Source organism: Buteo buteo, chromosome 3, assembly GCF_964188355.1.
Source record: "Buteo buteo chromosome 3, bButBut1.hap1.1, whole genome shotgun sequence".
In the NCBI taxonomy this organism is placed as follows: Eukaryota; Metazoa; Chordata; class Aves; order Accipitriformes; family Accipitridae; genus Buteo; species Buteo buteo.
In genome coordinates this window covers 22,229,486-22,301,574 of record NC_134173.1, presented here as the reverse complement: position 1 = coordinate 22,301,574, position 72,089 = coordinate 22,229,486, and positions in this window count along the sequence as shown.

The window sequence follows — 72,089 nt, the reverse complement described above, 5'->3', positions numbered from 1 at the left end:
AAAGCGGATTTGGTCACGTTATGTGTGATAGTTCTATGAAAATATTTATGCCAAACTGGTAGATTACATTAGTTAGTAGAACTAGATAGTAATGGAAACAGCATATTTTTAGGCTTCATACAAACTTCCATAAAATTAAGTACACCCAATTTCCTTTGAAGACTGACGCTTAAGAAGGAAAGAGGAGACATTTTTGCATAAAATTATCTGACCTCAAAATAAAAGCCAGCATGGAGGTTTTGTTCCTTTTTTTACTTGCATTCCCTATTGTGACTCTAAACCATTTAATCAAATTTCTGGATGCTCCTTGTTTGCTTGACTTCAGTCTGGCTGGGCCAGGAGGGTAGGAGAGGGAAGCCTTGTTATAAATTCTCTTCTGAACTAATCTAGAGGAATCTGCATCTTGGAGGAATAAGAAATTCAAGCTGCTTTACATATTGGTGTGGATGATCTTCACAGGCTAGTAATTATTTTGATTTTAGGCATAATACTTGTCTATACTGGTAGTCCTACTACTCATGGGTGTCTCAGAAGACATGCAACCTGGGAGGGGAGATTTCCAAGATGGGAGCAAAGGGCTGTGTGAGAGATGGTACACACGAACAAAACTGAGAAGAGGCTGTGAAGCAGAGTTTCAGTACAGACAGTAAACAAATGTAGGTGACAAGAAAGAAATTAAGAAAGCAAAGCCTGGAAGAAAGATGTTCCAAAATAGTTTTCAGATCAGAAAAGCAGGAATGAGAAGGGAAACATTTTAAACGGCCTGGGGAGGTGAGATAGTTCAGTATTAATATCTTCAACCATCTGCAGTTTATCAAATTATCTCAAATGCAAATGTCATTATATACTGTACTCACACTTTGATCTCTTTCTTCTTGGGGGAAGTTCTCTTTGATTTGACTGATGGTGAAAGAGGTCATCGTTTCGACTGTCATTACGGCATAATTAAACAATATGCATGCTTACATGAACGTCTTCCACATGCTGACACGGACCATGTTCCAAATTTTTGGTTTAAAAATACGCTTAGTTTTTGTCTATCGCTGCCCTCTACTGGAGAGAAGGTCAGCACCGCTCCATTAGGTCTTAGTACAAAGCCTTAGAGCCGCTACAGCTGCTGGTGGTCCTTCCTCATTTGTTGGTGAATCACCTTTCCACGACCCAGGCTTACAGGTGTGCAAGTCCGGCTGGCCAGCGTCCATAAGCAGATTTCTTTTTCCCTTGTGAGTTCAAATAATCGATCGTACAATTTGCTGTCTGCAGTTTGTTGACACAGGCAAAATGATGACTAAGCAATGGTTGAGATTTAAGATACATGTCTTCCATTAACTTCCAGGGAAGAGGCATCTAAATTCATCACAGAGACGCTGAAAATCTTGCGCAGTGCTGCTTTGATAGTATTTGCCTGCAACTTTGTAGATAACCTCATCACCTTTCATATCTTAATCCTTTGGTTCACTCTCCATTGCACTGCAAGAAGATTGCCCTCCATCCCTTTTCCTACGCTGACCTTTCATGCCTCTATACTTACCTTTCACTGCCTATATCATTACTGCCAGAGTACCACATTTTTGTTATATCTTATTTTCATTTTCCTTACAGACTGGGTGTTAGCAGAACAGCTGAAACATGGAGAGCACAGCAGTGGTACTCTCCCAGTTCCCTCGTGTCTCATTTCCTCCACCTACTGTCACAACAACTCATGCACATCGAGAGCAGTTTCTGTTAGAACGCACTAGGTTTTCCAGCTGGGTAGACATATGCATGGCCAAGGCACACGAGGGCTGGGAAGGATGAGGCCTCCTCAGAGTGTACAGTAAAGAAAGTTTCAATATCAAACTCAAAATACGTCCTCTACACAGTATATGCTAGCAATTTCTCTGTTCGATTTTAACTCTGCCATATGTAGGTTAGATTTACAAAGATGAAGATCCCATGTGTGCTCTTCTCATTCCCTTGTGACATCTGCTATTGCTTCAAGGCAAGAAGGCATTCTGGGGGTGGCTGTAAGGGTATCTTCAACATGGGCAAAAGAATAGCTTTTGTGGCTTCTACCCCTAATCTGGTTAATGGCAGAGCCATTTAACCTAAAACTCTGGTTTCTCTTCCCCTTCTGAGTACCCTGAAGAAGACATCTGCTTAGAAAATTTTATTTAAGATATTTTCTCTTTCCTGATACTATAAATGTCTTTTGCTGAAAAGGGTTAGTATCCGCTACTCCCATTGTAGGGCTGTTTGTCATGTTTTAGTGAGTTGCACTGAAGGCGGATGAATTGTGTGGGTTGCCTCATTTCACGTTATCTAATTATTTGCTATAAAAAACACTGCAGCAAATTCCTTTCCCTGGCCTAATGGATAACAGAGGAATTAATAGGGCATGGAGTAGAGCGGTTGTTCCCAATGAGTGATTCCTAAATGACAGGTGCCCTCCAAGGAAAAGGTAAGCAGATATCAGCTCACCTTGTACAGCCACATTGACTATTGACTGGTCAGTTAAAGATGGATGATAAGAAGGCCTGGTGAGCCACTGGTTAGTCATCCAGAAAAACTGGAAAAGAGTAGCAAATAATCCAAATACAGTGTCAGTTCAGCATAACTACTTAAGACAGAAAAAAAGAGCTTCCAAGTTTAGCATGAGTTTACAACAGATACATATTCTTTTATAATTTAGAAGTAAAACAAGTACTTTGTTAAAGGTATTATTCTTGTGACCTTTAGGCTATCAAACACACAATTCCACAAAACCTGTGACTTTCAACCCCTATCAGGAAATAAGTCAGAAGTTGTCTTGAGAGGCTTCTCAGCAGGGTCTCTGTTTTGGAAGATGTAAAATAGATTTGAGAATGACATCTTCGCTTCCACTCCCCAAATCTTTGTTTGGTGTTAGAAACAAGAAAGTTGCTGTGATTTTCAGATATCAGGATGTATTTCAGAGGTATCAACAGCAATGTTCTGAATAAGCATAAAGAAAGAGGGGGAAAAATTAGTTCAAACCAATAAACCCATGAAATTCCCTCAGCAGAATGAGAATACTCTTCCAGATATTGAGATAGAGCAGAGCCCTGAGAGAATGGCAAAGTGTAAATCAGTTTGTAAAGACCTGCACCAAGGAGGTACGTTCAATTTCTTAATTAAGAAGGGCTATAATAACTTATGATATCATGTTTTTTTCAGCATAAGCATATAATTCTGAAGTGGAGTGCAATACAACCATAGGAGTATCTTTGCTCCTTTTGACAGAAGAACTTTATATGAATGAGAAGACTAGTAATCATGTAGAAAATTGTCTCTCACTTAGGATTTTAAGTGAGGTATTTTTAGATAAAAAAGATATTTTATATCTGCATAATTCCTGAACAGGGAGCACAAGTAGCACAAAGCAATCAGAGCTAGCTGAAAACTACCATGACTAGTTTGTATAGACACCACCATTCTCTACCACATGAGCTAGGATTACTCATTTCTTACAACAGGTAACAGTGGAAAATACTTCTTCTCTACTCAGACCAACTGCACATCAAAGAGCCTACAACAGTCAACTGAGATCCAAACTGAGACCATGGCTTCATTTTCCTAGTGATGCTATCAGTTCAAACATTGCTGAAGACAAAAGACTGTTGAAAGAAATCTTCTTCACAAATAATTAATAATCTAATCATATACAGCAGGAAGCATGATGGGAAGAAGAAAACTTATTCAATTTTGCAGGTGGAAAGTTGAGTATCAATAGAACCAGAAACAAGAGCTGGACTCCTACATTCTGGTTTTGGATTTTAACAGTAGGGTTATCATTTGCATCTAGCTTGGTCTGGTTTAGCCACCAAAAGATTTTTAAAACAAAGGCCTTCACACAAAGCACCAGTGGCCTGAAGACAAGTCCTAAGAACATTCAACAGGGCTTTCTGATGTGACAGCTTGACTCCCTCTCTCTCCTTATAGGGCTGGATATAAAAAAGTGATAGCGAGGTTTGTCCAGATTGAATGTTGTGCAATAATCTTGTCATTTATACAGAAAAGGGTGTGGGGAGATAGCAGTTGTCTGCCTTCTCATTAAGCCTGTCCCAGAGTGAGAGGAGTTGAGCATAAAATGCACATTAAAGCAGAAGGAAAGACATACAAAACTTCAGAGATGGAATTGTTCATTTTTCTGAGGTTTTTTTGTTTGGCTGGGTTTTGTGGGGTTTTTTACGTTACAGGAAAAGGAAGTAACAATTTGGTTTGTTAATCGTTTTTCACCATCCTTTCATGTGAATCCAAATAAATGAAGTAGTAAGCACTACACAACTGTCAAAAGGCCCCAATATTCAAGATTAAACGCACACTTTTACAACATGCTCAATTATTTTCCACTTTGTGACTGGAAGATATGCTGATATCTCACAGTTAGGGTGTTTCTAGGGAGAGCTTTTAACAGGAACTTCTAACAGAGTTAGACTCCAGAAAGACCAATAATTAAGACTTACATCAATAAAGGTGTCAGTCAAGTATGGGAAAGGAATTATTTTAAGGCACAATAAAGAGCTGATAACGTCAATGAAGGTAGCATGCACAGATATTTCAGGCTTGTTTCTCCTCCCAAGGAAGTTCAACAGTTTTACAATGAAGGTAGCAGCAGAGTAGGATAATAAAATATCTCCTCAGATTATAGGAGATATTATTTCCTATCTCCCATCCATGATCTGTAAAGTACCCAAAACTGACATGCATGTAACAGTTACAGTGTAATTATAATTAAGCATTGTCTCTCAGGGAGGGTCTGTAGTTAAAATAAAGACAAATCAAAGAAAACACAAGAAGAAGCTACTTATGGTATTTTTAAAAATGTATGAGAACATATACCAACATACTTTTGTCTAAAGTAGAAAAAAGTTTTCAGGTAGTGGTACAATTCTACAGTTGTTCACAAAACAGAGTCCTGGCATGGAAAGCCATGCTAAAAGATTTGGGTTAATATTAGCAATTTACAAAGTGAGGGCTTCCCAAATCTCTTGAAATCCCCAGACTTTTGCATTTCATCAACTGAATTCTACCTGCACTATTCTTGTTAAAGCATGCATATATAGTTCCTGTTCTTACAGGAGTTATGAAAAATCATGCACACCTCTTTCAAAAGTTGTCTATTAATGGCTATGGAAAAAGTGTGTATTGACAACAAGTGACTCTCTTCTGCATTTTCTATGGCAGTTTCTGCCTGGTATTTGGTGTGGTGGTCTTCACCCCTCAAAAGCAAGGAGGACAGTTTACTCAACATGCTTAGATAAACTCTCCTCAGAGAGAGTTTTCTCCTCATCAGAAAGCCAGCAGCTGTTGAATGGCATTGCCCTTGTCCCCATGAACTGTATTCTGATGGCATCCTTTCCCATTCCTAGCAGCCATCCAATGTTTGTTCAGTCACTGTACTTCTGCTGTTGTGCACTTACTTCCAAACAGCTGAAGCAGCCTTCTGAATTCACAAAAAAAACCAGACTTTTAGTACGTGTGGGAAGATGCAAGGTTTGTAACTCCTATAAGAGGAAATCGTTATAAGCCTCTTCTATTCTAGTGTTCTATCTACCAGCTATCCAGAAATTTTTGTTTTCTAATATTCAGCAAACTAATCAGTAATTAGTCTTCAGCTGAGCTAGCACAGTCTTGGAAATCTGCAAGTGTCTGTAGTGCTGTGCAGCTCAGCATAAAGTTGTTTGGAGGCTGCAATAAAGTATATCTGACAGCATTGTTATATAAATCATTCCTGCACAACAGAGCTCCAACACCAAAAGCTTTGATCTGACCTGGTAACATTTCATTCCTAGAAGCTTGTAAATAAAAATAAACCCCCCAATTTTCTCCTTTTTTAATACCCATTAAATTTTATTTTAACATTAAAATGGCATTCAGTAAAGGACAGCAAACTACTGTGAATACATCACCATGCATACACAATGCAGTGTCTCTGAAGGCAGAAACCCTTGGCAAAAGCAAGACTAGCAAATTGCAGTGTCCAACACCATGGTGTAAGGAAAAAGAGTTTGGCCAATGACAAGGAATCAGATTCCTCAACTTATGAAAAAGCCACACTACAGCTTTCTCAGCAATTTGGTGATTAGTTATACCTTGGGGAAGACCTTCTGCTATATAACTTCCCTGTGCTGCTTCAGTGACACAGAGAGGCCATAAAGCTGGTATAACTGACTACCACAGAGGGAAGCTGAAGGCAAGAAAAAGTGCCATTTTGAACTTGTTCATAAAGGAATCATATCATGTAATATTTGATAATTAGATGTACTGCAGTGATCAAGAGGATCCAAAAGCCACCAGAATGACCAGAGATCAACAGATCTGGACAGAATATTTTAAGCACAGGTAAAATGTCAAAAGACATTACTACCAATGGCATGGTAGGGTACTGTGTTAATTTCTTCTCAATACTTCCTCCATTTATTTATTCAAGGAGTTTTTTAAACTGTCATCCTTGAAAACTGAAGCTGGGGTTGAAAACCAGGTGGTGTTCTTTCTGCATCATTGAAGGACAGAAAGTCTCAGGAGTATGCCATTGACTGAGTACTTAATGTTGCTCTTTAAGCCAGGTATAAACCAGTTCTATCTATCACTGATACATTGCTTCTGCAGGGTTGACAAAAATAAAAGTGGTAGTATATGCTTTTGTCTTTAAAAGAATAATAGTTATAGTTTTGAAGAAAGAATTCTTATGTAAAAATGTGCCACTGTTTTAATTGTGTCATATTTCATTTTCTACCATAAATGCTGTGGAAAACGTGCTTGGGAAAGGAAGGAAGTTTTACATTGAAAGATGTGAGAGAAAATGCCTTACAGTTTCCTTAAAGTTACCAATCTGACCTGGTACTTCATCTGTACTGGGTTTCTCTTAGTCTCTGGAACAGACTCCTGAGGGAAACTGTGGAAGTCCCATTTCTTCATCTTTAAATATTCTTTTGCAGAAAGCACTTGAGATTATACTCTTGTTCTGCCAAAGTAGCTATATAGACCTGTTCAAACATAAAGAGTTTTTTGGTATTAATTTTCATGCATATTTAAATGGATAGAATTGCAGCCTTAAAATAAAGTAAGCAGTAAATTCTAGAGATTGCTAAATGCTATTATCACTATCTCTGTGACAGATGGGCATGGTGTTACTCCTTCCTGATAATTTAGTACTTTGTTTCCTCCCTACAGTCTGATTATCATCCAGTATTCTTTAATGGAAAGTAGCAGACTATAGGAACCAACAACAGGACGTCTTTAAACTATTCATCATCGATGAGCTGTTCTAAATCTCCTGGGTGACTTTGAACCCAAGACCAGCAACCATATTCTCACCTTCACTGACAGAAGCAAGTGGTGCCTATTTGAAGTAGACAGTTTTTCATTCAGGGATAAAATTCATACTGTTTAGGGTCAAAAGAGCTGGTAAGGTCTCTTATTTATCACCCTTTTTTTTCCCCTATACAAGGTCTAATAATTTGATTTACTTTTTAAAAAAAAATCAACCTAGCCTGAAATGTGCTCAGAAAATGAATGATTCTTCTCATTTTCTGTGAAAACAAACTAACCAGCATCAAATAAACCAGCTTTGAATAGTTACAACCCAGTATCAGACTGGGCTTACAGAGGAGTTAGCCAAAGGCCAATTACAAGCTGATCTAGCTAAAGCCAGTGTATTCTGGACCTAGGACAATCTGGATTTACGCCAAGACCTAGGATGGAAAGAGCTTTACTGGATGATGAATTATCTCCTGCTGTCAGCAGACAGTAGAAAGACATACATTCTCATCCTCCTGGAATTACACACCATAAGGTAAGATAACAAGTGCCACTTAAAGGTAGCATGAATCCTGAGAAATATATTCTCAATTGCTTGTGATGCTGTGCCTGCTTGTTTTCTAACATTTCTGTGAACATAATATGGTCTATATATTGCAAATTTCATCCCTCTGCATCCCATGTAATCAAAACAGTTCTCTGCGCATAATGAGTGCACCCCAATATAGCAGTTGGCTTTCAAGAAAAGATTGTTTAATATTCATATTGCTTTAATGACTAGGAACCATACTCAGGATGATCAGTTCTCCTGTGCCAAGTGCTTTGCAAATACAGAACAAAAGAATATCTTCCAGAGAGCTAATAAAGTGAGAACAAGACTAGAGACAGAGATGCACACAGACAAGTAGGAGAGTGCAAGGAAAGAATGAGGTTGAAGCTAGCGAAGGTAACAAAAGGCTAGCTCTGCAACTAGCTGTATAACAAAGTAGAAAGACTGCAGGCTTAAGGCCAACTTATTCATTCAGCTAATAGAGGAGTCTTTTCATATCGGACATATTATTAATATTATCATCGAGAATTTGTTAACCAGGTTCAGGGCATCCATTCCAGTTTCTAAATATAAGTGAAAACATCCAGAATTCACTTACACAATGCATTTACAAAATGCATTGTATGGAAAGGTGTCAAAAACTTTTGCATCTCAGAATTTTCTATATATTGAACAAGAGTTTGATCTGGGTAAGCAACTGGTTAAAAGTTCAACCAGATGATTGCTCTGAAAATTTTACATCATACATGTGTCTGAAAAGGTTGCAGCAAGAGTCATGGACAGCTACGCTTTATAAAACAGATCTAAACAAAAGAACAAGGCCAATTAGTTTTAAAAGTAAAGGACATGCTAGCAGTGCAATAAAAGTTAATCAGAATTAATGCTTGCATATGTTCTTACAGGCATCACGTTAATCAAGTGTAAAACAAAGAGAAAGTGTTATGTATGGCCAAATTTATCTTTCTCTGGAAAGGTTTTCCCATAGGAGCTCACATATTTGGGGAGGGAACACCCTACATCTTCAAATGTTTCAGTAATATGTAATATGTAATATGCATGATGGTGAAAACTGTACACAGTGGTATGCTCAAGAGCAGGACTGTTAGGCAGGAGACAGTAGGACAGGGAGAAAAGTTGAGTAAGATTTTAAAAGTAACTTTATTGCCCTAAGCTGAAGTGCTTTCTTTGTACCCTTAGTAAAATGATAAAAGCATTTTTCTGTGTTATAAAGGAATGTTTTCTTTACACACTGAAGCACATACATGTCTCAATCCTAGGTTGGTACAAGCAGAACACAACCCGTAAGGTCCCATTGTTTCTGTGGGAGTTTGAAGCTCTGAGCACCCAGTGCTCAGCATGTTACAGATGTAGGTTCTCAGTGCAGTGATGGGCAGCAAGGTTACTCATAAGGATAAGGTGGAACATGCACATTAACATTTATAGAATTACTTTTTTGGCCTCTGTCCTGGACCATATGCTCTCAATTTAGGACTTGCAGTTTTAAATATTGCCCTATGAGAAGCTCCTTGTACCACTGTTCAAAACATTCATCAAAGTGCCATTGCCTAGCTGGCTTCATTGATGCTTTGTTAGCTCTGTTTTCTCTTAGACAAGAATGCATATCCTTGTATCACGAGGCTGTGTCAAAAGAAGGGAATAAATGCCCTTTTAAGTGCTAAATCTTAACCTTTTAACAGTGTTAAAACAATTTCTGTGGACATTATTGACTTTCATGTGGTGAACGAATAGGTGAAATAAAATGAAAGTAGAAAGTTAATAAATACATATTTCTTAAGTCATTTTGGACACATGCACATAATTTACAAAATAAAACAGGACAGTCTTTTCACCACGTTTAGACAATACTAATACTCCAGGCTCCTAGCTCATAACTAGAGTTTCTTGGTGCTTACCTAACTTAACATTAAATTTAATTCCTCTCCCCACCTAAGCAACTTATCCATAAAGCTTAATATGTATGTTAGAGCCTCCACAATCTCGTGTCTATGGCCAGGGCTGGATCCTGCTGCAGTGCAGAACTTCTCACTCCAGAGGAGCTCAACAGGTGACTGGAGCTGCCACCTCCATGGCAGCAAGGTGCCAATTTGACCTGACATAAGGCTGTTTGCTCCAGGGAACTGTCATAAGGTGCTCAATTGGCCAGAGAGGAAGAATTGCTGTTCTTGTTACTGGCAATGACTGATCCACTGCCTTGTCAAGACTGGAAGGTCTGCTCCTCCATACACAAATGAACACCACCAAGGCCAAGAAAAGCCTTAAACTGGCCTTTCTAGTGGTAACCCAATACTGAAAGAGGAGAAAATTATGGTCTCTGCTTTGAAATCTTGCAAAGTATCTCGTACTCCATTCACTTAGACTGTAGATGGCTTTCTAAACCCTCAGTACTAAAGTACTAAATCCTACAGTACTAAAGCAATGTCAAGCCCTAAAATTCTATACAGACACAGGAAGTCCCTCACCAAAGCCCATACCTTCCTCTGAAACAGAGCACATTGATATTAAATTTAAAACTCCTGACCTACTTAGCTGTTTTATAAAGAAAGAATTTGTGTCCTCAGAAAAGGTAGAGTTATAACTCATACCAATTCTTCCAGTGGCCTTCTTCAACTTCAGGCTCTGCTCTAATCTTTTTCATTTTTAGTTCTACCAGCTAGCTCTCACCCAAACCTCAGTCTCTGTCAAACCCTGCGTAATTCATTCCACTGCATGTGCTGGAGCAGCAAAGATGGAGAATAGTTATGCATGACTGGGATGCAGATAATAATGCTTGAATTTGTGTATGTCAGAAATACCCTATTCCGAAAAAAAAAAAAAGTACAACTGAAATTAAGAAAGGGAGATGCAGAGAGAAAGAGAAACAATATATCATGAATATGGTTCCTGATAGAGTTATTTTTTTCACTCCTGTGAAAGGCATGATTCCTAACACCAGTGACCTTGCACAAATTTTTTTTATAACTAACAGGGGCATGGAGAATAAAAGTGGGAGTCCTATTATAAAATTATTTAACAAATCATCCTGTGTTATTTAACAAATCATCCTGTGTGATATTTCTGCAATTCCTTGTTCTACTGAACAAAGAGTGCTAAATCATTATAATGGTCTTTGCAATGTGTGAAAATAAACAGGCAAGAATTATTCAATAATTCTTTTAAGTGGTATTTAATAAACACAGAGGAAGAGCATATGTTAAAAATGTCTTTGTGTTTATGTAGCGAAGATGTAGCCTTATGATTGGCTTGTATTTTGAGAAATTCACACTGCTAACATCAAAAAAACATTTTCCCTGGAACAGTTTTGCCATTCAGCCAGTAGTACATAGCCTAGTACACTGTGTTTGAAAGCAAATGTAGTAGATCCATGCAAATAGAATCAAGGGCAATCAGGGACAATTTAGAAGATACATCAAAGATCATTTATGTAGTTTATTGGGACCTTTCTATTCAAGATAGGTGGGCGATACATATTCACCAAGTACAGAAAACCAATAGGTTAAAACCAACAGTTTAAATCATTCAGAGGCTAATAGTGTTCTCTGATTCTGTAAATAGCTATAGAAAGGCATGTAATTTCCTCTGTTTTTTTGTTTGTTTCTTTTTTTCAAATCAGGCACAGGAAGTAAGTTTTATGACTTTGCAGAAATGTTTCAGCTAATGGTATCTCATAGGGAAGATTCTTCTAACTTTATCATTTAAACACAAAGCTAGCATTGCAAAGCATCATTAGTATTCTTGCTAAATTTGAAAAAACCCACCAAACAACCCACAAGCAAACAGCTGAGTAAATTAGAACCTTGCTGCTGTGCAGGCAAAAGCTGAAATGTACAATTGCCTTTGTGTATTGCATTTCCACTACAATCAAATGTGAAGTTACCACTCTCAGTTTTACCATTAGAATATTCAGCAGTGACTAGATGGGAAAAATGAACTGTACAATGAAAGAAAATAAAAGTTTAACTGCACATTGTTTACAAAAACCATATTAAAAACAGAAATAAAGATAGTTAGCAATGAAAGAGCATGGGGAAGCTACAGAATTGATCCTTGGCAATATAACTGTCCAGTACACCTCATTTTTTTCTGTTAGTACATCTATATATGCACACAGTTTAGAAGTGCTTTTTCATGTTGAAAAATTATGAATTAGTACAAATCATGTGAGGATGCCTTCCACAATATTCATTGCCCAGGAGGATTTCTAGTAGTTAATAAAAAAAAAATTAAAATTTACATGGTACTAAAAACTAAACTGGAAAATAAATATGCAATAAATGGGAACTATCATACTGAACATTTATTAGCTTGTAAACTTACTAGATCAAAATGTCTTATTAATATATCTCAAGCTGGTAGCAGAACATATTTGAATTTATGTTTAGCTTTTCATAGACTATTTGGGGATTTGAACAATAGGAGTAGATTTGAAAGAATGTAGGTAAAAGAGAAAATGTTATCTAATAAATATAGGAATAATGGAAGAAATACTTGGAAAGAATGTCTAACATAAAAGAACACAGGCACGCCGTAGTACATGGGCAGAAAAATAATAATATTTTATTACTTATATAACCCTTGTCTGCCAACCACTGCAGTAGCACCAGCATGTGGAAAGTGCCAGGAGCCAGACATACTTTATGGCAAGAATGGGGAGGTGGAATTTTCTGGCACACTAGGGTTATTTAAATGCCAACATACATGCACATTCACTTACTTTGTCTGCTCTTAATTAAGAACGTTATCTGCATGCCCAAATAAGAAAGCAAGATTGACCTTTTTCATGCTGTTCTTGGTTTTCAGGGTGTACAATTCCTTCACCTTATTTCTCTGACATACACAACCTTATGGTATTCTGTGTACCACCTTTCTGTCTACAAGAGAATTTGAACTAATGATGACTATTTTGCCACCAGGAGATAATTTTTTAAGTGCAGATTTCTCCAGTGTACTGGCTTTGGACTTAAGTAATTTCAGCATAGATAGTATTAACTATAGCATTAAATATCAGTCTAGATGAGTTATGGACAAAAAAGATGTTCGGGGTAAAGTATTTTGAGAATAAATCAGTTTTTAATAACATCATCTGACTGTGGGTACAATGAATCCGTCAACCTATCTGGAACCTGTATGGCTTGCTTGGTGAACCAAATTGAGTTTTCCAGGTAGTCTTTACCTAGTTAGACAACACTGAAGAACTCTAATCTGAAAAAGATGGGAGCAGACATACTTAATGTGCAAGGAATAAAATGTTGGAGCTTCCTGGCACACAGAAGGTATTTAAAATACATTTTGACATAATGTTAGCATTTGAAATAGCTGTACTTTTAATAGAAATTGAATATCCAACTACAGCTAATTCCTTAAAACACATCTCCTTTCCTTTTCCTACAGCATCACCTGTACCTCACCGGGGTTCAAAATTCCTGAATTTTTATTCTTTTTTTTTTCCAGGTCGCAAGAAAGTTCAAAGGAGAGAACCTTCACCATTTTCTGATTTCAGTATCCATTAATATCCAAAACTGTGTAATATGAGTGTAAACAAACACAAAAAAATCAACAAAGTTTGCTGGGTTAGGGGTCTTTGCAATGATAATACTAATAATTTTTCTTTTTTCCTTCAGTTTGTTCGAATCTGAATCAATATCCTGATAAGGCATCATTTCATGATGTAAATGTAACAGGGATAGTTTCATCCTGAGCTAGCCTTATTCCTGGAGAAGTGAACACCCCCACTGTGTTCTGGGAGAGAGCACAGACAGAGAGAGGTCTGAAAAAAATTATTCTCCCCTGATAAAAAAACCCTCTGCCCTCTTCCACATCCATGCAAAAGAAGATATTGGAGGCAGTCAAATGTGGACATTTATAGAAGACAAAATGTGCCAGTAAGCTCATAGGTGGTATAGCTGTGATATGTCAGCTCTAAAGTCTTTAGGTGGCAGTGGCAAAAGGAATTGCCTTCACCTTCTGCTATGAAAATTTATATGCTAAGTCTGCTTTCTAGGTCTTCATATAGGAGTTAAGTGAATCAAAATATTTGGGGCAAATCCAAGTTAAGCATTAAGTGCTATGCAAGCTTTAGAGATAACCATACACTGGTTATGTCTAGTGAATACATATAGCTTTCTACTAAGTTTCTAGATCCTGATATTCAGATACAGGATTAAAGCTGTCTTTGACTAGAAATTGTAAGAGTAATGGAGGAAGGGTAGGTTAGATGATAGCCTATATAATGAGTATTATTATGACCAACAGCATTTTGCCATTGGTCATTATGGGAAGAAAAGTAAAATGAAGAAATCAGTCCTTATTCAACATTGATCTCATAGGTATTTACATTATTTGCTGAGAGCTGTCTATTTCTTTTCCTATTTCATTTGTTTTGCTCAGTGATAATGCATTTCTTTGTTGCTGTGTTATACTAACTACTTCATATGAGATCTGTTATGGATAAGTTAGCCTGTAATGCTCTCACACAAGTTCAGGTTGTCAGTTTCTTTTTGCCTCAGTAGAAGCTAAGACTTTTCCTGCCATAGGCTGATAGCAAAATATATAATTTATGTCTGATTTACACATTTTTTTGGCCAGCTTGTAGCTACAAATGAATTTTTAAATGAAATTATTTATTCATAAGTATTAATTCATAAACAGTATTTGACGTTCTTCAGTATTTATCTATATGGTAGAACTGTAATACTAATTGTACATCAGTTCCATGGGATTTTCCACGAGCTGACCTTTACAATATAAGCCAATTAGGCCAGTCAGAGCATTCCTCTGCTCTTCTGAGAGGGGTAGAATTAGAAAATATCTTGTTATAACTTTCTAAAAGAGGTGGAAGGCTGAAGAATTGGTGTTTGAAGTCCTCCCAGTTAATCTCTGTGGACAAGATATTCCACACAATTAAGTTACACATGCAGTTTTAAAAATCTAATCTCAGTTCCTCTGAAAGTTTCTATTTTCTCTCTCAGTTCTTTGCTAGGAAGAAGTCCATTGCAAACACTGAAGATGAAGCCCCAGGATGTTTCTGAGCTCAATAGTACCTGTTGTAATTTTTAGGTTTCCAGCCATTTTAAACACAGGAGTGCTTTTGTGGGCCCTTATGGTCTCTCATGTATCAGGGACACAAATTCTAGATTTTAAACCTTTGTCCTGTACCACTACATGATCAACATCTAGGAATTTCCATAGAGATAAATTTGACTATATGGACACAGAACTGATGCATTAGTTTTTGCTTTCCAGGATTAGTCAGAGGAGAAAACTGTTTGACTTAGGACTTTTTATAATAATATGCATAAAAAGGGCTTTTTTCAACAAGTCTTTTTGATTTTTTGCAGTTAGCTGAAACAAAATCAAACAACACAGCAATGCATACAAGCATGAAACTAATCACTACAGAATTTCCATTTTAAAGGTCAATCCATTTGCTTTACTTCGCTTACCATTTTGTAAATGGAGAAAGAATTTAATAAATAGAGAAAGAATAATGGAATTAGAACAGAAGAAATCAAGAGTTAAAGTCCATATGTCTAAAATAGTTTTTGGCATACTGGTTTATATCTATACGAAGAATACTTCCATGCTAAAATACACTAGTTTAAAGAAGGAAGTTTGACTGCAAATAAAATTAATCTAAAACAATAGACTTTCACTGTAAAAGATAGTCTAACTGATTTTTTCTCCTTAATGATTTATAAATGGGGCATGGAAATTTTATTTCAAACATATGGACTGATTTGGTAATTTAATTTAACTTTCAGTAATCAATTTTCACTAAACCCAAGAAGAATTTCTAACCAAAAGTTCTATCTAGTTTTCTATCCAAATAGAAAGATATGGAACACTTCTTGATAAAATTTTTATCAAAACCACTGATGATTCATTCCTCTGAAGAATCAGAATTCAACTAGGGTGCTATATTTATCGGAAAGGAAATTTCATTTTCTTTTGAAGAGGCATTTTTTCAATTCACGTTTCACCTTTTTCCTACCTCTCCCTCTTTTATTATTTTGTTTGGGTGATTCAGCTCACTAGCAATGAAGATGACAATTTTCACTGATTTTGAGGCCAGCTGAGAGAATTTAGTTAATATCTTCTCCAAATTCCTGATTCACAGAAGTTCCATCATTTGTGTTCATTAGTTAATGCTTGAAGCTGAAGTTAAGTACACCTTCCAGAAAAGCTCCTCATGTCGATTTTAGAACTACTGTTTGTACAGGGTCTATCACAGGCCTCAGTTACAAATCCCAGTAAATAGCAACTATCCTGTTCAAATTGGCATGTTAGTTCGATGTCAGCGTTGTGGCACAAATTTCTGTAACATTATGTTTAAGTTCACTTCCAGGTATTTGGTAATGTTACTCTTTGTTTTCTAGACAAGATTATCCTTTGTCTGATTTGTGGCACTCACAGATTGATAAAATTTCTCCTTAATCTTCTGTTTGATAAGCTAAATTGATTGAGATCCTTGAATCTCTACCTGCAAGGTATAGTTTTCAACTCTTCGATGATGCCTGGGCTCTTTTCCAAACCTGGTTTAGCTTCTCAAGATCCTTCTTGAAATATGGATTCCCAAATTACAAAACATATTTCAGTAACGTTCACATCAGTAGCATAATAGTTAGATCCTGAAGGACAACATTATCCCAGGTTTCTCATTGGAATTACAATTAGCTATCACCATGATCATAATACCTTATTTAGAGTAATTGCTCCCTGGGGTAGGGTCTCCTGTCACATACGATTGTCTGCACCTTGGCTTTAGATGTAAAACCAGGTATGTTGCATCTGTCCCCTCATGAAGCACATAGTGGTTTACCATATCTATAAAACAAGTTACCCATATTGCTTTGTATTGGTGATCTGTCCTTGGCATGACTTCCCGTTCCTTCACTAATGACTTTCTGTGGTTTTTTTCATGTCATTAACGGAAACATTAAATGGCATAGCTCTAAAATTGATTTAGAGAGGTAATATCATAAGTGATTCAGAAAGTTAATTTTTTTCAACTTGTTTTTAAGTTCTCAATAAGCAGTTTGCTTGCAACTAAGAAGTACAAATCTTCCTCACCATTTCTAGTTTCACAGTTACTCAGTTTGACTGTGAAATAGTAAAATTAGACTTAAATTGGTCCAGTGTATATTGTGTAATTCACCCTTTGCTATAAAGTTTCTTCTTCTACTTGATGGTATTGTTCCATACATCACTCTAAGATTAATTATATATTTAACTATTAACACCTGTTAAATCTTAGAGAGTTTCTATTTTAAAAGGCAACTATCAATACCAAGCCAATGTTCAAAAATAGCAGTAATACATAATCTCTATTTTAAAACATTGTATTATTGCAAACACACATGTGGTTATATTACTCACTTTTAAAAAAATAATCAAAGCTATTTGTGTATTTAAAGCTAAGTATGTATTAATTACTCACTGGTTTCCCTTTTAACGTATCGCATAGTTCTGACTGTTTCTGCTTCTCTAAACGTACCATAAGAATTTTATTCACACACAGCACTGGCTGGTAGCTGTGAAATATGCCCAGGTTTGGGAGCCCCCTGCAGAAACAGTCACATACCCTTTGAACACTCCTTTCACAGAATTGCAGATCCTCTTTCACTAACTTCTGCCACCTCTGATGCCAGTTAGTGCTGCTGGCTCTGGTGAAGGTAGCAGTAGAAGCAGCTGGAGCAAAAGGGGCAAAGCTGCCTGCCTTAAATCTGTACCTTGACTTAGATGCCTATTTTTTATCCTTACTGTGGGGTATACATTTGGCTTGTATGCCTGTTTGCCTGTGTCTTTCCATAAAGAACTGTTTCTGAATTCTGGCAACAGGGAAAATAGTGAAAAGTAGAGGAAGCTAATTTAAAATAGTCTAATGAATATGTTTTCTGGGTAAAAATTTCTTTGAGATGTTTTCTGGTGAAAACCCACATAGGTGTGGTTAAAAGCCACGTTTAAGCTAGCATCCCCCCTCTGTGGAAAGTATGCTGCCCAGTCCATTTCTTAAAATGGCTTAGCAAAACCAGCAGCTGACTTAAATCAGTATTACCGCTGGAATGGGGCTGGTGAATTCTAGTGATGAGCAATAGTTTCCATGGGCTTCCTTTGGGCATCACAGAGAATCCCACTGCCAATGGTCCTTCAAACTCAGTGAAGTTTCCCTTGCTATTTTCAATTTTATATATAATAAATCTCAGAACAGTTTAGATCTCTAGTGCTTAAGGTTAGGAGTTTTGCAGCCAGGATTTCAGTTCTGCCCATTACAATTTTAAGCTAGATTCTGAAAACATCACCTTACTTATGATTTCAGACATTTTGGTCCATTCATGCTGGACTAATTTACATGATCTAAGCATAAGCTACTAGGATTTCTCCCAGACTGTTGCACTGTTTTGCAAAAGGAACCTGAAATCTAGAATCGCATTTGGGATTTCTTCTGTGAGGAACAAAACATTAGGACATCAGTGCTGATAATCCCATGAAAGTGGATGGGAACTGCACAGGTTCTCTAACTGCTATTTGACAATAATCTTATTACACCTGACCAGAGAAAATTACAAATTCTTTCAGATTACATGAGTAGAAATAGTAGGGTATTTTCTTCTCTTTTGTATGGCAATACTGTCAGGTATTACTTACATATTAAGCCGTGCAGCTGACTCAAATTCCATTCAAGTGCTTTATCCAAATTGCTATGGCTGTTACCTTAAAGTGCATCTCTTGAACACTATAAATAGAAAGCCTTGTTTCTTGGGCTACAATTCCTTTTCTGGCCTTTACATTGTTCTAATGGGAAAATTAGCTATAATACAAGGTTTTGCTTGAGTGAAATTAAAGACATTATTGAATTTTCTGAAGAAAAATATCTACAGAAAAGCCAAGTACTATCTTGGCCTTTTGTTAGAGGTGAAAGATGTACCTAGCAATGTGCATTCTTTCAATTTTCCAGCAAAGGAAATGTGCTTAAATTCATCTTCAATTTTCTTCATAATATCTGAGACACTTCTGATAAATGTTAGGGTCAGGAAAAGAATTAGAGTTCATCTGTAAAATAGCTTCGAGACTTGGAATGGACATCCCTTAATATCTGCAGTGATCTATTCTTCTTCCTTATTCCTAGTAATACTTGTCATTCACAAGTCAAATCATTCTTTTTTCTTAAATGTGATATTGCAGAGTTCTGGCAAAGATTAGATGCCCTGAATGACTAAGCAGATTAGTAGAGACTCTCACTGTACAAAGTTAAGTTGTGTTGTATTTGTTTGGGAAATTAGTCTTAGAACCAGGACCTGAGAATTGAAACCCCTTGAGTTACAGGTACCTTCAAGGTAAAGCCATGTATTAAAAGGTAAAAAAATTAGACAAAAACAAATATGAAAAATGGAAACCTGTGAACGCATTTGTCTTGGGAGGTATATGTTAGGAAGGGTGCAGTGAAATATTAAAAATTCACTGTACTAAGCTTAATCAGCTGTTTAAAAAAAAACACTTAGTAGATTTTAAATTATTGGTAAAATATAAAAATTTGAAATAATGAGACATATTAAAAATGTGATATTATGGCCAGCTTTGTAAAACCTTTTAAAATTAATTTTTAATTTTTTGTGGTTGGTTTTTTTTATATTGAATACAACAAAAATATCCTCTCTGTAGAGTCCAAGTTATAGCACCATAAAAGAGCAAGAGTGTCTTCCCTGTAGCGTAAATCCTGTAGTAATTAACATTTCTAGTGACTCATGCAGTGTCTTTTCTAAACAGGAAAAAAGCTGGGAAGCTAAGGCAAAGACAGAAATACTACTACTTGAAGCTCTATTGCTTCCATTAATTTTAATGCAGACTTCTGGTTGTTCACTGCATCTCAGACAAAACATTTCACAAAAAAACCCTTCTCTTTCATCCCAATTTAGGAAAGCCCTGGCTGGGTGGCAATTCTGGAAAACTTTTGTAAGCTGGAAGCCATGCAAACAATGGTGTAACCCATCAACTGCCAAAATCCTCAACCCATGTGGTTCCTGTAGACAAGGGCAGCTTGTGACAAAATTTTGTGTAAGGATGACAGACGCATCTTCCTGGCACTTTACAACAAGAACTTCAGAAAATAATCCTATAACAGTGGAGGCTGAAAACCCCAGAAAAGAACAAAGTTTCATGACAGTGCTCACTTGACACAAGCAACAGATTAGAGGCAGGTCAAAGGAGATGACAGAACTGATGATTTGTGCATTCTTCTATGTAGAAGGAAAGGAATTCCAGTGATGCGAAGGAAAGGTGGAAAAGCTAAGGGTATCCAGAGTGGGTTTACAAGAGAGGTATTTGAAGTAACAACTGCCAATAATGTCTTGGAACTTAGGGTCATGTGTCAATAGGTGGAAACAGGAGTAGGTTTAGAAAAGGATGCGTAGATTAAATTATATAGTCTAGGTTGATGGGAAGAGTTCAGGAGGCCACAAGAGGAGGAATGGAGGTAGAAGCAAAGAAGGTTCATAGCCAACAGGAGATTGGGCTAAAAGCATGAACAGGGAAATTAAAGGCTTGGAAATAAGTATTTTCTCAGTATTACCTTTTCTACTTAAACTATTCTTGTAAGATGCTAAGCAATAGTCAGTGAAGCCGTCTTGGTTAAGACCTCCATTATGAAAGTGTTTTACACTGTGACTCAACAAACTCTGTCACCTGAGTACTTTACATGCCCTTCTTTTAAAGCTTATAAATATTTGGAATGGGCTGACACCTGACCAGGTAACCTGGAAAAAACATAAAGTTGGTTTAAGTGTAGATGAGTTTTGGTAACATTTAGCTGAACACAAGGGGTAGGTGCAGGTTGGTAGATTAGAAATACAAGCCCAGCTGATCAAGTCTCTCTTCTATCCTTGAAAGACTAAAAACCCAGCAACAATAGGTGAGTGGGGAGTGCAGGAGAGAAGAAATAGTCTTGGCCCATACAAAATATTGACATGCTGATTAAGAAAAAAGAGAATTTTAGACAAAAGAATCAATTTGTGTTTTGTTAAATACATGTGGATAACTGGCAATAGCATCTACAAAGCCTTGAAGAAATAAAAATAGTAGAAATGACATTTCATAGTTGTAAAGTATAATAAAGAACCTCCTGACTAGGAATGGCAAGGGCAAGACAACCTTCAATTTGACATATGGAAGCAAAGGTGTTAACATGCTTAATTAGTTCATTTCAGCAGATTTCATTCTGAGTCATTCTAATTAAGATGGTGAAAAGGGAAGCTGAAGATGAGTTTCTTGAAAAACATTGGTACTTCAGGAAAACTATTTGTTTTAAAAATACGCATAAGGAAATAGTTTGATTTCTTTAGTTTTTTGTAAAACAACATTCTTCCTAAGCTAATGTTGTATATTGAATTTTATCTAGTTACATTGAATTGTGGGACAGTATTTGTGTCCTGTAAGTGTAAAAATCACTGTGTAAATGCATTAGCTACCTTAGTGAAACCCAGAAATAGCACTGCTATTTTAAACACAAAGCTCCCTAAGGTATCCCACATGTAAGAATAGAACTACCTATGATGACCACTGATATATCCTATTTTCAGTTCACCATGAATGACCACAGTAGAATGATTGTGCTCAAAAACATGAAAAAGTTCAACTCCAAAGTAAGGCTTAAAGCAGCCTCTAATTTTATGGTGCAAACCTGCACTGAAAATATTAGAGAACTAAAATATGGAAAATTCCAGTATTTGGCAAACCAAAAAAGCTTGATTAACACAGTGAAGTTAACATGCACATGAAAAAATTAGAAAATATCTGATATTAGATTTTAATACAGATCAACAAGTAGTGCAATATGACATAAAACCCAGACAAAGGTACAAAATATCATTCTGTAGCTTGCCAGACACAAAAGTGCCTTCACTTAGGCTCATGTTTATTTTAAGCATTTTTTTTTTAACAACAATCATTTTAGAAAGAGGTATTACAAATGCCTTACTTCTGGACATGAAGAAATACTACTTGATAGAGAATTACTGTTTCTCTGACTTGGCCAAGCACTATCATTAGTTTTTCATCCGTACTTTTCTTCTAAACTAGTTTTGTTTTGGTATTCTTGCTATCTTACTGGGGTTAGCAATTCTGCAGAGTAACCTTGTTGCTGTTGCACTCAGTTTTTGAACAAGAGTGATTTAATTTTATCTCCAGGTGTCTTTAATCCTCTTTTTTTTTTTTTTTTTGTTTTGTGGTTACTTTAGTCTTAGACAGTGAAATAATGTATTTGATCTTTTGGTGAAGTCAACCCTGTGACTTATCTTATCTCTCTATGTTTGCATGACCCAAATCTTTCATAATACTCTGTTTGCATCAGGGTGTGTTAAACTTTCTATTAGAAGAAACTGGGATCCTCAACACACTTGATCATATTAACCTGTCAAACTGAAACAGATGGAAAACAAGTTTAATGCACATGAACAGGAGTTCAATCATCTTTGTTAGGAATTATGAATTAAATGTGGCAGCTTTATTCAACTCTTGTAGATAAGGATGAACTCAAATCTTTGTTGGCTTCTGTATCTTGAGAGGCTCTTCTATTAAAGACTGCATATATTTGTGTGAGCTATTAAATGGCAGAGAAACACTTCATATTCAGCTAAGCTTTTTCTAGAGACAACAGCTTTGTATTACCACCCAGTAAATTTCACACTTTGCTATTCCCTACTTCTTGTCATTAACAGTAAGCCTAAAGATGAATGCAAAACTAGATGAAAGTGAGTTGGAGTATGTTAATAACTCATAACTATTTTTCACTGGAGAGAAGGTTTCTTCCAGAAATCCTCATGAGTAAAATAAATAGCTCAGAGAATCATAGTTAGAAAAGACTCTCCTTCCCCATTTGCTTAGAGGGAATGACGTATGGAAAAAGGAAATTGTGCAATTACTCTTCTCAGAAGTCTGTTAAAGCCACCAAATATTGTTGAAGCTTTACCTGTACTTCAGAAGTGTAATTGCTTATTTAAAAAAATTAAATAAAAACAGATCAGTGACTGTGTGATGGTATAGCTTTATCACCTATGAACCATGGTAAAAGTGGTAGCCCTTCCCTTTTAAACAAGATGTGATAGCCATTAAAAAACCCACTCTGGTGGTGTTCTTGATGGGGCCAATTTCCCTGTGTCTAAAACTTTAACATTAAATTCTACAAAGCTATGAGAGAAGGTTGTCCTACCTAGAGTGTAAGCTTGACTCACCATGGATGAAATAAATAAATGTAATGAAAGCAATTTCAGTATCTTCTAGGTGTTAGGCTATAAGCTTAATTATAACAGATGCTAATCCACAGAGATAACAAAGGCATCTATTTTTTTGATTTTTCTTTCAAGTAGCAGGCTCTCAGCTAGTGGTCCCTGTGGAACCTTTGCAGGGTTCTAATCACAAGTAAGCTACTGCTTCAGCCCTAAGACTGCTACAAGTCTTCTATGCTCTCTCTCCTTAGGTGTAGTAGTGGATAGATCCACAGTCTCTTCCATCAGTTAAATCTCATCATTCCTGAAAGTAGTCACAGACCCAGAAGAAAGAAAGGCCTGAGAAGACTCTTTTGCACAAGTAGGAAATCTCCAAATATGGCAGGCAGTTGTGAGCTACAGGATGAGGTCTGGAACTGCAGCCTGAGGTAGGAATACTGCTTAACTTCACTCTACAGCTCCAAACTACCCAGAGATTGACTTACAGAGAAATACATTGGGGTACATAATTACATGTAATGTTTTCATGGAATGATAGCTATTCTCACAAGAGTCCAAGTTCCTCACATTCAGTAGTTATGTGACAATTTCTGCTTCTATTTTGTAAGAAACATTTTTCTTAGTGTTGCAATTGTAAAAAACAGCTGAAATAAATACATGACTATAGTGTATTTGAGTGGCCCTAAGAAAAACTCACTTTGAAGCAAAAAATTAAAAACACCATTTAAAGCTTCATATTTGGAAGCTTAAGTTTTCACTTTTGGATACCTGGATGTGGCCAGCACACATCACAGAACCAGGCTAGGCTTCTGGAAGGGCAAAGCACAAACACCTTTGGACAATTGGCTTTCTTGGCCTAGAAATGCTAATGAATTTACTCTGGTTCACAGAAAGCAAGGCTCCAGTCATCGTTGTCTGGAAAGACATTCTGTTCCATCCTGGTGGATGATATTTCAGCCTTATCTTTGCCACTGTCACGTCCCAGTTTCTCAGGACGACGACTCAGGTTCACCAACTCCCAGGTCAGGATTAAGATGAAAGAATGCCAGGGATCCTTTAACTCACAAAACTCAACTTTATTCACTCACAACAAGAATTGGCATGAAACTATGTCAGTAAACCAACACGTGCTATCCATACGTCATCAAACAAATACTACAGGCCTTGCTTATTTGGGGATCAGTTCAGGGAAGACAATAAGGAGAGCCCTCCGGTTGGGTCACAAGGTTCAGAGCGGACCCCCTTGCTCTCTAGACTCCTTTTCAAAGAAGACGTAGGGGCGGCTGGATCCAGTCCTAGTCCCAGACTTAGTCAATGGCTTATGTCTAAAGGGATGAGGTGTAGGGATTATGAAAAAGGAGAGATAAAGAGAGAGCAAGGCAGAGAGAGGAAGAGGAAAAGAGAAAGTTTTCACCAGCCCTAGGTGCAGCATTGGTCCCACCAGCCTAAGGATCCAGTTCCCGAGGGCACACACATGTGGGGCTTCAATTTGTGCCCTTTAATAGTCTCCTTGCCCCTCCTTTGGGCAGGCACTCAAACTCATTAGGCTAATTAGCTGTCATGTGTGGTTTGTGCTTTCAGAACCTTCAGGAAATGGGTCGGTGGGCTTGGGGGTGTCGTGGTTTAACCCCAGCCAGCAACTAAGCACCACGCAGCCGCTCACTCACTCCCCCCCCACCCAGTGGGATGGGGGAGAAAATCAGGAAAAGAAGTAAAACTCCTGGGTTGAGATAAGAACGGTTTAATAGAACAGAAAAGAAGAAACTAATAATGATAATGATAACACTAATAAAATGACAGCAGTAGTAATAAAAGGATTGAAATGTACAAATGATGCGCAGGGCAATTGCTCACCACCCACCGACCGACACCCAGCCAGTCCCCGAGCGGCGAATCCCTGCCCCCACTTCCCAGTTCCTAAACTAGATGGGACGTCCCATGGTATGGAATACACCGTTGGCCAGTTTGGGTCAGGTGCCCTGGCTGGGCATGAGAAGCTGAAAAATCCTTGACTATAGTCTAAACACTACTGAGCAACAACTGAGAACATCAGTGTTATCAACATTCTTTTCATACTGAACTCAAAACATAGCACTGTACCAGCTACTAGGAAGACAGTTAACTCTATCCCAGCTGAAACCAGGACAGGGGTCATCTGGGGAGTAACTTCTCCCTCCCTGCAAGTATGGCCGTTCATTGACCTTTGGCCCTATATGATGAACTGCCCCGCTCAGCCTATCAGAAGAGGGAACTGTGCATCCTCTGACCTGCCTGCGGTCCGTCGCTGGGCAGGGTTCGTTGTTCTGCAGAGTGTGCCATTAAGCAGAACTTGCCCCACCACGATGTTTGAGACATTAACTCCTTCAGTCTCTGACAGCCACTTCTGAGGGGGGACAGAGGCCATCAATGCTTAGGAAACTATCTGCACCAATTCATCTGCATATGTGACCATTTCCACTTCCATCTCAATGCAAGGTGTACTTTTTCTGCCAAGACTTCTAAAACATTATAGGATACATATTAAAAGGAAAAAAAAAATATCCCCTACTACAAGACCCTGTTGTCCACACAGGTTCTTTTTTCCCCTGGAAAGCGGATGAAAGAGACCATGAGACACATGTGACATCTTACTGCATAGCTTAATGCACTACTGCCAGCTGCTTGCATGCTATGGCCATAAGGGTGGCAAAAGAGCCTATATAGAAGAGATTAGCCAGGGATCTGGGAGAAAGAAAGCCAAGTGGCAATCAAACTGGCTGAAGAGTATAGAAGGAGCACAGAGAGGATTGTACAAGAAGCACCTGCCTGTCAAAATGCTCTGAGTATATATTTATCTCCCTTTAACTATTTTCCATAAGTCAGGCAGCACTGGTAGCTGCAAATTCAAGCACCCTCAGAATCCTTGGATACCAGCTTGGCCCTGTGATCCAATAGAAGTAATTATCTGTCATTGTACAAGAGTACCTGAAAGCCATTTGTGTATAGCTAGAATACTTTATGCTAGAATAGAAAAGCAAAATTGTATCTGCTACTTGAAATTGCTGGGTGAGACTTTTTATTACTACCTCTGAGATATAACAGTTCTTCCCCCCGACCCCCCTTTCTTCCTTTTCTTTTCTGGCAGATAGACCCCAAAATAATCAGGAATCTTGATTGCAATCTGTAGGACATTGTCTTCAATGATACATAAACACTGAACAATAAAAAAAGGACATTTATTGCTAGCTGTAATACTGTGAAGAACTTTATTTTAATAAGGTAAAGTCAAATAATTACCCTTTGGCTTCTATTTAATTACACAAGAAAGTTAGTACTAAATGCTGCACCTTAAGAACACTGAGTTAGGATTTTCTTGCTTATATCCTAAAAATTTTCTCTGGGTATTTTCTGTTATATGAAAGTCACAAAAGTATCACAAAAATAAATAAATGGAGCAGCAAGATTTTTAAAAGAAAGAGAGGGTAATGTAGAGTACAACAATATATGAACAGCTGAACCTTGGTCTCAAATCTGATTAGTCTTACATCAGCTTGTAAGTAATGGCTAGTTCATATTTTACTAAAATTTTTCATCCACTGATCTTTATTTGGGGGCTGTTTGGGCTTATAGGAGACTAATTTTAATCCAGCTATGAATGGACCCCATTGTCTCTATTGACACTGAGCATACCTAAAAAGCAGACACACTCTTACTGTCTTATGTTGCAGGCTGCAATATGGGACTCCTTTTGCAAAAAGCAATCAGAGAACCAAGACATTCTATGTCTACTGTAGTTTTAATTTTAAATATGGATTTAGATACATATAAGATTTTCTGGAAGACATTTTTGATAATAATTTAGCACAGAACTCTATTCAATCAGAAGTTAAAAAAAAAAACCTCCCATGGAGGTGGTACCATTCATAGGTTTCTAATGAAATTTAGGAGTCTAAGTCAGTAGACAATTCTAAGGTCTCACTCATCAGTGAAGGTGCCATAATTAATGCCCCAATGTTTCTTCCTCCTATAGTTGATAGGAATGGAAGAGAAGATGTCAAATCATCATAAACTTTTGTAACAACAGATATGAGACAACGTCAGAACCTCAGCTAACACCTTCCTCCCTAAAACAAAACCATAAACTGGAAATGCTAACTTACATGATGATGTGCTCCTTGCTTTGAAGAGAGAGAGAAGAGGAAAAAAAAAAAAAAAGAAGAATCCTCAAAGGTTTGTAAAAAAAGAAATAAAGGGCCTTTATAAAGATGGAAGGCCTTTGAGAGGTCATTTAACTCCTCCTCAATCCCTGAGAAAGGATCAGCCATCCCTAATTCCCTCACTACCTGCTCTCACAAACCTTCAGTGATGGAGACCCTGCAGGCTTACTAGATAGTCTCTTTCACTACCTCACCTAACAAGTTAAAAGTTTTCCTCACATTTAACATGGGTCTTTCTTGCTGCAACTTAAACCTATTACATCTGGTCTCTACCTGTTTTGGACATTAATAGATTATTCCCTTTTCTTTGCAACAACTTTTTCGTGTCGGAAGCCTGTTGTTGCACCCCCCTCAGATTCTTCTTCCTTTTACTAAAACAGCTGCAGCCCTTTCTCTTTGCTCATAAATAATGCCTTCTAGATCTCAAGACAAATGACTATTGCTTTTCTTAGTGCACTCCAATTGGTCTACATCTTCCTGAGGTGCTTCTTGAAACATCAAACAGGGTGAGGTCTTACCAATGAGATATATTACTAAAGGATTATTCCACTGGTCTGGCAAACATATTCCAGTACAGTGATCTTCCGTGTACCTGCATGGCATTAAAAGGTTCATTTAGCTTGTGAACCACAGTCATTCCCAGAGTCTCTCCTCAGAGCAACTACCTACCCAGCTGTTTTGCATCTTGTGAACCAGGTTCTTGTGAACCTGATTACTCCTACCTCCTTCACTGAGGTTTGTTTTTAATGTGAAAGTTTTTTGTTCAAACCATCTGCAAGTATTATTTTTAATTATTAAATGTGCTCTAACTTCCCAGATTTGGGTTGTTGGTAAATCTAATGCTTTTCATTTTGTTCTCTACATTGCTACTAAAAACACTGAACACAAAAGACCTCACCTGTGACACATCTGCTGAATTTGACTAGATGCTTCCTTCCAGTTTGACAGTGAACCCACTGATATCTATTCTTCAGGTACTGTTATCCAATTGATTCTTCACTGCAGACTGTATTTCTTCACCTTCCCTATGAAAATATCATAGGAGACTTTGTTAAGAGCCTTACCAGGGCTAAGATACAGAAGAGAACACAGGGTCTGCTATAGAAGGAAATCAGGTAGATTTGATCTGACTTGCTAATATGAAAACAATTGGCTGCTATTCATCTTTTTCTTATCTTCTAGATGCTTACAAATATTTGATACCATTATTCATTCTAGTTGTTTTATCATGGGATTGACGTTTAGATGCCTGACCTATAATTTACTAATTCTCTACAAAAAAAAAAAAAGAAAAAAAAGCAAACTTTCCTCTGTGTATATATATGTATTTAATCTTCTGTACCATGCCTAATTTTCACCTTAATGGTTCTGAAAGTGCTCTGGGGCCTTCTAGGGTAAAGTTTGTCAGGCCCAACTCATGTGACAACAGCTATCTTGCCATATTACCCTATAAACTATATTTTTTCTATGCTGTAGACTGAGTTCTACCCCCCGTGTTTTTGTGATAATCATACCTTAGAAGTGATCCTTGTAGACAGATCACAAAGGTTTTAAAACCTGATATCACATCTTTATGGAATACATTTGTAAGAGAACCCATCTAATTTTAACTGGTTTTATAGTTGTTACAAGATTTATCTCCAAAACAATCCTCCCTGGTTGTGCAGTGGAGTCATAGCATATGCAACACAGACACTCATACCTAAATTGTCCTTAATCTAGCTACTGATAGTGAACAAAGGCCAGTCAGGCTTTAGTGCAAGTAAGTCAAGCCTGCCAGAAACCCCAGGTACCTACTCTGACTATTAATTAGAGCTGAAGGTTCTGCTGCTACATTTTCCATGCTAATTATTATCCTCGTCAGTTAAGCTAAACTTAAAAGATATAGTAGATGTGCATGCCAGTGTTTCAGTAACTCAGCTGATTATATATATATGTATATATATATGGATATCTCCAAACATCACAGTCATGTGTCCCTTAATAAAATAGCAGCAGTGACAAGGGAAGAATCAATAGAGTTAAGCTGCTTTCTGTTTTGGTATTCTATTGGCAATAGACTGTTATTTCCTGTAATTCCTTCTTTATGTGTCACTGTGACAAATTATTTTGTGGCAGTGTTTTATTCTTTAATCAAGAAGACTGAATTCAAATTGTTCTTTGCATTAATTATCTATCAGACTTGTTGGATAGCTCAGATTAGTTACTTATTCCCTTTATTTTAATTTACTGACTGCATAAATATGTAAATACTTAGGACATAAATTTAACCCACTTTAGTAGATATTTAGACCAGCAAGATACATAATCATATATGTACTGCCAATATATATAATAAATTTAATAGATAACTCAAATGCATAAAAGCAAGACATATGAAAACAAGCAAATTAGTTTTGAAATATGATACAGTATGTAAGTATAATCACTCACTATACATTCATGAAATAAAAATTAAGCATACAACATATTACTACCATTTACTATTTTCCTTACTATTCCCTTAGAGTTCACTTTGTGAAGAACATTTTATTGATTGAAACTATAATGAAAATGGTTTGGAAGCCAATGATACAGGTTCCAGCACTGAAACATTTTGGAAGACCTTTGTAGTCCACTTGCTAAGTCTCAGGCACAACCCAACATACAGAAGAAACATACGTGCAGAGAAATGCTGAAGCCAGGGAGGAGAGCAGGGAGGGGATGGCAAAACTGGAAGCATATTTCAGGTTCAGTGTAACATAATTTTAAATTAGTGCTGGAGCATTCAACTAGAATAACGTTTTCAGAAGCCATTAGTGTACTCCAGCGACAGGCAGAGGACACCCTGAGGAGCCGTATGAAGCAACACCTTCCCTATTTTCCCTTCAGGGCTTGGTGTGGCCCAGACCTTCACAGTCAGATCAGGAAAAGGAAGGGGAAGGGAAAAGGAGTTATTTTAAGCTGTATTAGGACAAACTTTGTGTGAAGGGTGTTTAAAGCTGGAACAAAATATTTTGTCTGCTCCAGTCCTACACCCTCCAAATCATTAATTTCCCCCATGAACAGAACTCACAATTGACTGAACTTGGAAAATGCTTGTGGGGTTATTCATCTGATTTATTCATTTTGTATCCACAGTAAAGCAATCTTCTTGATTGCCAAGAGACCTTTTTTGTTCAGTTGAATTGGGAGAGGGGTCAGAGAAGAGGAGAAGAAAAAGAGGTTTCAGGGAAAATGAAAACCATGCAAGGAAGAAATAATAATTCAGGTCAAGTTAAAGTGTAGAGTTTGTTGGGAGACAAGTATTTGGTTTTGTCTCATGGTTACTTAACCTTTTTTCTTAACTCTCACTCTTTGTCAGTTACTTATTTCAAAAAGAAAAGGCCATTTCAACATGAGAAGATGAACTATTTCTTTTTAAAAATGTCAAAACTATTTCAAGTGTTCAGCTATTAGAACATTTTAACATTTTTGAATACTCTCTCTTCCACTTTTTTTCGCTGAAGGTATTTGGCCACACAATCTCTTTAGAACTGCATGTAATTGTGAATTTACTATTTGCTCAGGAAAAAAAGCAACAACCCAAAGCTAGCTGCTATTGAAAAGCACAGGATTGCCTGGGTAATAATTATTTGTTGCATTTTTGTGGCTTCAGGCTTTACATCTAGAGATTACTGGGGAACTCCTATTTTTAAACCAAATTCTTTGAGATACATAGAAAACTCTGTGGATCCTGAAGATTTAAATTGTTCACATCATTCTTTCTCTTTAGAAAAGAACCAAGTTTGTACTTCTGATAAACAGTGTGCAAGAAAACACAGAAGACTTCAGTTAGAGGTATGTTCCCCAAACCCTCAAAGATTAGGAATTTTTTAAAAATCCCTCTCCTATTAGAACACTATCAAAACATTTCAGGGGCAATTTTTTGTTATTTTTAACTATAAAATTAGACACAGAAAGACACTCTGTATTAGAGCAGTTCAGTGGCTAGGTTACACATGTGGGAGACAGCCCTATCTTTTCTCAGTACCCTCTATTGGATCTGTTCAGCATTACAAAAAAGCCATCAAGAGTCGTAGGGTAAAGAGAATCAGTCTGTCTCTCTCTGTGTTTGAAATATTAATGAGACTGACAGTTTGGGTGGTGCACAGGATGAGGGTAAATATATGACTACTGAGAAAGCATGAATACCCAGTTATGTTAGTGGTACTTAGGTGAAGGAAAACTACAGGTTTAGGATGTGAAGTAACCCAGTCTGCTAGAACATGAATTCACTACCAGCCCGGGGGGAAGACTCCCACCTACTTCAATCTGAAACCTGTTTGTATCAAGTGAGTGTGCGATATAGCTATGCCCATATCAAGCTAAATCACAGTTTGCAGTAATTTTCTCAGTAGCTCTTACAGCAGGTTATTTTTTAATTAAATCTTAAATTAATTATCTCTCTTTCAAAATTAATTAGCTCTCACTCCATGCATTGTGGTTGTTTTTTTTTTCTTATAAGCAAAAGCTCTGCTAGTGTCAGGCTGTTTGTGGCTCTCTGTTGTGGTTTAATCCCAGCCAGCGACTAAGCACCACACAGCTGCTCACTCACTTCACCCCCACCCAGTGGGATGGGGGAGAAAATCAGGAAAAGAAACAAAACTCATGGGTTGAGATAAGAACGGTTTAATAGAACAGAAAAGAAGAAACTAATAATGATAATGACAACACTAATAAAATGACAACAGTAATAATAAAAGAATTGGAATATACAAATGATGCACAGTGCAATTGCTCACCACCCACCGATCAACATCCAGTTAATCCCTGAGCGGCGATTCCCCCTGCCCCCACTCCCCTCAGTTCCTATACTAGATGTGACGTCCCATGGTATGGAATACCCCATTGGCCAGTTTGGGTCAGCTGCCCTGGCTCTGTCCTGTGCCAACTTCTTGTGCCCCTCCAGCTTTCTTGCTGGCTGGGCATGAAAAGCGGAAAAATCCTTGACTTTAGTCTAAACACTACTTAGCAACAACTGAAAACATCAGTGTTATCAACATTCTTTGCATACTGAACTCAGAATATAGCACTGTACCAGCTACTAGGAAGACAGTTAACTCTATCCCAGCTGAAACCAGGACACTATCCCAACATGAAATTCCACATCTGGTCATAACACAATGTCTAATCTTTGTCAAATGGAGGAGTATTACCTTCTGTATGTAAAGAAAAGTTAGTCTGCCAGCCTTTCAGTGATATGGGAAATTTATGTGAAGAGAAAAACTTTTCCCTCCAGAAACAGTTTTTTCCAATTGAGTCCAGTTTGCCTCTTCACTCACTGTATCCTTTGGGGTGCTTACTGCTCTTCTAATAAGGATATCAACTTCTTTGCTTGTCATGTCTGGAGATACCTGCTGAGAAGGCTTGGTTTACTTTTTAATCCTCTTTGTCAATGCTAGTGCCAAGATCAAATGTTTGTACAAACAACTCTTCATTGTGCTAATGAGAGACAGGATTTAGTTGGAACTACTTTTTCCTTTAAAGTCTCAGAAATTTGCACAAGGGTTTTGCTACAAACCAAGTCCTCAGGAACAAAAGCCTTTACCTGTTGCTGTAGCCCTGGGGAATGCAGCATTTCTGTAAAAAGTGGTCCCTCCCTGTCCTAAGGATCCATTGGTGATGACCTGGCATGGGTGAAAAGCATGACTCCAGTAAGAACCAAAACACTGAGTTAGACCATGCTACTACACCCACTTCTGCCATAGAAGGCAGCAGCAAAACACTGTGCCAATATACTGTTGAGATATCCTCACCTTGTCTCTCTTAAATGCATCCATTCTTGTAGAGGCAAAGTAGCGATAATCAGTGCTCAAAGTGTTGAAGAATAATGATTAGAAATAGGACAGGCCACAGCAGGGAAAAAATTTTTTATTTCACTGCAATCCTATCACAGCTTCTCAAAGGCATCCAAACATTAATGCATCAGCTTTTTCAGTCAGGTTTAATTTTATCTCTTAGCTTTTCTAGCTAGTAGAGGGGACAAGCTGTTGCTGCGGATAGTTCAGTAATACATATATGCAGAATAAAACTGCTCTAAAAAATAGATACTAAAGCAACTTCAGGACACTGATGAACTAACTACAAGTTCAAAGACAAACATGAGGATTATGACAAACTTCAAAGATATTAATTAGGAGAAATTTTAGTTAAAGTTCTACCACATGTACCATGGAAAGACAGACTGAAATACCAAACCACCAAGTGCTGTTCATAGATGCAAACGGAGAGACAGGAAGAAAAGGGCCTGGTAATGCACTGGCTGGTTTCCAAGATACTGCTTTCAGCTCTAGTGTTCCCCATTCCTGAAGGATGGGAGGCAGCAGAAAGGGGTCTAGCAGCAGGGAGCATGCAGAAGCGGTCATCCATAGGCTGGAAACAGATCTTCATGTACAAGGCTTAAAGAGATCTTAAGACTCTTGGCACATTCATCTCATTCAGCACATTTCTCTGAAACACCTATGTTTTGAAACAGTTAGATACACAAAGTGGTGAACTGGGTGGGTCTTTGGTTTGATTCACTGCTGTAATTCCAACATTCCTACAGGATGTGCAAAGAGCTGGAATAAAGATAAGCTCACACTACCCTAGGTTTATAAAATTCCTGAAATGCAGCAGACCCCTCCTCCATTGCAGCAGTAACAAATTCCCTCGGTTCCTAATTACTCTGATTTATAATTCAGTAATCTTTAACAGTCAAGTGTGTACATGTGCTGTGCACATGTGGGTACAAAGGCAGGGAGAAGAAATCAAGGAATACAACCATGGGCCATATGCTGGAAGGTATCTGTCCATTTCCAGACCAGGCCAAAAGAGAAATACCTACTGCCTTCAAGGACAGGACACCTGTATGAATCCTTCTTCAGTTCTGGGATCAATATTTTCTTCACCTGCCCAGGCTGACAGTCTGCAATCACTATCACAGTATCACCAATAGGGTACAATATACAAGCATGGGCAAAGAGGCAGAGGATAAAATAATGTTTTATTAGGCTGAACCCTAATCATGGGATTGTACGCAAGTAATTACTCCTAATCAAAATGCTATCACTCAGTTCAGGTATACAGGCAGATGGGAAGCCCTGGTCTGAGGTCAAACTACCAGGAAAAAATATGAGTCTGCTGGACACTGTACAAAATCGAAGAAGGCAAGTAGTTGGCAAAACCTAAAGTGGTCTAAAACTATTAAGGCAATAGTGAATAGTGGGATAAACTACCAAAGTGAAAGGGAAGTATCAGAAACTCCCCTAGGGTGAATAACTTCAAAGTACAGTGAAAGGGGGTGCTGGCTTAGCAGAGGTTCTCACCAAGCCAGAATTAACAAATAAGAACTTAAAATCAGCAAACCCAGGGCTAGTGGGCTTGGGCTGATTTTGTGTGAGAAGTGAAAAAAGGAATATTAGGCAAAGCAAACCATGGAATCGGGGCTGTTCTGGGTCCCTCTGAGCAGCCCAGCAGCTGATCAGCTCAGCTCGGGCTGGTGCAGGTCAGGGAACCTGCCATTCTGACTGCACCCCACGTCTGACCGGCTTCTGTAGCCCAGGAGACCGGACTGCTGTCCTTCACATGAATGCAGGCACACTGTAAAAGGGATGGTGGAGGGACCTGCCCTAGTACAGACATGACTTAATAGCATGCTGATGCTACAGGTTTGGCTTCCTCTCCTACTTCTCTCTGCTAACAAAAATCAACAGGTTAGTTGTAGTTCAGTTGGGAGCACTTGACCATCAATCTGATCCACTTTTCTATTAACTCTCACCACAGACTCTGAACAGTACTCAGCAGTAATTTAATCCTTGCTGATCAGAACTGGGAAAGGAAGTGATCACATAGACACAAAGTACTTGGAAGAACAGGAGCTGGACCAGAGTTACAGGGTCAAACAATACGGCACCTCCGTGGTTTCCATTGCATTCTCACTGCACTGCTGCTGTATTTTATGACTATATGCTAGGCATCCTTGCAAACTTCCTAGACTCCTGTGAGATTTTCCAGGAATTTGAACAGAAGTTTAATGATGCCATCTTGGCAGAGCAGATCTTTTTGCGGTATATAGTGATTCTAGTGGTAAATTATTCTATACAGTAAAAGCAGTATAATTTTCCAGTCCAGAGTCTAACATAGCAAGTCATTCTGGATATTACAGAAAACATACATTCTCTTTGTTAAAGATGATTATATACTGCATGACATTCAGTGTCCAGAAAAGTAGAGACTTTTAAATTAAAACAGAAGTGCTTTAATGGCCAAACCTTATTTACTTTCACTATTTTTACCAAGTATTTCTCTGCATCAAATAAGGAATACCTGTCATGCGATTTCACAAAAAATTGGAATAGCATATACATGATTTAATAGCTCACAGCTGCTTAAAATGTAGCATCTAGTGACCTTTATCTGAATTATTTCCCTTGAAATGGAATGGTTATTTCCAGAGTACAAACATGTAAATTGAATAATTCTAAATTAAAAAACCATCTGTATAAATCTTTGCAGGCAAAATTTACCACTTTATTTCAGCGTTAGTTATACTTAAGCTGGAGAGCAATAGAATTCATCTACAAGCAGACCTTTCAGAACAACTCTACAGGGACTACAGAATCCTCTTTATGAGAAGTGTCAAGACCCAGTATGTTTTAAAACCATGCTATTACAGCACCTACATCAAATCTTTGCAGAAAATTAAAAAAAAAAGGGGGGGGGGAGAAAGAAACAAACAAAAAATCCCACCACTTCCAAAACATGAGATGGTATGGATGGATGAATGGCAATGACAAAAGCCAGATAAAATTGGACTTAAAGAGTTGGCTTTTAAGGTTTAGCTCTTGCATCACATTTTTTCCAAAAGCATTAATTGTATTGCTTATACAGTGGAAAGGTTCTAACTCCAACAGAATACATGCTTATTTAGGTTGCTAATCCTTAGAGACTGAACCATGCACAGTTTCTTTCACCCTATAATGAAGTACAGAAAAAGAACAAAAGTATTGTTTCAGCATGTATGTAGGTAAACATGATTAGTCACATAGGAAAGGAGGAGAAAAAAGTTCCTGAAAGATACTACTGGAGACAAGGAGCATTTGGTGGAAGTAACACAATTGTTTTGCTCTGGTCCCTGGATGTTCACAGCTAGAGGCAAGATCTTCAGCATGATCTGGTAGAGCCTTTATGCCAAAGGGGAAGGAAGAAGTGATGAGCACAATTGGATTTCATTTGTATTTCTTAATCATTTCATATGTAGATGTTCAAGAATAAATATTGATATTTCATTAACTACCTTAAAGCTGTAAATTTACAAATTTAATATACATAATTTGAATATTAATATCAATTCACCTGCTCTGGACCATATCCCAACCTGATGAACATGGGTGGTGTTGTCCATATATAAAAAGCAATTTGGACACAGTCATACTCTCCCATGGGACATCTCAGTGTGGGAAAAATGAAAGAAAGAAAATTCCACCGTTATTTTCTTCCTGGAAATTTTCTTCCCATTCATTCTAGTAGGGAAGCAGAATTTGGAGGAAGGTCACTATGTTTTGGATCTCATCACTGGGTTCCTGTTCTCTGAAATAAAAGATCTCTCCAAACAAAGGAGCGGAAAGGCAGGGGACAAAGCAAGGAACTAGAGAAAAGTTTCTCCTCTTAAAGAGCTTGCTGAGATGGAAAGTTTCAGACAGTTAAAACCAGGAGTGTTTTGGGAAAACCTGAAGCATCTGGGAGGAAAGTGTTGTACTGAAAACCCAGCCAAAGGCTTAGAGCAATAGGCAGATACTCCTTTCTGCTCACCATGTTCCCTCAATTCGTAATGAAATATGTCTGTCTTTCTTACCCCTTTACTTTGGGAAAAAACAGCAGTGACAGTAATGAGTAAATGAGACACTGCACCCAGGCACAATTCCTTTAAACTGATGCTGAAAAGGTCTTAACGCAATGTCAAAATAAAGGTGCAAGAATCTAACTGTGGTCCTAGAAATAACCTCAGAGTAATGGCACACATTACCACTAGCACAGCAGTAAGAAATAACAGATCTACTGTAGTTCTATGCGATTTTTTTTTTTTTTGCTTTTCTGAGAAAAGACAATTCCACTGCATGATATTTTTGTCTGCTTGAAAATTCCTTCAACGTGAATCAATGGGCACATCCATGTGCAAGGAGTTTAGCTGAATTCTTTAACTCACTCAACTGAAAATGAGTAAAAACTACTTTTCTAGTTTAGTAGCAGGTTAGCACGCATCTTCCAGACATGTACATTTCTCTTGCAGATACAAGGCAGAAGGTAAAGAGACCTATGGTATCTATAGCTCATACTACTGGTACACAGTATTCCATGGCACTAGAATGAAAGACATTTCTTCTAAACTGTGTAAATTTGCAGAGATTAATCTCCATCTTTGATTTTTTTTTTACTATCCAATCAGCATACTAACTCATTTCACTCATCTTTATAAATAGCATTTGTCTTCCTATTGCCATTCAAATATAATTTACACTAGGCAGAGAGATTACAGACCTTGATTTTATATGAAACGTCTTTGAGTCATAGTGAGCAGAATGACTCACTTCCATGATCACTGTTCAGTAAAATGATTCTGCGATATCAAAATTATCTGTTCTGTCTAGTCCACCCCATGCTATTTATTTTCCTTAAGTTTGACTTCTGATGAGCGCTGATTTAAGGCAACATTTCCAGTTTGCCCCCATTGTTTTTCAGACCAATATTTCACTATTACGTCTTCCAGATAAGAAGACCTGCTATTTTTATAGCCATTGTCAAAGGCAGTATTTTGCTTCAGATAGCTTTTGCATTCTGATTCAGAGTCCAGTCAGCAATATCAATATGAGATCCCAGTGGGAAAGAAAGAGATGCTTGCTCCTCAGAAAAGCTCTCTCTGACAGACAAGGAAAAAGCTTGTCTGATTGATTTAGCGGAATGCAAAATCTAGGAAGTTATCTATGTGGTGCATGTGACACAAGGTTAATTTTAGGCTTAGTTCTGGACTCCCCAATAGAAGAAAGACATGGACATATTGGAGTGAGTTCAGCAAAGGGCTATGTAGGTGACTAAGAGATGGAAGTATCTGACATATGAGGAGAGGCTGAAAGAGATGAGTCTGTTCAGCCTGGAAAAAAGAAGGCCCAGGGGTGATCTTATCAATTTGTATAAATACCTGATGCGAGGGGAGCTAAAGAAGATAGACCTAGACTCTTCTCAGTGGTGCCCATTGATAGGACAAGAGTCAATGGGCACAAGCTGAAATACAGGAAGTTCTGTTTAAACATAAGAAAAAAAAATCACTTTTTTTAATTGTAAGGATGGTTGAACATGAGAACAGGTTGCCTAGGGAGGCTGTGGAGTCTCTGCCTCCGTAGATATTCAAAATCCAAGTGGCACAGTCATGAATAACCTGCTCTGGATGACCCTGCTTTGAGCAGGGGCGTTGGACTAGATGGCCTCTGAAGGTGCCTTTCAGACTCAACTATTCTGTGATTCTATTAGGAGTTAACTTAGTTGCACTTGATAATAAACCATCCTCAGGATGTGTACTGTACAGCATGTTAGAGGAATACTAAATAGATCTTTGCTCCCTGAGTCAACATGACTTTTGCTTTAATAACAAAATACAGTCATAGTTAATGTGCTTCCTGTAACCTTGTTTGGCAACTGTGTTTATGCTAAAATACCTGCATGCCTAGATAGCCAAGGTAAGGGTCTTTAATCATCAGCCTGCAAAAGGGGGAAAGATTTGATTCTTTCTGCAGTATACTAGCAAGCAAAGAAAAGATGAAGAAAAAAGGAGAGTGAAGTCAATTGTATGCAAGAGAGTGTGCATCCTTCAATTTCGAGGTAAATAAAGCCTATTAGCAGTAAACATATAATGGAATTTTGTATGAAACAGATCAGCTTAGTGCAATAATTTTATTAGCAACTTCAATCATGTGTTAATCAAAACCAGTAATTAATCTTCCAAGTGGAAGTGCTGATTTCTGATGCATCAAGCTACAAATAATTTTTTCTCTTTTAGGAAGCAAAGTAACCTGAGAAGTATTGTAGAGGAAGAATAGAGGAAACGTCCCATGCAGGCATGCAGGTACTATGCTGAAAACTGACTGGAAAGCAGTCTCTTAACTCATCCCACTCCAAAAATATCACTGACTCTGAGTCTTGCATTTTAGCAGCAATGGCAGAAGACAAAAAAACAAGGTGCAGCTTACTCAAATTCTGGCTTCCCCCTGTAAGGGCGCTGACCTTACCTTCTTTGAAATCCTGACCAGAAGAACAGCATCTGACTGAACAGAATCTGGGGCAACAGCAAATGCTTGCATATCTCAAAAACTGTACCACTAGGCCACATCTTGGAGAATAGACCCATTTTCTCTCATGCGTTAAACCTACAATTGATAGACTAGAACAACCTCCTTTTCCCTTTCCTCACCCAAGAGCAGAGGCCCAGAAATGTCAGATGCTTATTCTGCAGCTGGCTAATGCTGTTGACAAGGCAAAGGAGCCCTGGCCAAGCAGAAGCAGTTCATTTTCATCTCTACAAGGTGCTTTCACTATAATTTACATAAAGCCACCCTCTGACCCATTTCCTAGAGGTGAAGGAAACAAAAAGCTGACCATGCAGGGGCAAAAGAAAATACAGAAACTGTAAGGGATTAACTTTTCAAAGTTAACATCCTGGCTAGTCCAAAGAATTTTATGCCCTCTTACCGCTTCAAACTGGTTTTTGTGCTTTCATACCTCGTATCTCCAAAATAGATGTTTTCCCTCCAAATAAGAAGCTGTTAATAGGTAATCAATGGTATTTCCTTTGCTTTCCCAGAATCTATTCTAAAATTACTTCCAATGTCTGTGATATTACCCTATCATAAATGCAAATTTATCTGTCAGTGCCTCCTTCCTAATGAATAAGTTGCATTACATATAGGAGGCAGAGCATGACTAAATAGTAATCCTAGAATATCTGATTTATTACAAATTCATACCCTTCATTAACATAGAATATTTTGTACCCACAGTCTTCTCCTAGGCAACCTACCTGCTTTTCTGATGCAGAAGGTGGGATAACGGTGTCCCTGTTTCTTGTTAAAATGTACTAGTTTTTCATCCTGCTGTGGCATGAATGTTTTTTATAAGCAAACACATAAAGAATGATTCAGTTTGTCAAAGTGCAGCTGGAGCAGCATATTCTTTCCCTTACATTTTACAACAAAATATCTAAAGAAGTCATACTGATGATGCAGAGAATGTGGAGTTTGGTTTACATCAAAGGAATTTATGAAAGTTAATGCATATCGAAAATAAAAAGGCATCTGAGTCACTGCACAAAAGCTATTTTTGAAGTTATATATCAAATATACTTACGTATGATATAGAGAGACTGTGCCAGCTATGGCATGCATATTCCTCTACTGTAATTAATCTTTGCAAGCACTTTCAGTCATTTTAGATCTACATTTACTTCTGCCTCACACAGTTGTGGTGTTATCTCAGTTTTAACCATCTGTCACAGACATCAGAAAAAATGACTTAAAGATCATAAAAACAATTTTTAAAGCATTCTGGTTTTCATACTTTACAATTTCTGTAGGCCCGCACATATAATCAAGGCAAAAAGCACCATGTTACTGAATGAGAATGGAAAGGTATCAACAAAGAAGCTCCTGCTTTCATGAGGCCTTTGCTTAATATACGTAGTTAGGTCTTGCATCTTTCACATCATGGGTCACATCTTACATTTCAAGCTCCTCTCTGTTTATAAAGAAAAGTTCCAATGGAAATAGCAGGGGAGGAAGAAATCTTTTGGCAGATAAGCAGTTGCCAGGGTGTCTTTTCATGCTTCTGCAGTCATTAGGACTCTTACCCAAAAGCTATGCCATTAATGAGAAGTCTAATGACTTCCATTCCTTTTCTTAAAGGATTCAGTATGTCAGCAGTATTTATGAGGAAGTCTGCTGTAGCTACAGGGACATTATGTGCTTCACTATATTTCAAGCTGAGAGATGCTGAAAATGGAGCATTAGTTTATCTACTTGGGGGGTGGGGTGGTGGTGGTGGTTAAACAGTCACCCTTTCCCTCCCTCCTTTGTAAATAAATGTGCTACATTTCTTGCAGCCTGAAGCTAGAGAAATGTCTTCAGGCTTGTCGCCAGATCTATTTTCCTCCAAATACCTACCAAATCACCAGAAGCTCTTATTAACTGAGTGAACTGAACCTTCAGACAACAACTGTTCCAGTCCCTCCTGGGGGTTTTCTATCTGTGTATAGTAAATAAATCAAAGTTTGGAGTTCTCTACACTTATTCATTTAGCTTGCTTTATTTTTCAAAGCAATCAATGGACTTAGCATTTTATAAGCAAAACGGTGGTTTCTAACACCGAACAATTCTACCAATGAAGGAAAAAAATCCATCTAGATGGATCTGTTTTCAGATTTCTTCTCATGACATACTTCCTTTTCAAATTTTCTGAGGGGAAATTTGTTTTCCTCACCTTCCTGAGGCCATGGAAAGTAGTTAAGGTCCCAGTTTTGCAAACACATACTGGCTTAGTCACTGAAAATGTTCCTACTATCAACAGTGACATTGCTCATGTGTGGAAACAAGCATGACCTTAAACATTTGTAAGACTTCTACCTTGATTCTTTACTGTTTCCAGTTTATCCTCTGGCACCTATGTTATCTACCAAGTATTTTATTTAATACAAGTGCACCTGTCAGGATATTAATTTAAACTGTCTCCTGTTATTTGCCAAGTTACTCATCTACCTAAAGGATTAAATATATGAAAAAGAATCGTGGAAGTGCAGTGACATTCAATAAGATCAGAACTCTTTGAAGTGTAGAAATACCATTGGAATACTAATTCAGCTCTTAAAAAGCTTAAATTGTTCCCCCAACACCTTTACTTTGCTATCATTTCTGAAAGAAGCAGAAAGGAGATTCCCTCTTCTTCTCCACTCTTCCAAAGAGCTTTAAAAGCACTGTTGATACACTTGCTATCCATTCCATCAGCAGCTGCTTTAAAAATGAAATAAGTTATATTTCAGGCCCAGTTTCATGATCATTTCTTGTAGCGGTTATGCAAGCGATAATAAATACACAAATTCTCTTCCTATCTATGAAATTGCAGGAATTTTATGCCTTGTGTGTAAAGACAGCTCCTTTGTAATCAGAACTTCTTTTTTATCAAAGAAATGGAAAAAATGTTCTTCTCCTCTGTCATACCATCCCCATCTCATTGGCATTTTCCTCTTGTGCTCTGTTTTGGCCTCACAGTCTAAGGGAATTGTACATCACTGTTCAGTGATAGGCTTCTGCCTTTTATAAATAATTTTGACTGTATATTGACTGATGATCACAGGGACATTAAACATTCACATCACTTATCTTCACCCTTCTCTCCACTCTAGACCCCCATTCTGATGATCTATTGTGAACACACAGAGTGACATTTTGAGAAGGAATCCAGAAAAAAGAAAGAGTTTGTGCTTGACACTCAAGAATTTTGTCAGATGTGCAAAAGCATTACACAGGAGACTGAGACTTTGAAGTGTAAAAGCATTGTTTGATTTTACGTACAGCTTTAGCAGTGTCTCTAAAGAAACTCAGTTGGTTTTTTTTTATTTTTAATTTTTAGGCAATATTTAAGTTTTGCTTCCAGTAAAAGCTACCTGAAAAATTGCTGAAAGTCAACTATCATCCCACTTTTTTCAGTGTCTCTTTATGTCATTTCATTGTGATTAAGTATCATGGGGTAGAAAATGAGTCACAGAACAGCGCCAAATTATGTGTTAACATCCTCAGTTCTGTGGTTTTTTCTCTTGCTGTGACTGGAGTTCTCCTCTTATTCTGTATCCACCAATACATTTGTGACATATAACTTAGTTATAATGCAACTATGATATTCTTTTTGGATGATACCAAAAACTGGAGTTGGATTTTATACCTTTATTACCTCGATAATCTCCAACTTTTTAGATCACTTTTAAAATGATCTTCTCATAAATTACTCATAAGATTCCCATGGAGTTTGAGTGTTTACTCCCGCTAACTAGGTAACAAGAGTTAGCTACTGTTTAGGAGTTTTCTAGAGCAGTATTTGTCGTAGCTCCTACTTGGTGTGCTCAGGTAATAACAGAACACAAAACCAAATTGTATCATTAATCTCAGATTTGGTAGAAATAACACAAGGTTAGAAGACCCGATTACAATAAAAAGAAATATTTTCACAGCCAAAGAAAAGTGTTAACCTAAACTTTTCTGAAAGCTTTCACTAGTGGCAATAATTCAACCCACTAATGTCCACTGGCTGAACACACTACCATCAATCAGGAAACTCTCCCAGGACTTCAAGGTAAAACCAAACAGAAGGAGCTTTTGTGCAGCTAAAAGTGAGGAACAGTCTCAAATGCCTGTGAGGGTAGGAGTGATACCTAACAAGTGGAGGCAGATTTATAAAGGACTTATGGCTAATCAGAGTCTTTACTGGACTCAGGCCCCCTGAGACATTACATCTTGGGGAAATAATGGATGCCATTAAAAATGGCTATTTATTGCGCTGTGGTATTTTTTACTTACAGGATTTGCAGTATTCCCTTTAGAAATCTCTTAAATACCGTGGAAAATACATCAGTAGTCAGTGGGAAGTATAATGATGCTCAATGTAGGAGGTGCATTGTAAGGTACGATATAAAGCATAGGTCAGAGAAATCAGACAAGGGAAAACCATAATTGTATACAGTCAATGAATCTAAATGACTCTCTAATTATAATGTAAGCTGTTATGTATCTACATCTTACTGCATAAAAGAGACTTATTAGTCACAAAAAGCTTATTAATCTCCTATGCCCAAAGAAGGGACATTGTGATGCAAAAGGCTATTTTTCTAGTCAAAAGCACTGTGAATCCGTGCCTTGTAGCTGGAAGTTGTGGAAACATTTCAGCAATCAGAAAAAAATTATTACTCCCTTCATTACAGCTAATTTTTCAGACAATCCTCATATTTTAAGCCCTGGGGTCCATAAAATGGAATTTTCCCCTAGTGTAATTTTTATTTGTCACAGGACTCTCTCTTTTGTTTTGTATGATTATTTTTAATGCTTAACATCAAGGAATATCTGGTCATTACCAATATGGATGTGTGTATGTTTATACAGCTCTAAACAGTAGATCAGAAAGTGGTTTTACAAAACCAGGAAAATGAGGCCCATAAGGCAGCCCAAGGGAATGAGTGTAGAGCAGGTGGGGAGCAGGCTGCCTTGTTGTACTCTGACCCCCAGAGCTTTCCAGAGGGAGGATTTGACCTTCTGTTACTGGCATAAGCAAATACAAATATTTTAGCAAGTACAAATACTTGCTAAATAATACAAATACTGAATAAGTACAAATGCTGAATAAGTACAAATACTTGAATGGAGGTATGCGTGCAAATAAGCAGGTCTCACATGTAATGGACAACTTTCCCTCTGTGTGCCTGCAGATGAGTCCTCATAATCAGGCCCACTAGGAGAAAACAGCCAGAAGCTCCACTCAGTCTTCCATTAGCAAGCAGACACCCAGTTTCCTTATGAGTATTTTTTCACTCGTAGAGAGGCAGAGAGTGAGCGGAAATGCCCTGCTTCGGAGCTAGTTCATCAGTATACAGCAATTGTCTTTGAAAGCCATTGCTGCCCATGATAGCCTTTTAGCATGTAGAGCCACTGAGAACCACGCTGCAGTAGTGGAAAAGCCTTAGAGAAGAGATTACATTTGTGCAGGATCTGGAGCTGATAACTAGGCGAGTGAGCAAAGCAGTCCAGGTGACAGTTTACCACCTTTGGATAATACCCATACTTGTCAGATCTGACACCATCACAGCACAAGACTCAGGCACGTGATTTCCCATTTCCCAGTGGCCAGTGTCAGCATCTTCCACATTCAACTGGCTTACTCTTGGACGTCATGGTGAAAGATTGCAGATGATCTGATATATGAATCATCACTGGTGAAAAAACCCCTTCTATAATCAGTTGCTAGTAATCTCCTCGTTACATGGTTCTATAAAAACGTTGATGCTGACTGGCTACTTTGCCCCATACTTATGCCAAAAGACAGAGAGTCATGTGTACAGCCTTTGTGTTAAGTATTTATGAAGTACATCACCTGGTCAGTGCTTGTACAAAAGCTGTTTCTGACATTGCAGCGGTTATAACATTGTCTTTTCTGTTTACAAAATTTAAACCATTTTTAACATCAAAAAGAATATGGATCCATGGGAGAAGTATCTGCATGTTAGAATGCTAGTGGTATCTCCCATTCAATTTACTGAAACATTAATTTTCAAGAAAAATATTACACTAATACATTTATATTCTGAGCTCATAGCAAAGGTTTAGAAAGGACTTCCTATAAGATGCTTAGTGCCTCTTCTGTAATCTGACAGTACCATCATTACTGTGATTGAGAGAAATGAAGCAAAGACTAATCTTTGCATAATTAAACTAATCAGGGCAAGTTTCACCGGGGGGAGAAGATCCTTGATGAAGCATTTTACCTGCTTTGTGAGAAAAGGAAATTTTTAATATTCCTTTCACCCCCCCTTCTTCAATATTCTTTACTCTAATTTGATTTCAAAGTATTTACATAACAGATGTAATGGGATTTTTTCCTAACTACCCTATAAAAGTGCTTTTCATCCTCCCCCACCACAACAAATGTCTTTCACCTATTTAACGGAATTTAAACAACTCTCAAGTAATGGAAAAATCTATTTGCCTGATGGATGTTCATAAAGTTACTTGCAGAACTGTGTATACAACTACAGCTACTGTGCTCATAATTCATCAATTTTCCAGTGCCCCTTGAACAGAAGTTCACCTCTTACAAAAGAGATTATTTCTTACAGGTTGCAAAACCCAACATATCACATATATTCTGAGAAGTATATAAAATCATATATTGCCTCCCATTTCCTTTTTTGTATAATGTTGAAACTACAGTCACCTTATTTTTCTCTCATTTTCTGGGATGAAGGGCAACTACTTCAAAATCTTGCACAGGAAATAATAGGACAATAAGAAACTCCACCTCCAGTACAAGTTAAACCTCAGCAGTGGTTAGGAAAGACATGCGCTGAGGATGACTGGCAAGTTCAGAGAGCCTCTGGCCATGCAGTGCCGAGCACCACCGGTCTCCCATGGCAGGGCTTGGCATCGCTCTCGTCTGATCTGGGACACTGGCTCGCAGGCTGCGTGCAGTGTTTGAAGGGCAGGACAGAGGAAAAAGACACAAATCACCAGTCCCCTCAGCTATTTGGGGTCATTTATGAGAAAATAAAGTAAGAAAGTGGATTTAATTCTCAGCTTCAACTTGGCTGTGCTTTTCCCCAGCACTGGTTAGAAGTGGAGTGCAGGTTGTCAGTGCATAAACATGTCTCTTTGCCTTGGTCAGGATTAAGTCTCACCATCCACCCACAAATTCTTCCTATGGAGAACAATACAGAGATACCAAATGGTGAGAAATACCTTCAGTGGTAAAAGGAAAAACAAAAGGAATGCTAATTTCTCACTGAAATTAGCAAGTCAGTTTTTTCTAAAACGAACTGAGCAGACTCAGAAAATCTACCTCCTCAGAAGTCCCCCCCCTTATGATTGAATTCTGGCAGAGATCACCTCTAATAATAAAGTTCCAAATATTGACAAAAGTTACGCTTAAAAGAGGCAATGTCAACTCACAGGACATAACATATGTTCATGTGTTATCGAATCATGAAATTATTTCACCAGAAATCCAAAACTCCCCACTCTCCTGTCAGTATCTCATAGTAACTGCTCCTTCCGATAATTATTCCTTACAGATTCACACAAAGTAATTTACTATCACTTATGTCATCTTTTCTATAGTTTTATAACTTCTAGAATTTTTTGTCTAAAAAATAAATCAATATGATTGAAAAATATTTTTATAAGTATTTGTGATTATAATGCAGCAAATCACTGGGTTTACCATGCTACCTGCTCTTTAAGCAAATTAAGTATAATATTCACTACTATTTGTATCCTTAAGTAACTGGAGAGAAATTAACTTTAAATAAATGAAAATAATTAGCTCCTTTCTGCTACAGCTTATTCATATTGATGACAGTTTAGATTTATGATGTCATACCTCTTCCAAACCTCAAAAGACTAGTTTAATATATATTAACATCTTAAATGTGCTTAAAAGTACAGGCACGCACATACTTCCCTTTCTTAAGCTTCAGGATATCCTCACTCTAAACTTTAAAGATTTCCTCCGAGTATATTAATATTCCTCTTTTTAAAAGGAAGGCTCTTTTGTAAAAACTTGACTCATTGGGTTGGAGATTTGAAGAAAATACAAGTGTTGTGAGCTTTAAGGACATATTCCTGACAGTCAGCTTAACACCAATGTAAGACTGGAGTGCTGTCTGCTTAATTATGCAAATACTACTAGAGCAAAGGTAAATATCATACCCAAGGTGCTACTGAAATGGTATTCTTGTCTTTCTCTTACAGTTTTATATTTCACTCTATATTTCAAGACTGATCATTGCTCTGTATATATGTATTGGGTAGCATTTACAGAAAATGAAAACCGTCAGAAGTTTCCAGCATTGTGGAAATTTTTATCCTACAGGTTTCATCCAGCTGTGTTTTCTCTTGGACTCATCATCACAATAAAGACCACAGGAAAAAACAAGCACAGTTATTCACTGCAGTCACTGATTTTTTCGAGAACTCGTACTTTTTGATAGCAATTTGCAATCATTAATGTATGTATTTGTCTAAAGCAATAGTGTCTGGAGCTAAGACCTGAACACTGCAACCAGTTGAATACCTGATTAATTTCAGACACACAGATGAGTAGAAACTTTCTTATAAAGAAATTGAATGTGTTTAAATTTAAAATTATTTCACTAATAAAATATACTTTTGCATACTTCACACATAGAGAAGAACTAAAAGTATAGCGAGAGAGGAGATTTCAAGGTAGCCGCACCCAAAGGTTTGGCAGTGCTCTTTACGTCAGCTCAGAATGGCAGAGCACACCAGTGGTGTTGGAAGCTCAGACTTTTCCCCTTTGCCCTTTTACCTTTACAAAATTATTCATACCTATAATGCACTAAAAGGCGGGGGGGGGGGGGGAGCAACCTTTTTCTTTTTGTGAGACACAGGTTGATTGCTGTCTCTTGTTGAGAAGTAGTATGTGCAGAAATGAGGTCATTGTCTGAAATCACTCCCCCATCTGCTCTGTTTAGCCTGTGAGTCATACAGAGTAAGCAAAAAGATTATATGAACCAGAGTTAGCATGGAACTGAAAAAAATAGAATAGCACAGCAACAAAAGAAATGACTAGCCCACAGTTTGCCCTGTTCCCCTCTATTTGCTTGCTAGCTTGGATGCATTAATTAAGAAAATAAATTCAAAACAAGGCAGTGAGAAAAAATAGAATGCCTAATTGTGATTAAAGCAAGCAAAGAAGCTATCTTGGGAGAACCATGGCAGTCGTGATGGAAAATGAATGTTTTCGATGACCTATTAAGTTTGTTAAGCATCAGGAAGAAATATTAAGGGTGTTATGAATTTCATCAGGGATGAGATAATACTAGTATGTCTTGTCAGTGCAACAGACTAGTGTGCCTTCTGGTCCGTAGAAATAAATCCCAAGGAAGTTAGAGGCACTATGTACATGGTGTGTGGTGACAGCAGTACAAATGTAAAGTGGTAACATAACCGCATAGAGAAGGTATCAGCATAATAGTTACACCTTGCACTTAAATCTTTTTCTGCTGAAAAGTTTGATAAAAAGGAAGTTTCTTTCTGTGCTTTTCTCCCCTGTTAATATTTATTTGATACAGATTTGTCAAAGTTTGCAGATAAATTGTAAACAGAAATGATGTCTTCCAAAATAGATAGTGTTAAGATTCATTGAAGACAACATTTAGTTTATTTCCAAATTTTTGGGTTCATCTACAGAAGTAGGTCAAAATATTCCACAACTAGTTCATGATCTAAAAATGCCGCTTCAGATGTTTTTAAACTGTCTGTGAAATTGGGTCTCAAAAATGCAGAATAACTTTGGGCAGAATGAAAACTAAATAAAAAAATAGAAATAGATCAAGGCTTGGATGCATCTTTTGACCAAAGAGCTACAGATTATATGTCTTTCCTTGCAAAAGAAAGTATTTAATATTGCACATTTGTTGTACAAGGTACACAGCTTTAACAGGAAAAAAGCCCAACCTGAGATGTGTTTTTCTGCATGACTCCCTGGGTGGCTTGCATAGTGTTTACATCTGCTTTAGGAAGAGAGGAGAAACAGCTGCTCATGGGCCTTATGCAGCCAAAAGCCGGGAGCTGGAGGCACCTTCACGTCTATGTGAGCAGGTGAACCGGCACCCCTGGGGCTCAAAATGAGGCCGAGCTCAGCATCCACAAGGGGAAGCTGCTGTCCTGCCACTGCAACCTGTGCCCAGAGACCCAACCCAAAACCCAGCCCTTGCAGTGCCGACAATCAAATCTCCTGTGGGAAAGGATGGGTTGAAATCCAGCACTTCCCCATTTGAGGGAGTGCCTGATCACTGACCCACTGCCGTCAGCAAAGGCTGGTGGCACATGACTTGCCATTTTGATGTAAAAGTAAAGTTTCAATGTATGCATTTCTGACCACACATATAATATCTTCATCTTGGCAGCTTAATCAGAAAGTAAGTGTTTGCATAGACTTAGTCATCTCCTTTTTGCTTTCAGTCTTAAATTTATTGAGATATTTCTCAGTGCACTTTTTCAGGGCTGCTACTGAAAGCAAGGGAAACCACTAACAGCACAGGGGAAGATATTTTCATAAAAACATAAAACCCATCAGACTTCAGGGTTCATCAAGGAGCAGCCTCAAGCAGGAGGATTGTTTATTCAGTGCTTTGAAAGGGAAGGAGATGGAGAAACTAATGCAAGGATCAAACAAAATGAGATGCACAACATTCATTAAAAATAAAAGTGTTGATGAAAAACAAGATGACTTTTTAATTGTAAAATATTGAATGTATTGAATATAACAGTTGTTTTTTGTTACTTGGTTAGTATCTTGTGGGTAGGACAGAGAAGGAATAGAGAATTTTTCATACATTTAACAAATGCTTATTTACTAAAGCATTTATTAAATGTTTAAAAAAAAACAGTTGCCAAAACCCATTCTTGGTAAACAAACCTATAAGCTCACTACAAGTCAAAGTAAGAGTCAAAATAAAGCCCTTATTGTTGCTTAAAAAATTAAAATTAAAAATAAAAAATGCCAATTCAGGTAAATTTCTAACAGTTGTTCATTTTTTTTTTAATTCAAACCACTGTTCGAAATCAGCTGTCACCTAGGGCTATATACTCCAGCCCCTTGCTCTTCTGACAAGAAAGTGAGCATGCAACAGCCGATACATAAACTAATAGCTGAACTCATAGGTTCTAAGTCACGTAAAGGTGTGAATTCAGCTTGTATTTTTAGGATCTGAGTTTGGATTTGGAGCTGATATGAATCTTGTTCTTACAAAAATAACATTACTCCCAAGTACTAAAAGAAAGTTAAAAGGATTTTCATTATTGCCTTAAACCCTAAACCTGCAAATTCCTCTGTGTTTGCTCAACTTTGCTAGCTGGCAGTGAGACCAGAAGTATGATGTGATATTTCATTATTGCCAGTTGAATAGCTAAAATGCAGAAAACCTGTAAGCAGAAAGAGCCAAAGCATTTGCAGTTAAGATTCATTTAGTGACTACATCAATCCGCTGAATATTAAAATTTGTAAAATCTTTCATTTGCTTTCAGTTAACTACAGTGGTAATGTTTCTGCAGGTAAAACAAGGTCAGATGGAGATAGCTCAACTCACTTCGTTCTTTCTCATTTCACCCCAGGCCCATTCTCATCAGGCTTATCAAAATACACTAAATTAATAAGGCTGATTCAACAGCTACAATTCTCCTAATACTGCAAAAGCAGAACAGTAACTGCTGACACAGCCAGCTGGAGTCTCGGCTGCAAAGGATTTACATCTATGATTACAAAATACTGGAGAAAACACAGATCTAAACAGAAACTTCTCCCAGCCAAGACAGTCTTTGTTTCTGATCAAGACTCCATTGCTATGTTTGCAATCCCAAATGCTAGTAACACTCACCCCTCCTCGAAATTCTGCTGGCTCATCCCCACCCCCGTAAATGCTACAACCCTTATTGCATTAGTGACCCCTAGTTTAAGAACTGCTGCCCAGGTCTTTCCCTCCCCTATGCTATATTTGTATCTAGTCAATGAATCCAAAATCCCCTGCTAATTACCATCTAAGCTGTTATAAAGAATCTACATGTGTTACTGCACAAAAGAGGATTACTGTACTTTAAACTTAGCAAGGCTTGGTAATCTCATGTGCCATAGGACTGGACATGATAATGGATGCAAGTTTACAGACAGCACTTTGGGCAGCATTTCCTTAGCTGCATGGTGTAGTTGCTACCACTACACTTTGCTTCTGCTGCAATACCCAAGAAGTCTCAGTGCACGATAGCTGTGTAGTATGCTGAGGAGCACATGCAAAAAAATAATGCAAAAAAATAATATAAATACATGCTGAGTAGTATTTTTATTTAGTTAGGTGTTTTTACAATTCTTAATGCTGTAGAATGCTTTCAAGAAGGTGATGGCTGGTTTCCTTGATGGTATTTACGGCCTTTCGAAATTCCTCTGAAATCTGTTTAGGAGTTAATGATTTTTGTTTACAACAGCCATTGGAAAAAAGTAAATAAATCTCCTACCATAAGAGCTCAGATAGTGATCTTAAGCCTATGCTTATCTCCCAATCTAAGTATTTTAGACATCCGAAATTCCTGTTTAATCAACAAGTAGTTGAAGACAGCATGAGAGTAAGTAGCAAGCACTCCATTGTATTAAAATGTGTTTTCAAATTTGATCGCATAATTTTAAAATAAGCAGAAAAGAATGCTTTGATTTAATTTACAGACAGGAAAAAAACCCTCACTTCTGTTAATAACTTGCACACTATCAGAAGTTTACACTGCTCCATTAAGTGGCACGGCAAATCATTTGCTCCCTGCATTTGTAGGCCAACTGAGAAGAGCTGAGTTCACAAGGATACCAAAGACCTACATAATCTCTTCCAAGGCTCATGCCTCTTCCAGAGAAGAGAGGGGATTATCCATTAGAGGAGGTATTATCTGAAGGGTCTCCAGGAAGGAGACTTTTGAGAAAGGCAGTGCTTGCAGGACAAGGAAACATCCATTGCACAGTTAGGAAGCATTGGGAGACAGGCATACAACTTGCACTGAAACTCCAGCCTTCATGTTTCAGAAAGAGATGGAATTAAAATGTTGTTTTGGCAGTATAGAGCACTAAAAGTTGTTCCCCACCTTGTGTATACCTACATTTCAGCTCTAAAACTTTACTAGCATTAATTAATATTCCCTTGAATACAGATTTCCTTTACATGATTTGACTTAAAAAAAAAAAGCTAAAGAAAATAAGCAACCTACAAAAAAGTCTATTTCTAAGGAATTTCCCAGGGGGTTCAGTTTAAGAGGACATGAAGTGGGAGAATTATGAAAAAATCAGTGAATAAAAAATGATGAGTTACAAACCGTAGATGACTGACTCCCCAGAACTGGATTTTTCAAGCTTTGGATGACAAAGTAGGCTAAAAATGACTGATTAAGTCAATTACCAACAAAAGATAGAAAAATTATTTTAAATCACATTCTCAAGAAAAATGACTTGTCAAGAAATTATTTTCATTATCACTAGCATGAATTATCATGTCCACCACAGGGCAAGGTCCATTACTCACAGGTTAGTTTAATCAGCTCCGGTAGTTTTGGGAATATTTTACTGAAAATAGACCCTTTCCAGGTTAGGAGTTTCTTCTCAACTTTGAAGAAAAAAAAAATCTACTGGACAAATCACTCGCCATGGTCATTTTCATCTGTGACACATCTATCCCAAAACAGGGAAACATAGTAGCATGCCACCAAGGAAGGATTTGCTTATGAGGTTAAATATTCCATATAAAGTATGAATATTAAAAAAATACTTTTACAGTGCATCTACATTTTTTAAAAAAATCAGTAGAAAGGCAAAGCTAAGTATTTTACAGATATCTGTCCCTGGATTGAGAACTCTTCTGCAGATGTCACTGTAGTACTCTACAAAGGTCCAAATTTTATGCAATATTTCTTCATTGAAGCCAACTAGACTGTTTGTCCTGGTACCTCATGGCACTGAAGTCCATGGTTAAACACTTCATCAAAAATTCATTAACCCAAAGTCAAGATTACTTCCCTTGTGTCATCATTCAGCTGCTCTCAAACCACTGAAAAGCATGAAACAGACTCACAAAAAATGTGTCCTCTATAAAACTTTTAACTCTCACAAATGGCTCAATCCATGCAGTCAGTGGGGCAGTAAACTTCATGAAGACTGCAGAAATGTGTAGGCAGGATTGAAGTGAAACACTGTGGACCTCCCCAAAAGCACTCCATTGTGCCCCAGTAGAGCAGTAACACAGGACCAGAGGTTTTTTTTCCCCAGGGGACTTTTAATCTGAGATTTTTGGTGTATACATAAAAGTTTTGCCATTAGGAGAAAGGCTGTAAACTTTCCATGGCTTCCATTATTTCTCTGCCCTCTTTATGAAACTTACTTAAAATTTCTAGATAACAAGTTAACTAAGTTATATAAGGTGTCATGGTAGCTGTCTATAAAGAGACAGATTGTATGATTTTGCTTCTTGATTGAATCCAGCTAAACTCTTTGTCCCAGCAACTTGTGGCTCTAAGTTTCACAGATAAGCTCTTCAGTTACCCAGGAAGTCATTAACTCAAAGAACAGATTGCCCAGTGGTTCTTTCCTTTATAATGGTTATAGAAATCCAGTTATAGAAATCCACTTCAAATAAGAAAGGATTACATATTTTTATATAATACCATCAACACTCTTATTAATAGGTTTTGTTCATGACAGTATCTTCAATTTTCTTCTGATGGTGTCTAGTTATTTTTCCTGAATAGTTACAATCAAACCTCTCAGGAAGTGCCTGAGCGGTCCCAAATATACTTTCCCTACATCAATCTACCTAGCTTTCTCAGCCTCTCACCTTGGCAGTGCTCTTCTGAAATTCCTGTGATCTCAAGTCAGTTAACATCAATAATTTCACTGTTGTAACAGCAAGTATAGATCTCAGTGCTTTGCTGTTCATGTATATAAATCAAGTCATGCTAGTGTTTCCAACTTCCCTAATGCAAATACCAAGACTGAGGACTCCACATCTGAAAGAGGCCGTCATTTGCCTGCTTCAACAGTATTTACAAAATAAAAGGAAATCTCAGGGAATTCTCTTTCTCCCTGCTCCCAAAGGGCAAATGCATTATCATCTTTTTCTCCAAAGACAATATCTGAAGTGGTATAAAAATTAAGGTTTTGACATCCTATTCTAACTGAAATCTCTCTCACCATTCCTGGCAGAGAACCTGTGGAGGAAATCGTACCTTGAGATAACCTTTTAAAAATGATTTAAGACAGTATTTTTGTGATTAACATTATTAACTTGCCTAAGTCAAGCATGCAATAATATATCTCTTCACACATGCAATTAAAAGCCATCTCAGAAGATATGGCTGGTTAAAAAGATCAGGTGACATGGTAAGAGAATCAGCCCAGAAGCATGCTAAGGACCTACTGCACTGCTGACATTCTGCTTAGCTGGATTTAATCTCTGCAACAACCATGGTCCTTTTCAATCTTGCTCCACAAAAGGCAAGGGACATGAAAGAGGAATAGATGATGATTGAACATTAATTGAAATTCCAAAGTGAATGTGACTTTAACATTTTTTTCTTTACATGATGTGAATTTTTTAATATGTAGTTGCAGATTTGCAGTGTGATGGCCTAAGGATAAAAAGGAATCAAGGCTTGCAGGGAAAAGCAGGTAATGGTAGCTGGAAAAAACAAGGCAAGCTTGCAGCCACTGTTCCTTAAGAACCTGATAAAGTTACTCTCAGACAAAAGGTCTCATATTTCCCTCGCTCCAGCTCTATCAGTGAGTCTAAGGAAAAGGTATTGCTTTTGCCTACAAATGCTTCTTCCTTTTTCAGTATGCTGCTTGGTCACAAACTTTGGGTCAGTCTTTTCACAAGTGGCAGAAAGACCTTGCAATTATATTCCTGCACCGTAGAAGATTTACTAGGAGCCAACATACACTAAAGATGAGCAAGGCTGGAGGAAGAAGAGGCGCATCTTACAGAGACTTCAGTCTTTCTGAATGTACCTATTCAGCTGCAGTAGCGCTTTCCCAAAACCTTACCCCTTTCCCCCTCAACAACAGCATGCTGGAAACTGCTTTGCCAAGATCTTTCCTCCCTTCCCCCACATCATGTTATTCTTTACATCTTCTCTCTTACACTGAGAAAACGATGCAGAAAGAGTAGCCAGTGTATTCCACACCAAATAATTTGTTGACTGTTAGAGGGCATATGGGCAGGACAAGCGCTGCCTTCAGCTGAGTATCTGTGCCCTCTGTCATTATTTTCTGCTCTCGCTGCCCATTCCTAGCTCAAAGCAAGCCCTACTTCCGTCCCCTACTTGGAGCAGTCGTTTAAAGGACAAGAGTTTTTTTGTAGCTGTGCTGCAATTCACAATGCCAACACAGAAAGCCTCATTCCCTCTTTACTTTTTATCTAGGAATGAGCACAAAAGATGGGGGGGGGAAGGGAAGGAGAGATGGAAGAATGCCCAGCATTTCTTCTGGTGTACACAACATGCATTGCAATGTTCATGGACTTAACCTATATTATCTGGATTACCTATAGAATATCAAACCATAGAGTCATTAAAATATGAGAGGTTAAGTTATTTTCATTTCTATAACTATAGAAGAAGGAATACAATTATTTTTATTCAGAGTAATTATCCATGTATGACAATTGCTTTTTAACTGGTATTTGAATCTAGTTGCTATTTTGGTAAGGTTACTTGTTTTTAAGCACGTGGTAGGTAGCCACTGCAAATATTTCTGAGATTTATCTACCATAATCCACTACTGCCATTTACATAAAAAAGGTTTAAACATGATTTTCTGAAAATATGTTTTTTTTCACATACAAATTAATTTTGGGACTTCTTTTGTGTGCTGCTTTATTAATAGCCACAGTTTTATAATGTGCTGAAATCATGTATACTAGCAGATGAAAGCAGAGAAGAGGCATTTAAATTCCTGGAAACTTAGAAAATCATGTTTCCATGCCAAACAAAACAGACTAAAGTCCTTCTCCCACTGTCAGTCATTTCATCAGTAACCTTACTGTGAAAGCCTGTCTGTCTTTCCTCATATTTGCAAAATATTTTCAAGAAGTTATTTGTGCCATGACATGTGGGTGAAAATTCCCAATTAAAGAGTAGATGAAGTTTTAGTGTACTTTGCTTAAAACTGAGGTAAGCTATGTTGGATTTGAAACAGAGCTCAGTGAAGGACCTAAAAACACAGTCGCATGGGGCTCTGACCCCCAGGGAAAGTAACCAACACAGACAAAGTTCCAGCTACACAATCTTTTTACAATTATTATTATTTCTTAAATTATTATTTTACAACAATTATTATTCCTGCTAGTTTAAAAATGCAACCAGGTATAACAGTGAAAAAAAGATACAAATCTGTACTATTGTCTTCACTTTCTCTCTAAGAAAACATGCCTAGCCTGCCCTGTAAAAATTTTCTCATTTAGTTAATTGTCCTTTATGCTGCCCACAACTAAGCATTGGAATATGGATAACATAGCCTCAAAATATCTCCAGGAAAGAACTCAGTTGCTTCCTTCTCTAGCATCAGGTAAATTGCATTCAATCCTGTTTTGCTTTGAGGGTAAGCATTTGACCCATTTGCCACAGATGGTTGATCAACACTCCTCATTCAGCCACTGAAATGAAAAGATTTTGTTCCATAAATGATGTGAATACAATAAGCAATGGAATTAAAAGATCAAAATCTTCACTGAGACAAGGTATACAAATGCAGTAAGATAAAACACTCCTTGCTCCAGAGAACTTTTGTCTAAAATCCATTGGAACTTCTTCATGTAACTGTTACAAATTTTGCAATACTTAATTTGTTATAATATAGAAAACAACATCATGCATCTGGGGAAAAGAAAGGGTATGACATGCTTCAGCTCTGCCTCCCACTCTGAGAGGGAGAACCTGTTTGCTGCAGAGGTAAATAACGAGACGGCAGCAGCGGTGAGTGGGAAAGGGAGGGCCTTGTCCATACAGCACCTGATGGTACCTTCTGGCTGGTAAATATAGAGATTTTGAAATAGAATTCTGTTCCATGTTCAAGAAAAAAAAAAAAAGAAGAAGAAATTATCTCTTTTCTTTGTGAATTTAAATACTTTGAAGCCCTATGAAAGGTTCAAAGTATTCTTCCATTTTGTATGTTATCATATAAAGTTGAAATAAAATTTGCTATGTTGTTGAAATAAAATTTGCTATATTATTGAAATGAAATACTGAAACTGGGCTGGAAAGCTCTGCAATGAAAGAATAATGCTCTCATGTTGTGCCTGTTTCAAAATGGCATTTTCTCAGTGTCAGTCTGTGTCATTGGAAAATGTCCAACTGACTTCAGGTAAGTATATGACTTATCAGAGGTATATCTCCATCCACGGGATGCAGGAAAGTGGAAGTTACGCATTGGCGCTCAGTCTTGTCCTAAACCTGTGCAACAGTGTGCTCTCTGATACATGAAACTCATGGCAAAGCTAGCTTACCTCCCTGCTACAAAAGCACCTCAGGTATTTTTTAGGTGTTAAAGTATCAGAACTATTTGTGTTCTGAATGGTACAGAATAGCTTGAGAGCAACAATAAACTTTGTAAAAACCAACATGACTCATTTGCAGCCTTATTTGTTAAATGCCATTTTACAGCACTTAAGCCCACCATCTCTGTTGCAGAATTCACTGGTTTCTCCAGCCTACCTCAACATTGAGATTTTTTTGTTCTTGCAAGCAGCCGGCAGTCTGGCAAGCTAATCGTCCTCTGCTGATTCTGCCAGATGTCTGTGAAATAGAAAGCTGCCCACCACCAAACAGACTGGCAGTTTTATGACTGTGACAATTGCTTGTGGCAAAATTATAATTAGTATACCAATGTTGCTATGCATTCTAAATTGGATCACACTGATTCCTGCTCCAGTTTTTTTAGACACTCTGAATATGATTTTTAAACAAATGTGAAAACAGCTGCATGCTGATTACCATTAAAACCAACATCTACCAGATCTTAGCATCAGGCACTGTGATGTTTCTTTTGCTAGCCCAAGAGATGGTATAAGTGACGAAGACTATGCTGTGTTGGTCCAGGGAAGGCTGTCAATGTTGTTCTTAGAGTTATAAAACATCTTTGGGTGATTAGAGATAACAGCCCATGTAATGTCTCCAAGTGGCTGCTGACATGCAGAATATACAGACTTTTTGCTAAACAGAACACTCCACACAGGGCTGTTGCTGTGATTAAATATTTTTCATATGTGTTTCCATTCCAAGCATTTTTAAACACCTCTAAGCAAAGGAGAGTGGGTGGAAAAATATGACATGCAGAGAAAAAGACATGGAAATTGAACATTTCACAAAAAATATTCTTCAAGAGGTCAGAAATGCTGTGTTTCTCCCCTATCGCTGCCCAAAACTAGCTCTCATCTCACTGCCTAACCCCTGGGAAAATGGAAGATGCGATCCAACCAAACTAACTTTTAGGTGCACATGCAAGGTGCATACCTCCCTTTAACTGGCTCAGTGGGTTATTTGCAGCCTGGTGCAGCCAGCATGAGGCCCCATGGTGGTGGCTGGTGGTGAGGAAGGAGCCGCCTTTCCAGGGGCTGTTTCCACAGATGCTCACTCCTGTATGGGGAACCAACACCATTCCAATGACGCAGCTGTGCTGCACTGAAAGGAGGTTTTCAAATGATTCGTGTTTCTATCTAATTGCTCTAATCATGGGAGCAGAGAGCAAAAACCCTGGTGGATTTTTTTGGTAATTGTCTCTAGCTGTGGCCACCCAACTGTATAAAGCTTAAGCAAAGCTGGTGGCTTTTGCTCTTTTCAAGCAACTTGCTGCAGCCAAGAAAAAGTCATCGGAAGAAGAAACTGCTCAAGCTGGGAAGAAAGGCTGCCTGATCTCACAACCCCACTGCTAAAAGCATCTGAAAACAGCAGAGGCAAATGTGCAGAGCCCTCTGATGAGTGCATGGAGAAAAGCCCACCTTGGGCTCCGCTGAACCAAACAGGAACCATCGCAGATGGTGGCTTCTCACCCGTCGTAAAACCTGGCTGAAATCAGCTGCAGTGCACTTGCAGACTAGTAAAACAAACCTAACACAAAATGGAGAGCATAGTCTAAGGCATGATGAGTACCATTCTGAGGCTCTTGAGACAAGACTTAAGATGACACACTCTGCTTGTGCCAGGCAGATGTGTTGCAGGCTAGCAGGACCTTCCCTACAGACGCTTCCCACTGTGGGGGGTGACAGCAGCTGCTAGGGCTCTGTGCCATCCCTGGCCTCCCAAATCCAACTCACCTTTAGAGAGAACCACAAGGAGGGCCCAGGGTGCTGCCCAGCATAGCTTCGCAGCCCAATGCACACACAGAGCAGGCAGGGAGCAGGCAGCCCTTGCAACGAGCATGAAAGTTTTGCCGTGCATTTGCTAACTGGTCTTTTGTGAGTTTTATAAATGCAAGCTTCTGAGCACTGTAGCAGGCACTACAGCAAGCACTGCAATGCAAGGCATCTTTGCATCAGTTATAGTGTAGCAGCACTCAGGAAAAAAACTTGCTGGCCAGAGCCTTCAACAGGGAAAGTTCAAAAGAACATACAGGGAGCAGGGGCTCTTGCTTTCCTAATGGCAACGTGCCTTGTAGGCATTTAGCGGCAGCTGCAACAGGTACAAATAAAACAACATTGATACACTGCCACTGCATGAGCTGTCCTCCCGTACTGATTTTCTGCATCAGGTGTAAGGTCATACAGCCAAAAGCTTGGGGAAAAAATCACACAGCAGTCAAAGCCATTTCAGCGTTTGCTGTAAGGCAAACAAACAGAGGAGAACAGAAACCCCTGTGCCCGTGAGGCTCCTGCACACTACTTGCACTTGCAGTCACCTGGCTAGGATGTGTGGGCATCTCCAGGGGACATCTCAAAGGGAGTGATCAGCAGCCAGCTTTGAAAATTCCAACTCCGGGGCTAAAACAAGCTGATACAGATTGCTGTGGTCACTATCATTGTGCTAACGACCTAAACACTGTTTCCTGTTCAGGATAGGCCTTTCTGATGCATCATTTTTTTGAGGGGAAATGCTCTTTCAAGACGATTCCATTGTTCATGGCCTGACAGCAAACAAGCAAATCAATCTTATACATGCAGTAATTAGTCCAGCCAAAACAAGAACAAAAATACAGACGAAAGCTCTCCTTCTGGGCATCATCTTTATCATTCTGTGTGATGAATCTTAAAAAAGAAAGGAAAAAAATGCCATAACCCAAACATCAAACAAGAAATAAACACCATCTTAAAATATCTCGTTTGAATAAGGAAAGGCATCAAATCAGTAGTGTGGGCATACAAAAATTATTTTACTGATGAAAAATACTTTTGAAGCCTTCTAGCCCAGATTCACTGATGCACAAGATGAAAATGTTATAGGTTTGTTGGGGTTTTTTTAAAAAAGGAGATTTACCCAAGTAATGATTAGAAAGAATCACTGCAAAAATAGTGTTAGCTCTGCTACTTAAAAATAAGTATTTCTTAGCAACATGACTCAAGTGTCCTGGAAATTCAAGACAAGATTCACTGGAACCACTGTTAAGATATACTACAAAATTCAATGCTCATATGGTAGCACTCTGTAATGTATTAATATTGACCTGAGATATTAAGGAAGCTACTTGTAGAAAAAAGTAACTCTCCCATTCCCACAGTAATGTTTTTATATCTGGAGTAAAGGAGATCACTGAAGAGCAAGGAAGGAAGCAAGACAAGGTAAAAAAACAATTTTGTGGGGTTTATGGATACATACAAAAAAAATTCAGTGGGCGAAATCTCTACTACTGTAGATTAGTAATGAATAAGGGATGGCTGCGGGACAGCTGGAAAGCCCAAGAGACTAATAGTTTATGTTTTTTTCCAGGAATGGCATACAGCAAGTAGCAAACACTGTGTCATAGGGCAATTGCTTATGTGTTATATGGTTTTCTTCCACTGCCATTTGCTCTTTTAGACAGTCTTTACAGGTTGTTATCATAGTGTTTGGTACTCTGTGAAAGCAAACAGCAAATGGGAAACTATTGATCCAGTTCAGCATAAGGGATTTATAGGCAGTTAGAAATTAATTGCATTGATCATTTTGGTGCAGCAATTTGGAAAGCAGCTAGAAGACTTTGGGGATGTAATGGAAAAGCTACAATCAAAAGCAATCTCCCTGCCCATCTCCTCCTGCAAAACAGCCACCTCTTTTCATTTAGTGACTTCACTCATCTTGTTAAAATTTCCTATTAATTCACACATTTTGTGAAATGCATTTGTTAAATGATAATGTCTTCTGTATTTTTGTTTTGTGAGTGAAAATACAAATTGCCAGAAATTCACAGCAAAATCCACACAGATGGATGAGAGTGAGAAATTGCACATGAATTTTGCTCACAGGGTATCTCTCACCTTGTTTCATAGGTGCCACTGCACTATCAATGACTAACATAATTTAAACAATTAGCACAAAATCCTCTTCTGAATACCATGGTTTGCATGGGAGAAACATTCTGGTGATCAGCATTATGTAGTTAGGGGTGCATGCACATGGTGAATGGAGGAGGGAAAGCAGTATTCCGCCTCATGCCTATCCCCAACTATGCAAAACAACTGGAGCCATCATCTCTAGCACACAGCATAGTCATTACAGTACTCAAACCTCAACAAAAAAAAAGCTTGTTATGCTTTTCCAGGGAATTCTGAAAAGCTTAAATTCACAAGTGTTATGGATGTAGGGGCTATATTGATCCATCACATTTCCCTCACCTCCCATCTGCTATTGTCCCCACAGTTGCACCTCCAAGCACTATCCCATATCCTCCTCTGTGGAAAACCAGTAGCAAAAAAATGGAATCCAACGAAATACACAGCTTTTGTAAGATGTTAGACAATTTGGCTATTAATAACATTTGATGTCACACCTTCAGGGAAGCAAAAATGTTACTGAAGGGGAGCTAAAATAGGCCAGCTTTGACTCAGTATGGCTCCAAGAGCCACAGCTGGCCAAAGGCAGCCCTACTGCAACTCACGTCTCCAGAATAATTGTGCTTTTTAAGATGTCTGGCCAAGATCTGTGTTTTTCAGTGATTTTGCTGTCAGTAAATTAAAAACAATAAAGAGACAGCTAATATACTTGTGGTAATTTGAATGCTATTTCACGTTAATTAGCCAGGTCAGCCTTGCTGCAACACTTGAATTAATTGTGGGAAAGTGGTATCATCAGTTCACTGCTAGGTAGCACTGACAGAGCTGTTCAGCAGCTAATCCATCATTCAGAGACAGAGGCAGCATTTTGAAAGAAGATACAAAGCTTCAGGGACTGCCTTTTCTCTGTGACCCACTGATGGAGCCTGTTACTAGTATTAATGTTTTATTAATGAAGATGCTAAAGGAAAGAGACATTTTCAGACACACTTGAACTTGGGACCCCCAGCTATCTCTACCATGGTCCATTTCCCCAAAAGACAGAGCACTTCTAATTCCAAATGAGGATCAGCAGCCATCTTTGCTGATCTGGCTAATACCATGCCCATGGTCACACAGGCATTGGCTACATTGTGTGGCATAAAGCAGAGCTCCCCTCTGTACCCCCAGCACCACCAAACTTGGTGCAGAAGGAGAGCATCAGCATGACATTGCTGTGAGGCAAAGCTTGTTAGCAAAAGCTTTAGCATTACAGCAGCAGAGCCGTGCTTTCCCCCTGCCCCCAGCACTGCTCTGTCTTGCTCAATGCTAGCGATAAGTTTGTGCATCCCTCGGGGAGCCTGCAGCACCCCTGCAAGCCCCTCTCTGGTTTTCTGAACAGCCTTTTCCCTGCCTTCACTACAAAGTTATTCTCTCACTTTGTTCTTCATAGATGCTGCTCAGAAAGTCTAGTGACAACCTGCTTAGAGGAGAAAAAGGGAGCGTTTGTCCTTTCTGAATGCAGTACAACATACATACAAATATACTGCTTAGCTGTAAAGGATTCATTCTTCTTTCCAAAAGTAATTGCTAGAGGTTTGCTCTCTAGAAGACAAATACAGCTGATTAAGAGTGGTTATTGTTCTGTATTAAAATCATTTTTCCTAGTCTTGAGCAAACTTATTAAAATACTGTAAGAAAACATAGTTTGCTGCCATCAGTGAGAACTGCATTTGTCGTACAAAAATAGACAATAAACAGATGTGTAAAATTGTCTTATACTGATCCCAGGCCAACAGTTCATTATTACCCAACTTTTGGGGAAGTTTCCTCAACTGAAGACATCAAATTGGGTAAGACACTTTCACTTGATTAGTCTACTGGGTCATTTTCTGACTGTTGATACCTCTGCAGCTCACTTTAACAGCAGGCGCATTTTAAATATCAGCAAAATTTTTATTCCATTTATTTATCACGCCATAAAAAGAATATCTTAGCTGTAGCTTTTTGACCTAACTGAAGAAAAGACAGTAAGTCAGTAGGAAGAGTTCAACCTAATTGATTGCTGTTTTAGGTCCATGACCCCTAAGTGTAAATGGTTAAAAAGAAATAAATAAATAAAAAATAGTAATAATTGTCAAGACATTTTTTTTTTCTGGTTAATCAGTGTGCAATTGTTCTGCTTTCCCTACGCTCCTGCTGAAGATAACATATGGCCATATGGAAAACTCTGCCAATGCAGTGTGCAAAACATCGACATCTTTTCTCCCCATCACAATATTTAAAACAAAACAAAACTAGCTTTTCCTTCAAACGCAAGATCCTAGTGGATCTGCTACATTTTTTCTCCCAAAGAAAAAGAAACAGCATTTTAATCCCTGAAAAAACCAGATATTTCCAGTGTGGAGCCATCATGTATGGTTGCTATGGTGACATAACAGTTGGCTAAATTCAAGCAGTCTCCCTATTATTTTGGCATTTTGTTTAAGAAATCACCACTTAAAGAAGAAAGCTCGCTTCCTCCTTCCCTTCACACACATCATTTAAGAGTACTCAATGGGCTTATTACTGTGTTGGTCACTGTGACATGATCTCGCCTTGAAGCAAAGCCTCTTCTTGAGGAAACCCCTAATAAGCACCAAGAATAAACAGCTAATAAACTGTGGAGTTATATGACACATTGCATTCTCCTTTTACCTTCCTCTATCTTACCAATACATTCCTGTATCCTTATATATAAATTGTTCTTTGCTGACGCTATTTTTAACACATCAGCTACCTAAACAGCTCGCTTTTTTTTTTTTTAACTATATGTTTTCCTTTTCTGGCTTTCTTCAGGTAAGTAAAATTCCATTTTCAGAAACACAGAAGTTTTAGCCAGAGTGGAACCATTTTGCAACCCCAGAGTGACATGTGTAATGTTCAACATCACTAAAACTGGGAGCTTTTTAGAGTCAAGGCAAGGAACTAAAGGCAAGTTCCACTTTCCAAATAAGACAAGTATTAAGGCTCAGTAAGGGAGCTTGAAAAAAATCTGATTAAAGTAGATGGAAGGTCACTTTAGTCCCATAAATACATCTAAAGTGGCTGTGAAAACAGTGCAAAATGAGTATAGTTAACATGGGGTCAGAGAAATCTCAGCATAAGAAAGACATGGACATCTTGGAGCAGGTTCAGAGGAGGGCCACAAAAATAATCAGAGGGATGGAACATCCCTTGTACAAAGAAAGGCTGAGAAAGTTGGAGTTGTTCAGCCTGGAGAAGAGAAGGCTCCTGGGAGACTTTATTGCAGCCTTTCAATACTTAGAGGGGACTTATAAGAAAGATGGGGACAAACTTTTTAGTAGGGCCTGTTGCAGTAGGACAAGGGGTAATGGTTTTAAACTGAAAGAGGGTAGATTTAGACTAGATATAAGGCAGGAATTTTCTATGATGAGGGTGGTGAAACACTGGAACAGAGAAGTCAATGCCCCATCATTGGAAGCGTTCAAGGTCAGGTTGGATGGCGCTTTGAGCAACCTGACCAAGTTGAAGATGTCCCTGCTCTTTGCAGGGGGGTTGGACTAGATGACCTTGAAAGGTCCCTTCCAACCCAAAATATTCTATGATTCTATGACTCTGAATGGCACCCAGTGTGTTTGTTTAGGCTTTAAGAAACTGGTTATTAGATTATTAATGGGTCTGTCTTAAAACACAGCTCTGTGTGTCCTGTTTCACTATGCAACTGATCTCAAGAAACTCCATAGCAAAAATACAGAGAACATGGGTGCAGAGTTGATCTGCACCTGCAGAGTGCCTCTACCTTACAGGCAGAGTGAAAAAGTAGCAGTCTCTTCGCACGATCTTGTGATAATTTTGAAGGTAAACCTGGATTTGAGCAAGACCACAGATGCAGATGTTAGCAAGATGTAGAGTCTTTACACATGCAGAGACAGACACTGAAACCCAAGAGCTTCAGAGATGCACTTTCCTTCCTTTTCAGCCCAGTCCACCCCGTGTTACCTCTCACAGAAGTGGGTCCCAGGGTTACTGGTGGCCTTGACCCGGCGCTGGGGAAAAGGAGTTGTTCCACTTCCTCATCTTGCTGTCAGAAAAGAAATGCCACTGGAATGGATGATCTTTTGAGCCAGGGAGTAAAGCCTGAGCCCAGGCAAGCCTTGTACCATGTCTGCAGTATCTCAGTAACCTCAGGGGTTCCTTTCAGCTTTCTGCTCTTCCTTTTCATCCTTACTATTCATTCATCATAAAAACAGACAAGCTCATATTTTAATGACAACTTGAGAGATCTCTTTTCCTCTCTTTCCAGCCAAGGACATTGGATTCAACTCAAGATAGTGTTTCAAAATGTTTTCACTGCTTAAAAAGCTTCCTGAGTTTTTAATGCATCCTTAAGAAATGCTAAAAAAGTGTATTTTATGCAGCAGATGAAGATTAAGCCAGCCCTGACAACCAGCTCCCAAATTCAAATTGTTGCAATAATAGAATCATGTATATTTATATTTTAAGAATGCTTTTCCCACCAATGTGGCAGCACACAAAACTCACATCTAACCAAAGGAAAAGGTCCTTCTTAGATGTATGGTTGCAGTGTCAGCATGCCTGAGGCCATTATTTTGCTATACTTTTTCAACTCCACTTTTATTTTTATTCTGAAGGTATGTGGTTAAGTTGACAGTAAAGGAAACAAAGCACTCTGCTTACAGGTAGAGAGACAATTGTAAGGCACTTTAATGTGAAAAAAAATATGAATATTTCAAGGTTTTATAAAGGATTGTCTGCTACAAATCTGCAAAGCAAATCTGAGACCATTGCAGAATGTGTTAGCATTATTTGCATTCATTTATTTGTACTAAACCCACACTGACTGATGCCTGGCGGAAGAGATTTATTTTGCGCACCAAAGGATCTTCCATTTGGAGTTTACAATGAGCAGATGGGAGCGAATTAGAGTAATGATCTTTTTCCTCCAGTGTACTTAAATAAGACACCAGATATTGCCTGGTGTCACAACAGAATGGAACTAATGCTGTCTGTGGATATTACTGCATTTTCTGTGCTTAGAAATGCTTAGGATGTTTGACAGTTCTTCAGGTACTACGAAAAAGCCTATTCAGGATCCTTGTTTCTATTATGGAATAAGGTGAGTTTTAAAAGGCTGAGATATTAATGGCATCAAAAACTTTTCTTGATAGGTACCATAGCAACACTGCCACCAAACTCTGATGAGCTGTAGAAGGTGTCAGAAACATTTCAGCAGTTTCATTGAATTTTCAAAGCAGATTTACAAAGGTTAATGCACATCAATTATTTACTCACAGGCCCTCTGAAGGTGCTGGGTTTTGAAGCATGTAATTGAGGGAGGACCATGAAAGTTCATGTTTCGTGGACTGGCTTGACTAGATGGGATAAACACGCCTGACATGCCACAGTACATCTTTGGACAAAAAGTGTCCCAAAACTTAGGGCCAAGGACCTTGGCACCAGCTCACAATATTAGACAAAGTCCTTTAAGTTGCATCATCACTGCTAATTTGAGTCCTTTTGGGTTAGCCTAGCTTGAAAGGGTGGTCACATGTAAAGGAAAACTGAAACTACCAGGACAAATTGTTTTGGCAGAGGATGAGCTGTGCAAGTTGAAGTGCAGGAGTAGAGATGGGACAACCAGGAAGCCAATACCTGAGCTAAGCACCTGTGTGAATGCTTGAAGGAGACAGCAAGCAATTACAGGCAACTTTCAGAAATTCTTCACCAAAATCAAGCCAACAGTTTCCCATCCCTTGCTACTTTTTGCCTGCCCTTAGTTCACCTTTTATTTTGCTGTTCTTGGGCCCATGTCCTCATTCAATGTTTTTTTCTTCAGAGAAAGACTGACTTAGAATCAATGAAGCCCCAGTACCGCCTGGCATGAAAGCAAGCCCATTTCAGAAGAAGCATTAATAGGATGGGTACTGTACACTGGAAGCTTGGTTCTTCCAAAGAAAAGATATGGGAATGGCAAGCTTGAAATTACTGCAAAATAAGGAAGTGCTTGCTGAATACCTGCGTGCTTTCTTACCTCTCAATAAATTATTTGTTTTTTAAATCATGACTCCTCCAGACTGCCTGTTCAGAAAAGACATTGCAGCATAAATTTTAAGGTAATTTATATGCAACAGCATTGAAACATTTAACAAACAGCTATAGGAAACATTTATTTCCAAATAATTTTTGTCAAATGACTGAATACCCAAAGAAAAACAAATTCTGCCAACACTTATACATGCAGAGCATCTGCACATCTCACTTTAAGCATAAGAAAGACAATCTTTTGTCCACAAAGGAGAAAAAAAGTTTGGAGAAATCACTTTGGATTTGGTCCAAAAAGCAACCAAGCAGGCTTCAGGCACTGCATCCAACCCTGTAATTCTGAAAAGACCTGCTTAGCTGGTGTTGGAGGTTTCTTAGTTGAAGTTTCTTAGATTCTTTAAAGTTTTATCTCTGCACGCATGCAAAAGAATAACCACAATACTGAAGCAGCTCAGTGCTCAGCTATGCCTAAACCTAACTAAGGCTCAACATTTCTGTACCCATATCTGACAGTTTAATCCAATAAAATGTACTCAGATTGGTACTACTGTATATTAGCAGTATCAGTTCTTAGAATCATAGTATCATAGAATCGTTTAGGTTGGGAAAGATCTTTAAGATCATTAAGTCCAACCAGCAACCCACACCACCATGCCCACTAAACCATGTCCTGAAGTGCCACATCTACACATTTTTTTGAACACCTCCAGGGATGGTGACTCCACCACTTCCCCAGGCAGCCTGTTCCAATGCCTGACAACCCTTTTAGTAGAGAAATTTTTTCTAATATCCAAGCTAAACCTCCCTGGTGCAACCTGAGGCCATTCCCTCTCATCCTATTGCTTGTTACTTGGGAGAAGAGACCAGCACCCACCTCACTACAACCCCCCTTCAGGTAGTTGTAGAGAGCAATAAGGTCTCCCCTCAGCCTCCTTTTCTCCAGACTAAACAGCCCCAGTTCCCTCAGCCACTCCTCATAAGACTTGTGCTCCAGGTCCCTCACCAGCTTCGTTGCCCTTCTCTGGACATGCTACAGTACCTCAATGTCTTTCCTGTAGTGAGGGGCCCAAAACTGAACACAGTACTCGAGGTGCGGCCCCACCAGTGCCAAAGACAGGGGAACGATCACTCCCCTGCTCCTGCTGGCCACACTATTTCTGATACAGGCCAGGATGCTGTTGGCCTTCTTGCCCACCTGGGCACACTGCTGGCTCATATTCAGCTGGCGGTCAACCAGCACCCCCAGGTCTTTTTCTGCCGGGCAGCTTTCCAGCCACTCTTCCCCAAGCCTGTTTCGCTGCATGGGATTGCTGTGACCTAAGTGCAGGATCCGGCACTTGGCCTTATTGAACCTCATAGAGTTGGTCTTGGCCCATCAATCCAGTCTGTCCAGATCCCTCTGTAGAGCCTTCCTACCCTCAAGCAGATCAACCCGCTCTCCCAACTTAGTGTCATTGACAAACTTAGTGAGGATGCACTTGATCCCCTCATCCAGATCATTGATAAAGATATTAAAGAGAACTCGCCCCAAAACTGAGCCCTGGGGAACACCACTTGTGAGTGGCTGCCAACTGGATTTAACTCCCTTCACCACAACTCTCTGGACTTGGCCATCCAGCCAGTTTTTAACACAGTGAAAAGTACCTCTGTCTAAGCCATGAGCTGCCAGCTTCTCAAGGAGTATGCTGTGAGACACAGTGTCAAAGGCCTTACTAAAGTCTAGGCAGACAACAGCCACAGCCTTCCCCTCATCCACTAGGCGGGTCACCTGGTCATAGAAGAAGATCAGGTTGGTCAAGCAGGACCTGCCTTTCATGAGCCCATGCTGACTGGGCCTGATCACCTGGTCATCCTGCACATGCCATGTGAGCGCACTCAAGATGAACTGCTCCATAATCTTCCCCAGTACCAAGGTCAGGCTAACAGGCCTGTAGTTCCCTGGATCCTCCCTCCAACCCTTCTTGTAAAGAGGCATCACACTGGCAAGCGTCCAGTAGTCTGGGACCTCCCATCTTCTCACCATCAAATACATTTCAAAAAAGTTTTAAAAAATTATGGTTAAGGCAGAACTGCATTAACAAAATAGCACAGAATTTTGCATGCTTATTCAAGAAATAGAAACTTCAGATTCAATTTTCCCCCCTCTATGAAAAAGATTTGAATTCTGTCCCCCTGCTCCCAAACAGTTTAGACCTACCCACCCTAAATCTACCAGGCTGCTCTGAGCCTGTGAACTTAGGAAACCATATAGAAAATAGTAATTCAGTGATATGGAGGGGGCAGAAATAAGCATACCAATATAGACCCATGGCTTACATTTTCTCTTGGGTTTCCAGAAGACTGGATTTGCTTTTTTCTTTCAAGGAGAGTTTCTCCGGTTTATTCCATGGAAATTTACCGTACAATTGAATCCGATTACTAAGTTTTTTACCTAAGGATGGATAACACCACTTTACCTTCTGAGCACATTTTATGAGAAAGGACCGTTTCCACTAACTTTTTGGAGAGGAAGAGTGTGTGAAGGAAGGATGAGCTGGAAGCCATCAGGAAGGCTTTCCAGGCAGGTGATCCAAGTCAGCAGAGATGTGGTGTCTTAGAGTATGATTCAGACCTGCCTCACTCCTCTACAGACTTGTAATCATGGTAAGGTAGTGTATTGACCTCAGATAACTCTCTTTTCAGTGTGGTCTCAGATCCTCGCTCATCCCACCTCCTCTGCTCATGAGTTCGGGCACCCAAGTTCAGCCACACTAAGTGCTGTTCCTGTCCCTGCTTCAGTACCCCAAACTTCACCTTCATTGGTTTTAGCCCTTCATTTTCTATAGGAAACTGAGAAGTTTTCTTGAAAAATGCAAGTAAAACTGGAAGCAAGAAATTAAATGTCACAAATAGTCCCTTGGGCTACAATGCAGCTCCTGGAAGAGCAGTGAAGATCAAGACTGTCAGAACCCAGCATTTAAAACAAGATATGTGCACTTTCCAAAGGATAGTGTGAGGATTTTCTAAGTGCAGGAACATATCACTATCTGCCTTTGTCCAGCTTAGCCCAGTTTCTCAAGTGGGAGGGCTCCTACTGGCCCCCACAGGGCCACCTTGCCCAGGTAAGCACCTATACAAGCGTGGTCATTTCAGTACAGCTCTGCAAAGTGTTTTTTTGCAGTTACAGGAAGGATCCTTTTCCTCAGCTCAGCATATCAGCCACATGCAGGTTTCATTTAAAAAAAAAATAATACATCACTTAAAAGGAATGTATGACCTGGAATAGATCCTCTTTCTGGAAACCTTGGATACATATGTAACAAGGAGATAAGGTGCTATTTATAAAGATCCTTCTGAATACTTTAATCAAGTAGGCATTGATGGATGGCTGAGATAAATATTTCTACCCTCTACATTTTTACCTGAAGTCAACAGCTTATACATGAAAGTCCCCACAGAAGAAATACATTCTCAGTTTTCAGCAGCACACAAAAAGGGTGCTTTTTATGTTACCTATGATCATCTCTTCTCATCTGCTTGATTGCTAGGTTTAATCTTGAAATTGAAATACCCAGCTAAATTTCAAAGATTCACATTACATTCCACAGCATGGTGGTGGTTTTTAATTTTTAAATAACTTGCCTGCAATGCTGTGACTCAGAAGGAGTGTGAATGACAGAAGGAAACTTATTAGATTAAAGACAGTTTGTTGGAGAGAGTAGGGAAAATGAATTCACTCACAGGTCCAATGTTTTATTTTATTAGCAGACATCCAGAAGCCTGCTTCCCACTCCGCTCCAGCTCATGCACTAATCACTGTTGTGAGGAGCCCTTCAAGTCAAGGCCATACAAAGCCAGAAAATGGATTAAATTTATCTCAAATAATGTCAGAGTAGTCTCAAATTCAAGTTTAGTTTATGTTACAGCTTAAAGAAATCCATTCACCTCTGGGTATTCCAGAAGGTGAAACTTTCCCAGCTTTTATCAAAGTAGCCCACTATGGCACTAGGTACCCAAAAGCACTTTGC